This window comes from Nelumbo nucifera, chromosome 1 (genome assembly GCF_055504915.1).
Source record: "Nelumbo nucifera cultivar China Antique chromosome 1, China Antique-T2T, whole genome shotgun sequence".
Lineage (NCBI taxonomy): Eukaryota > Viridiplantae > Streptophyta > Magnoliopsida > Proteales > Nelumbonaceae > Nelumbo > Nelumbo nucifera.
The window spans coordinates 97,046,743-97,118,831 of record NC_142649.1 but is presented as its reverse complement, the minus strand read 5'-3'; the positions used below and the strand labels follow the sequence as shown (position 1 = coordinate 97,118,831).

The following is a 72,089-nucleotide window of genomic DNA, read 5'->3' as shown; positions in this document are numbered from 1 at the left end:
GGGACATTACAGCTGTGCATTGGAAATATCTCCCCTTGTCATTCATGGGAAGATGTTACCAATACATGCAGTGGTATTTTCTGTTGGTAGATTTAGCAGATCTGGAGTGCCTATAACATGTGTGAAGAGAATGGGTGTAGACATTACTCTTTTTCCCGTGATTCCTCATACGACTCTTCCCTCATGACTCTTTTTCCCATGCACGGTTCTCGGCTTCTGGCTAGAGTCATGACTCTTCCTTCAAACTCCATCATCTCTATTGTAATCCTTATAAGATTAAGATTGTTCATCTCTGTACCTCTTGTTAACAACATTTATGAAGGATCCAAGTGCCCCCCTCCACAGGGGTAAAGTTTGGGGTTAAAAAAAACAGAAAAAAAAAATGTAATGAATATACAATTCATGAAAATATCTATACTGCTGGAAAGGTATGGTGCATGTATAGCTTTGACCAATCAAAACCTCCATGAAATTTAGCAAATACCATCTGATTGGTTACCACTTTTATGATACTGGTTGATTACTTACAAGCTTTTTCGGTACATAGTTGAACCCATAATTTATTCCTGCAAATTTAATTTTCTCTTTTGTGTTCAATTTACATTCTTGGGTATGGCTAAATCCAAACATTAAACTAACCTGTCTATTAGTTGCAAAGACCTAAGCTTTGAGCATGACCATCCATTTAATGTACAAATAATATTCATGCAATCTTGATGCTCAACAATTTCTCACTTCAATGGGTTTTCATCTGTGGGTCAGTGGCAATTAGTTCATTTTTATAACAGACATTTTTAAGGGTATTTTGGGTATGTTAAAACACACACGTCTGAACATTACACTATGTGTGATGGGTAGAGTAATAATTTTACTTTCTTTCGCTTGCAATTTAATGGAATATCTCTACCATAGGGTTCTTTGGAGAAATTTAAAAGTCGAGAGAAGTTTTGAACATTATTAAAATGAGGGGGTGTTTTAGATAATTTCCCAAAAAAAAGTATAACAAAAGAATCCTACTTCGGAGCTAATTTTCAATATTGGAAAAGTAAAGTTATACAAAGATTTGGCAGAGAGCTGACACAACATGGTAAGCAATATATTTCAATAGGGGTGCAAGTCGGGCGGGTTGGGCCGGGTTTTAGCTCAACCCAGGCCCAACCCTAAGAATTGGACCTAAAGCCTGAGCCCGAGGTCAAGCCCAAATTATTAACCCAATCCTAGCCCGTACTAAAATTTTAGGCACTTGGATTGGATTCAGGCTCGGACCAAACTTGAATTGGTTAATCAGCCCAAAGGCCAAAGCCCCATATTAAAATTTAATCAGCCTAATGAATTTTCACTCGTTTTGGGTTTCCTTAATTAATGTTGTGAACTTGTCATAATGAGTTTTCACTCGCTTTGGACTTTTGGGCTTTTGGCAGTTTGGCCTTTAGGTTTCCTTAATTAATATCGTAAACTTGTTATAATGGCATTCGAATTAAAAGAATTTGAAAGATAAAAGAATTTGAAAAGTCAAAGTCTCATAGACACATAGAGTGAAAAAGGGAAATCGTGTTTAGAAAAAAGAAACTTAAAGAAACTAATTAACGATTTTGAGTAATGGCATTGACAATTGACACATGGCACCTAATATTAAATTAGTAATTTACTAATTAAACAATTATCATTAAGCCAACATAATAACATATTAACATACGATTCATTGATTCAAATATATACTACATGTACAATACATCGGGCCAGGCTCAGGTTACCCAACGCCTCAACCTGAAAAAAATAAAAACCCGCCTTTTCAAGCCCAGCCCCAACCCGAGGCCCAGAAAATTTAACCCAACCGTGAAAAAAATCGGGTTGGGCCGGGCCGGGCTCAGGTTAAGCCTGCCCAAGTTGCACCCCTACATTTCAATGGACCCTTCGGGCTTGGGTACGTTCTCAACTTTGCTAGTTACCTTCTACTATGATCAGGCAGATTTTGGCTCGGAGGTCACAACCTATAATGCACAAAATTAGCCCCACAGCCCCCACCTAGGTAGGGGTGTCAATGGACCGGTTTTGGATTGAACCCTATCCAAACCAAAATCAATTTGGACCAATTGGACTGACCAACAAGACACATTGAATTGGATCAATCCAGAATTAATGGTCCAAAGTATTTATTGGATTGGATTGGACCTGGTCCATCCACAATAAATTTATATTGGATTGGGTTGGATTGAGCCAATATCTGGTCCATCGATAGAAGATAGAATATAGGTGTCAATGGACCAGATTTGGATTAGAATTAATCTAAATTAAAACAAATTTGAACAAATTGGGTGGTCCAAGCATTGAAATGGACCAGTCCAAAATGATCCAAAATATTCATTGAATTGAATTGGATTGGACCTGGTCCATTTTGTAATGGACTCACATTGGACTGGATCTGATTGGACCAAATCCAGTCCAATTGACACCACTACACCTAGGCATCTAGCCTGCCTCTGTAACTTGGATTTTGTGGGATTTGGACTGACACCCCAAAAACGTCGTATCAAGAGGTCCCCCACCTGGACCCGGAACCCAGATCCATTGCTATGTACATGATCAGGATGGGCTCATTCTATTCCATCCTCGTTTGTTCTGCGGGATTGACGTACAGGGCCCATTCATTGATCAACTCCCTCGCTACCTATTTTGCACAAACAATAGATGATTGCACACCAACCTGCTCTACTCGAAGTTGCGGTTTGGCTTGAGAAATCTATTGCCTTAGTTGGACCGAACGCCAGCTTGTTCAATTACAAAGTGGATTGATCAGGTCTGGGATGTCAGTTTGTCAACGAGCTTGCCATGTGTACCGGCTCGAATGTTTCTTGCTCACGCTTTGTTCTTCCTGTTTGTGATGGAGACCCTCTTCCTACTCTGCTCAATGGCAAGAAATAGTTGCATCAAGTACCATATACTAACCAAGATTGGACCATTGGGGGTACACTTTTGACATGAAAACATCATTGTACGTATAAAGCAGGGCCTATGTAAAATTTTGATATGGTCTTTTGCTTATTTAAGCCATTGATTGTATGAGATTAGGGTTGAGTGAATAGATATTCTATTCTGAGTCTGTAGAGAGTTTAAGCATGTAATTCTTGTTCTCATAGTGGATATTTTTTTTCCCTCTTTTTCCGTAGATGTAAGATATCGAGCTAAACCACATTAAATCTTGGTGTTTTCTCTATTTCTACTTGATTTACTATACACTTTTTGCTTAGTTGACATTGTATCAGAGCAGGTTTAGTGCGAAAAGCAGTTTGGTGAACCAAGGAACACTAGCAATTGAGTTGCTGTTCACCTTACTGTTCACGCGAGGTCCATGGTGCTTGAATCTGTGAAACAATTTGTCAGGGACTTTTACCATTCAGTGAGGACTAGTTGTGAATATTTTCATCATTTTTTGAAATTTTACTAGACCCCGAAAGGGGTGATATTGCTTCTTATTGCTTCTTTCGGAAACCAGGAAAAAGTAACATCATATTTGGATTCTTTCACAACTGGTGGAACCTAGACTTGAGCTTTTAGAGTTGAGGTCGTTTTTATAACAGAAAGAATATCAAGGGATCATTTGGGCAAGGAAATCCAATATGGTTGGTAAACTAGGGCATCTTCCGGTCATTATTATTAATGCTAATTTTTTATCAATAACAGAAACTCATATTACTTAGTACTAATGCTATTAGAGCCTCTTTTTTGGGATTTCCTCTTTTGTTGGCTCTCTGGAAGGACTCCTTCTATGGAAGGATTTATATTTCCCCTCGTCTTGTGGATCATATTCCCTAGCATCTAAACCATTTCATATCTTCAAGCGGATTCTGGTTTCTATGTTACATATTAGTTGTTATTGTCTTAAAGGTTGGTTGCTGGTCATATAGTCAAGTTTGGTGTTTACTTTGGGAGTTCTAACTTTTCAAAGAAGTGTTAAAGAAGCTCTGCAACTTCTCTAGTCTATTTATGATTATCAATATTAGCATGTGATACTGGATCTCAAGGTAACTACTTTTTTTTTTTGATAAGTAATAAGATTTTATTAGAGAATGATATCTGAAACAGTTGGGTTATTACTGTAAAAAGATGCCTATATTTGTTTGGAAGATTTGATGAATAATAAAAAATATTTTATTAGAGAATGGAGAGAAAAAGTTACAAGTGTTTAAGGAGAGACACGAGTTGCAACCTCTCCCAACTGACAAAAAAGAAACAAATTACAATTATTCCCTATTTGCCCCTTTCTTGGCTAGCTATCAGCCATAGCATTAGCTGACCTCCCCACCCATTGTATCTTTACAATCATATTCCTTGTCAGCCACTTGAATTTTGTTAGCTCATTTTTGTAGCACTAGACCACATTATCTGGGTTCTGCAGCCACCCTGCCACCACCTTGGAGTCACCCTTTATTAGTAGATGTTGCATTCCTAGCTGTACTGCACATTGTACCCCTTGGAGGGCAGCTAGTATTTCTGCCCTAGAGGAGTTCTCCACACTTATAGGACCGAAGTATACGAAAGCCACATTACCAGTTTCATTCCTTATAACCCATCCCATCCCAGAGGACCTAAGTTACCTTCACTACTGCCATCAAAATTTAACTTCAGAAATCCTTCAGGAGGGGCTTCCCAACACATATACACCTTATTCTTCCTAGATGAGCTACTTGCCATTGTTGTCCAATGCCTCCAAAGATCATTAAAAGAGAATTGATGAAATAAAGTCCAAGGATTTCAGCCACAAGATAGCCCTATGTAAGATGCACTCTTTTAATTCTTGTGTAGGGGTGTCAATCGATCGGTTTTGGATTGGATCCAATCCGATCCAAACCTTATCAAATCGGATTTGGACAGTCCATTATAATTATTGGATTGGGCCAATCCAAAATAAATCGGTCCATATTCTTATTGGTCTGAATTGGACCTAAACCAAATTTCCAATAATCCGATCATGAGGCCAAACCCTTGTCCAATTTGAAACTGATCAAAACTAAAGCCGACATAAAATCACTTTTATGAAAACACTTTTATGAAAACACTTTTACAAAAGCACTTTTATAAAAAGTAATTTTATAAAATGTACTTTTACGAAAGCACTTTTACAAACATACTTTTATTAAAGCACTTTTACAGAAGCAGTTTTATAAAAGCACTTTTACGAAAGCACTTTAATAAAAGCACTTTTACAAAAGTACTTTTATGAAAATACTTTTATAAAAGTACTTTTATACAAAAGCACTTTTACAAAAGAACTTTTATGGAAGTACTTTTATAAAAGTACTTTTATGAAAGCACTTTTATGGATGCATTTTTATAAAAGCACTTTTATGGAACTACTTTTATAAAAGTACTTTTAAAAAATAACTTTTATGAAAGCACTTTTACGGAAGTACTTTTGTAAAAGCACTTATATGAAAGTACATTTATAAAAGTACTTTTGTGAAAGAACTTTTATAAAAGAACTTCGTAGAAGTTCTTTTATAAAAGTCATTTTACGAAAACACTTTTATGAAAGTGTTTTTATCAAAATACTTTTATGAAAGCACTTTTACAAAAGTGCTTTTTTAATGCCAAAAGGGTATATTTTTGTAATTTTCAGATTTTCTTCATTTTAATATATTTTTGTAATTTCTTATATGTTCTACTTTTTTATATAATTTTTTATATTTCATTTGGTTTGGATTGGATCCAATCCAGTCCATTTACATTTTATTGGATTGGATTGGATTTGGTTTGTATTGAATTTGGACTGGATTGGGACCATTGGGTACAGTCCATTTGTAAGTGGATTCACATTGGACTGGATCGGGTTGGACCAAATCCAGTCCAATTGGCACCTCTATTCTTGTGTGCTTCTTTCCTTCTCTTGAAAAATTCTAGCATTCCTTTTTTCCCACACTGTCCAGAGCAAAGCTGCTCTTGCACACCTCTAGATTGGGCAAAATGTCTCAAGGTCACTGTTTGGTATTCAAGAAAATGTCTTAATGGTTCAAAATTTTTGCAATGGTTCTCCATTGTTATTGTCGGTTCTGATCTGATCTTTTTTGTGGCTTCATTTGATATTTAGTATTTAGAATATTTTGGTGATTGATGGATCTATTATCATCAATCAATATCTGATTTGTTTACCCCATACATGTTTTGCATGGAAGATGCTTGATGAAAATTTTCAACAATGATCCTTTATTATGCTTATCAGTTCCGAGTTATTGTTGAGGAAATCCTTGGGGTTTTGATCTCCTTAGGTGACCTAGTATTTTGATTCAATTTATCTAGTTGGCTTTTTATTGGCCAACTCTAATTCTTTGCCTTGGTTTATCTAGCTATTTGACATGGTTGGTTCTTCAGTTTGGTGATTGTGATTGACATTTTAATGGCTAACTTCGATTCTTTGGCATGACATGTGTTGGCTTTCTGCTGGCCAACTCTACTCTAGCTTTCTGACACGAGTTCATTCAACTTTTTAACATCCAACTTTGATTTCTAAGAGGCCCCTTCAACATCTTAAATTTCATTGATGCTATTGCAGTAGTACACCGATTTTCATGGAGGTTGTTTCAACATCTTTAGTTGCAAACTCAAGCTGGTTTCCCCACCTCGAGTTTGAAGAAAGGTGTAGAGAAATATGTCATATTTGAGTTTTCTTTTAGGGAGGGTGTTGGAGGTCACAAGGGTATATTTGTACTGTTGATAAATTTTGAGGACTTATATGTATTTATGGGAGGAAAAGGGGCTAACATGAAATTCTGATATAATTGGGTATTTTGCTTATTTAATCCATTGATTGTATGGGATTAGGGTTCAGCGAACTAGATATTTTGTTGTGAGTCTAGACGGTTGAGTTATGTATCTCTTGTTCTCATAGTGAATATTTTTCCCTCTTCCCGTAGATGTAGGCTATCAAGCCGAACCATGTTAAATCTTGATGGTTTCTCTATTTCTTATTTTCTTCTTGATTTATTATTCTCTTTTTTGTTAGTTGACAAATGGTTCAACAAAAGGACAATTCAAAATCTCAAGAGGTTTAATACAGGAAGACCCTCCATTACACTTTCTTATTGTTATGGAAGGCCTGAACAGGATGATGGGAAAAGCCCCGACTTCAGGATATCTAGAGGGTTTTAAGGTCAATAATAATGGGTTGAAGGTGCCTTTCTTGCAGTTCATAGATGATACACTTTTTCTGCAAAGCCAAGGTAATTTAAAATATTTACTATTTTGGTTTGAGATGGTGTTAGGACTGAAGATATCTTTCTAAAAGTGAAATGGTGGCAGTAGGGGATGTGCCAAATGTGCAGGACTTGGTTGATTTGTTAGGCCATAAGGTGGGAAGACCCCCATTCCAAATATCTGGGTCTTCCACTTGGTGCAAAGTGCTTTTCTAAATCTTTGTGGGATCCTGTCCTTGAAAGAATAGATTCGAAGTTGGCATCCTAGAAGGTTCATTATCTATCCAAAGGAGGTAAGGTAACTATAATCAGATGTGCTTTGGCAAGCCTTCCAGCCTGTTTCTTCTTATCCATCTTCTCAATTCCTTCTGGTGTGGCTAATAAAATAGAGGAGAAAATAAGGAACTTCCTCGGGCTGGTTGGAAGGACTCAACCAAATATCATCTGGTTAACTGGGAGCAGGTGTGTAAACCTTTAAGACGGGGAGGACTTGGAATCAGGAAGGTTAAGTTGTTCAATATTGCTCCATTGGGAAGGAGGTTCTAGAGGTTTTCTAATGAGGCAGACATCTTGTGGAGAAAGGTTAAGAAGTAATGGGTGGGATGTGATGGATTCCAATCTTTCTTTTGGGTGCGCAATGTGGAAAGGCATATGTAGAGCTTTTGATAAGTTTATTGAAGGCTTAAAGCTCAAAGTGGGGGATGGGAGGAGGCTTCATTTTTGGCTGGACCTGTGGTGTGGGGAGAGTGCTTTAAAAGATGTGTTCCTGACTCTTTAATGTGGCTGTAAACATGTCAACCTCAGTTTCAGATTCTTCTTTGGTGAACAATAGGATTGTATGGTCACTTTCCTTCAGGGGAAGACTTGATGAGTGGGAACCGGATTTGGTGCCTCAACTTTTTGAAGTCCTTCAAAATCAACAGATGAACCTGCAAGTTCAAGATACAAGATTTTGGAAGTCGACAAAATTTTTTTTTGGTTAATCAGCAATTACCTTTTCCCCTTTCCCCTTTACCCCCCCCCCTTTTTTTCCCAAAGTGCTGGTTGTGGGATTTGATTCCGCGTCAATGCTGGAACAACCCAGCTAACACACCAATGAGCCAGCCCTCGATTGGTTGGAAGTCAACAAAATCCGGAGAGTTCTCTGTTAAATCCTTCTATATGGGTCATGTTGGTGAGTCAAGGGCTTTATTCCCTAGTAAGATCATTTGGGGGAATGCAGCTCACTCCAAAGTAAAACTCTCCCTATGGGTGGCTGTTTTGGAAAAATGTTTGATAAAGACTTTGTTGTTGAAGAAAAGTTTTAATATTCTAGATTTGCTTTTTGCTTTCTGTTCCGCGAAGAGACTTTGAGTCACTTATTTCTGCACTGTAGCTTTGGTGCTTCAATCTGGAACTATTTTCTTGGAACTATAAACTTGCATTGGTGTGACCCTGTGTCAGTGAAGGGTTTATTAGAAGGCTTACAAATCCCAGATATGTCTAGAAAAGGGAAGTCATGCCAGTCCTCTATTCTAGCTGCAATTTTGTGGGCCATTTGGCTTGAAAGAAACTGCAGAATTTTTTAGCAGAAGTTGGCATCAGAATCAGTGGTGATTAATGCAGCAGTATAGTTCTTAAAGGGATGGCCGTCTGTCCATAGTGTATTTAGAAATGATACAGTTTCTCGCAGATGAGAAAGTGATTTTGATTAGACTAGAAAATGGGTAAATGCAAAATTAGAACTATCAAACCAAAGAAAGAACATATGCAGTAAAATATTTACTGGAATGAGAAATTCATTAAAAATAAAAAGGAAAGTGGGGGAGAAAAATGAGAAGGGGAGCAAACAAAAGGAACCACTCAAAATAAGTGGCCAAAAATAGCCTGCACAACATGCACAGGAAACAATATCCAGTCTGGCAAAGTGAAGGCCCACCATAATCATCACCATCAACCAAGCCTTGTACCAACTATATGGAGTCAGCTTAACATATTTTTAATATAACCAAAGTTTCATCGATCAAAAAAAAAACTATATGGGATCGGCTACATGAATCCTGTTTCACCTGTCCATTTCATTTAATGTCATATCCATTGTTTAAATTATTGGCACTTAAATTATTTCTTACTACTTCTACCCATGCCCTTTTCCGTCTACCCCTTGCCCTTCTAGCCCCTTCAAATTGTAACAAACCACTTCTTATGGGTGCTGTTGATGGTCTTCTATGCACGTGACCAGACCTCCTTAATCTACTTTCTCTCATTTTATTACCTACTAGAGCTACTCCTAAGTACCGATGAATGACTTCATTTCTGATCCTATCCTTTAAAGTTTTTCCACTCATCCATCTTAGTATATGCATTTCTTCCACACTCATTTTCCAGACATATTGTTACTCGACTACCCAATACTTTGCCCCATACAACATAGCTGGCCTTATAACTGTTTTATAGAATTTTCCTTTCAATCGAAGTGGTGTTCGCCTATCACATAAGACTCCATATGCACCCCTCCATTTTGGCCCATCCTGCTCTAATTCCTCAAACCTTGTACATATAATATATGCAGTCCATTTGAGTTTAAAAAGAAATGAAAAAATAAGGGGTTGAAGTAAGAGAACAAATGAGGTTGATGACCAACAGAAACCCCTAAGCAACTAAACCAATTTTTACCACTTCGCTTCAATTATCCATAATAAGGTTGAGATTGGAGATAAGGTACCCTATAGAAATTGAGCAAGGTGGATAAGGTTGAGATCAGTAGACATCCTACGGAATTGTCATTTGACTGAGATATACAATTAGGCTGTAGAAAACATTTCATTTTACAATGAAAATGCAACCAATTCTTTATATGATAGAGTACTGGAGAAATCAATATATATCCAATAGGACATGCATATGAGGATGTTTAAATGAATGATAAGGAAGACCATGAAGGATAAAATTAGAAATAAGCTCAAGATGGAAATTAGGAATAACAAAGACACAAGAGACAACTAAGATGTTCTGATCATGCTTATAGAAGACTAATAACTAAACTAGAAAGTAGGTACTTGGTGCATGTTTAAGGCTAAGAGACAAGCAAAAGGGATAACTATAGTCATCATCACCATTTAAGCCTTATCCCAGCTATATTGGAGTCAGCGACATAAATCCTGTTTCGCCATTCCATTCTGTTTAATGTCATATCCATTGTTAAATTATGAGCTTAAATCATTTCTTACTTACTTTAACTCATATCCTTTATGGTCTGCCCCTAGCCCTTCTAACCCCTTCAACTCGTAACTGATCGATTTTCCTTATGGGTGTTGTAGGTGGTCTTCTATGTGCTTAACCAAACCATGTAAGTCTACTTTTTCTCCTTTTATCACCTAATTGGAATCATTCCTAAGTTCCTTTGAATGACTTCATTTCTAACCCTATCCATTCTATTTTTTCGACTCATCTATCTCAGTATACACATTTATGTCACTCTTTTTTTTTTTTGACATGTTTCTTGACTGTCCAACACTCTGGTCTGTAGATCATTGCTGGCCGTGGCCAGCTGGCCTTACAACTGCTTCATAGAATTTTCCTTTTAATCCAAGTGGTATTCGCCTGTCACATAAGACTGGGAAGACTAAGGATAATATAGTATGATTTAAAACGGTGAGAAAAGACAAAGAGCACTTACGATATGCTAGAAGAAATGGCTCCTAGATGGAGAAGAATCGTGGAACGAAATGCAGGTAAATGAGTGCAAGTAGTTGAGGTAATGATTATTTTTTAGTTCACTGGTTTCTGTAAAACTATTGCAGATAACAACTAGCAAACTATTTAGGAGCTGATGAATTCAGAAAAAAAAATAGTCAAATAATTCAATTTTTCATGTGCAAATCAGAGTAATCGAATAGATATTTTGTAGCATGTGTTTCCAGATATACATAATAGAACCTGAAGAGAATACCCAATTGATCGATCTCCTGCTAAATCGAAGTATGAGGATTGTGGAGACAACACAATATAAGGGTAATTTTTATAAGCAATAAAAGGACAAATTTTTAATCAATTAAAAGAACAAAAGGGAAATTTTGTAGAGACACACCGGTAAAAGTCAGCTAGAGGGCTTCTGGAGTTGCTGAGAAGCAAAAGAGATGAGGGATTGGAGCTTAGCCCTGGCAGCTGTCTTATCAGGTGGACATTTGGAGAGAGAGATGTGCAGAGAGTGGAGAGCCTCGTTGAGCTTGCCTGCGGCCAAGGCTGCACAGCCGGCTTTGTAGGCTTCGTCTGCCAGCCGAGCATCGTATTGTGGAAGTGTGTCAGGCCCTGAGCTTTTCTTGGAGGAGGATGAAGAGGAGGACAAGGAGGCATGAAGGAGAACGGTGGCATGGGCGTACTCAGAAGCAGTGATGGCTGCATCAATCTCCGCCATTAGAGCTTCAGGTGTGGAGGGTATGCTTTTCACGCCGTCGAAGACGCTCCAATGAGGCCCTCTCTCCCCGGATGACGACCCCATCCCTCCACCCACACGTCCAACTCTAACCGGGCCCTCAGAAATCAGAATTCAGAAATCAAACACGAGACGAGAGAGGAAGAGAGAGCGAGAGAGGAGAGAGAGAACCATCTTATTTCATACCAATAAGGCTGTGTTTGGTTTGCAAGAAAAGGTAGGGAAAGTGTGAAACCCTGCAAGATTTGTATTGATTTGTATAGGTTTGATTTGATGTTTTCCTTCGTTTTCCTACCTTTTCTTTTAAACCAAATACAGAAAGGATCAAATCAACAAAGACAAATTATCTGATCAGCGATCAACACTCAACAGTTCAACACCCTGTTAGCCTCTGTTTCCCAAATTCTCTTAAACAGAAAAATACATCTTTTCCTGTTTGTTACTTGCTGGATGCTTGTTTGACCTCTCTCTATAGGGGGAAAAAGAGGTTTGTCCCGGTTTTAGAACGCTGTCCAGTGTCAAGCGTAAATTGGCGTTGGGAACGGAGTTAAAGCAGCAAGGATTGGATCGAATTTGGTAAATTTGTATATCTGATCCGATCCGATAAGGAATTCAAATAATATTATATTATTTATATAAATATAATAATATATTATAATATATAATATATACAGAATATATAATATTTCATAACTAATGGAATTGGATCGGGGATATTCAAATTCAATCCGTTAACTAAACGGATCGACTTTTCCGATCCGATCCAATTTGTTAAATCAAAAGGGGTATATGAATCTGGTTTTTACTGGATCAAATTTCGATTTCAAATTGGATCTGATTTGACTTATTTACAGCCCTAAATAAGTAAATAAAATACAACTTCAAATTGCAGAAAATTAGGCTTTCCAACAGATTGCCGTCCTTTACTTCGAGGGTAATGATACTTAATCCCTCAAACTTTCATTTTAGATTGAGATTAGCCCTGAATTTTCAGATTCCAGCACTTTGGCCCCACCATCAGCATTCCCCACGTTAACTTCTGTAAAGATTCTCACACAATTGTCCTATGGTTAAACATTTCCAAACCCTCATACTGCCTTTATATCATTTTATGAGAAGAATTGATAAAATACAACAACAGATAAAAAGTAAAGAAAAGTAGGAAACTGTAGAAAATACAAGAAATACTACAAAAAAATAAAGAAAAGGAAAAAATAAAACAAAACGCAAGAAAACAGAAAGTTGCAGAACATATAACGAAGAAAAAGAAAAACACAAAAGACCCTAAAAGTTGCAAAAATAAAATACAACCAAAAGGAAATTGACAAAACAAAAATACAAAAAGTTGCAAAAAAAGAGAAAAATGAGGAAAATATAGAAAAAAAGAAATTTATAAATATATATATATATAGGACTTTGAATGGACATTTTGTAATTTTGTCTTTACCATCAAGCCCAATAACAAAGTAGGGTCAAGATGCTTGAATCTTAAAGTTAACTGTGGGTCTTTGCCACTATCACACAAATTTCGTGTATAAATGCAAATACAAGAAAAATGAAGACAAATTTAAATAAATTGATTTTTTTATATATATTTGAAATAAATGTGATACAAACTCTTTGGATTTGAATTCTCTTACAAAAGAAATAGAATCTCTGACTCTCTTTTGATGATGTTCTTCTTGCAACTAGAAGATTTGGATTTGAGTTGAAGCCAAAGGTTAGATGACATGCTCATGTACTTTAGATAGTGATGAAGATTCCTTCCTTCAATTGGGCTTTGAAAGCTTGATCAAGAGAATGATTATGCAAGACTTCAAGAGTATTGTTGCTTTGCTCTCAAGAAGATGGTGTATGTTTTTCTTTCTTCCCAAAAGCCTTCTTACTTCACTTAACTTTTCTCCTTGACCAAAAGTCCCCTCCCTTTCGATGGAAACCCTTATTTATAGATTTTTTGGTTTAATCTCTTAATCCCCTTAATTAAGGATTTGATTAGTTCTCCCTACTCTTTTTTACAGAGTGAAATGTTGTAATTACTATCATTCTTGGAAAGAATAATTTATCATCCATTATTCACTCTTCAATCATTGGCTAATTTCTATGGGAAGATATACTTTGATTGAGTATAGATTTGATTGGCTCTAATTACCTTTCATAAAGAAGAGAGTTGGCAATTTTCCATTTGTGAAGAGAACAATTTTTAATCAATTATTCCCTCTTTAATTATTGACTAAATTTCTATCTTTAGGACTTGAGATGAGTTCTAGTTGGATTATTTCCATAAACCAATAAGATTTGTAATTCACATTTGAATTTGAACTTGACTTCATAATGGGGCCCACATGGTCCATCTCTTATGCTAATGGATTTACAACAGCAAAGCCCAAATTGATAAGGTCCATGCCCATATTTGAGAGTATGGAATAAGGTCCAAATAGAAGGACCCATACTATGGTCCATAAGCAAATTTGAGTTTATGGGGATATGGCCCATTTGGGAGCCTATTAAATTTTCAATGTCTACAAATGCTCCCCAAATCTGTGTTAATGTTAGTATCATCAGCATGAGCACAAACTTGCCTATTTTACTTGGGGATTGTTTAGCAAATCTTTCTAGGTAGATCTTTCAATAATCAATAGGCAAGAAGAAGGGCTGAGCTTTCAGAGTTGTCTTTAAAGATCAAGACTGTTTGGATTGTGTCATGGTCTATCTAGCTATTAAAAATAGCTGGGCCAGCTATTTTCAGCATAGAAAGACCAAAAGATTTATTTGAAACTTCCAATTTTTCATCCTTTTTGGTCTTTTCTGCATGCCCCATCTTCACATCTTCCAGTTTTCTCGTTGTTTTGGGTCTTTCGAGCTTTTCGCACCCAAAAGATGCGCTAGAATTAAAAGTATGCAAAACACCACCTTAGATAGTTGTTGGACAATGTCTTGGAGTTTCGTATGCGATGAGCTCAATGATTGCGACCTAACATTTGTAGGGAATAATCCCATGGGAATCTCTCATCAAGGTCCGTGGTGGATGTAAAGGGCTTAGCCTGAAACCTATCATGCTCCATTATTTGAGCCTGTGCTAGTAAATTTTTATTGTCATGAAGATATTGCTATTTATCAAAATTCATGGGTGGGTTTTGATTGGTTAAAATTCTTTCTATACCATATCTTTCTCGCATCATAGATTTTCCCCGACTATAGATGTCCTATCTAATCATCATCTATAGCATGATCTTTCCTGATGCTTTGTACAAACACTTTGTGTAGCAATTCTACCATATACAACACATGTCTCAAGTATGTGTATTTATTTGATGAGATTTTAAATTTTATATAAAGGAAAGAAAGGTATTGTTTGAATGCTATCTTTCTCTTCTTATTTTGCTTCATTCCAAAAGGAAAGATGTATTTAATTGTTGAAACAAATTTAGAAACTTCCAACTATGAGATGTCCATAATAGTGGAACCTTTTAGAATTTGAAAGAGAATAGCAACCATTCTCGTTATGGTTACTGCAATCAAGACATGCCTACCATTGTTAGCATTCCCATTATCATTATTAATGTCATTGTTTCATATCCCTTAAGATCAGTGTAAGGCCCCTTAGAATAGTTGAGATGAGGAGACCCCTAGGGCTGTTCATGAAATTGATTAAATCGACCAACTCGACCAATTTTACCCAGCTCAATCTGAAAATCCGAGATGTCCGGTCGATTTCGGTTTGGTTGTGTATAAATCAATCAAAATCGAACCGACCCGATTGTTATATACAAGTAGTTGTTAAAGCTCCTTTCTCTTCAAATTCAATATTTTCACATTCCCAAGAAATCTGAAAAAAAAAATAAAAAAAAAACTGACCGTAACAAGGCCTACACCAACCTACTATTTATTTATCTTCTTAATAAAACAATGGAGTTACAAGTAAAAAGCTGACAAGCAGATATTGATGGCTAACAATGCCAGAAAAGCTGTCAATAATAATATTTCATCATAAAAAGCTACTATTATTAATTTGGATCATTTTCTATGTACGCAAATTGAAAAAAAAAATCTTTTTAAATTAGGATTTAAAAAAAGGAGAATGCCGGTTCGGTTTCAAACCAATTAAACCGACCTTAGGTACATTTAATTTTTATCATTTTTTTATTCACTTTGGTTCGTTTTGGTTGGTTTATAAGTCAACCTGAGGTTTAGTTCAATTGATAAAACATGTCAAACCAAGAGAGTTTTCTATAATGTAGATGAGAAATTGGGTGATCACACCACACCCCAACAGGATAGTTATTTTGCACCATGGACAAAAATGTGTGTATTGATCCATACAACACCTTAATAGGCGTTTTTGTAGAGAATATGGGCCGAATGGCCCATAGGTTGTTTATTCTTTCTTGTTATTTATGTTTCTTTTCTGTAATGGGCCTTATTCTGGGTCCATCCTGTCAATATTAAGTTCTGTGTAAATTCTTGCCCAACTAAGGGTCTCCTTGTAATTATTCAAATATTTCTAATAAAACAGTATTAGGGGGCTGAGAGAGGGAATGTTTGAAATCCTCTTCTCAGACCTTCATTGCCAAACCCTCAACACTCTTCTCTTCAGTTTTCTACATGGTATCAGAGCATACCCGAACTTCAGTATCCTAGGGCTGGAAGCTTGACTCATGTTGCCTAATTCTTGGAGGTCATTGGAAGTGCCCAAGACTTGAATCTCCTGGAGAAGTGGTTCGGTGACTACGAAGAATCAGAGAAAAGAAAAAGAAAAAGGGGAAGAGGAAGAGGAATAGTTCGGTTCTGTTGAAGCTTAAAACTGTAAGTTGTACTCAGATTTTTTGGTTCAGTTTTCTTCTGGTTCAAAACTGTAAGTTGTACTTGAAGGGATGGGATATCCATCACATGGACGCCCAAGTCTTGCGGAATGGACTGGGCGAATTTCAAAAAAAACTCTCCCATCTTTGCAAGGAATCGAATTCTCTATTTTAGAAAAACATATTTTTCAATGATCAATCTTGAACCATGAACCAAACCAGATCTGAACCAAAAGGAGTAGGAGGGAGGATGTACCTGATACGGAGAATTAGTATCTCCCAATGGAGGTGTTCACGCCCAAGGAAGGATCCAAAAACTGCTCCCACTGAAGAGGGTGCAGTGTAGGATGGAGCAGAATCAGCAATGTTCTTCAAAAGAACTTGACCCTTCGCAAGAATCAACTGGACGGCTTGTGAGTACAACTCCAATCAGTCTTTTTCCAAAAGATTGATATCAAAATCAAATCTTTATTTCACCCAAGAACTAGAGATCGAACTGAAGGTAATGGCGGCGGCAAGAAGGAGGCGACAAGAGAGATTTCGCAGGGTGCAGAATTCTCTCTTCTTGTGATTTCAGCTCTGAAGACAAGAGTTTTTGATTGCATGTCTAAAGGCTGCCGCCCCCTCCTCCTTTTATAGATTTAAAGGGATGCTGATCCAAATTATATTTGGATTAGAAGTCCCTTTAAGTGATAAGGGAGAACCCTTATCTTATCTACAGATCAGATCAGCCATCTCCTAATCTAATTAGGAGGCTTCTAGATCTAAATCTTATTTAGATCTTGGACTCTTTAAGTGGATGGAGTCTAGGCCCAATCCTATCAGTTGATCCATCTCAGAATTCACCCCCTTTAATTGACTGATCAAATTAGCCCAGTTTGAAATGGGCTTAAGGCCCATTTAAGGTTATGTACTCACTTAGCCTTCCAAACTACTGCACAGTTGGGCTTCCTTGTATGGCGTGAGACCCAAACATTGATCTACACAGCAGCCACATGGGTTCAGCCCAGCCTTTGTTACAAGGCCTGGGCGAATACACTGTTAAGGACAATGCACCCCCTGAAACCCATCTTATGGGCTCTATGGGCCCAACACTTACCCTAAGTGGTCCCTGGGCCAAGCCACCTTGTAACACCCAGGGACTGTGGGCAGATGCAAGATTAGCCCATCAAGCATTATCCTCAATGGTCTTACACTTAACCTCTTAGCCCATAATGATCAAACACTGCCCGACAAGGGAGGACCTCTCCCTCGACTGCAAGGAACAATGTTGCACTCTCTACTTACATGGATCCCGGGAATTAAAACCTTTTGCAAATCATTTCGAAACCATAGCATATATATATATATATATATATATTTTGCAAAACAAAATCTCAACAATTGAAATCGGCTGCCGGCAGTCTTGGTTTCCATCAGAGAGAGTGCATCCCTGATCATTACCTTTGTCCGACAAATGGGCTGATCTTGTCACTATGATCACCCACTCAGGTGAATTCTCAGACTGTCCCAACATACCCAGGTTTTGACCCCCGCTAAGGATCTCACTGATTGGTATATCAAATATAGCCCAATCCGACACCTAGTGTAGTATCATAATCGAGTCTAGGGGTCAGGTGTAACTTTCCAGTTTTACCCATCTATCTCCAAGGTCCAGGGCAATACTGGAAATCTGGTCCGGTTCAAAGGTTCTATTAATCCTACACTACATGTGCTTCGGGTCTCACCCGGGTAGCTGAGACAAGCCACCCCCAACAGTTGGCAACACACCAGTATCAGCCTTGGCAGGATAAATCTCCCCAGACTTACCCAATGGTTGTGAACATTCTAAACTAACACAAGTCTCATTAAGTGTCCAGTTTAAGGGTATTACACAGAAACACAGCACAGGAACATGAATCAAAAGTGTACTTTATTCATTTACAATAAATTCATAATGTACATATTTCTGATTGAAGCTAAGGGTATACAACTTTTTAACAGCTCCTACTTGCACTTAGGTCCAATCTGGTATAAGCCGGAGTCCCATACTTTCCACGTGTTTCTCGAACACTTTCTGTGTCAGTGGCTTAGTCAATGGGTCTGCTACATTCTCCGCTGATGCTACTTTCTGAATCAAGATGTCCCCTCTACCAACAATCTTTCGAAGTACATGGTACTTCCTCTCGATGTGCTTCGACTTCGAGTGGGCTCGTGGCTCCTTAGCCTGAGCAATCGCTCCATTGTTGTCACACAACAATGAGATGGGTGATGTGCTGGACGGAGCTACTCCTAATTCGTGAATGAACTTTTTCATCCACACAGCTTCCTTGACAGTTTCACTTGCAGCAATGTATTCAGCCTCGGTTGTGGAGTCTGCTGTGGACCCTTGTTTGTTTCTTTTCCAGCAAACAGCACACGATCCTATCGTGAAAACATATCCAGATGTAGACTTTCTATCATCTGGATCCGATTGGAAATCCACATCTGTATACCCTTGAATCTGTAGTGAACTACCATCGAATACCAGACAAAACTCTTTTGTCCTTCGAAGGTACTTAAGTATGCATTTCACAGCAGTCCAATGCTCCTGCCCTGGGTTGGCCTGGAATCTACTTACTACACTCATTGCCTGGGCGATGTCAGGATGAGTGCACAGCATGGCATACATGATGCTCCCTACGACTAAGGCATAGGGAACGTCTTTCATGCTCTCGATCTCCTCAGAGGTCTTTGGAGACATCTTCTTGGAGAGATTGACTCCAATGCCTAAAAGGAACATTTCCTTTTTTGGAGTTTTCAATGCTGTATCTTTTGACTATTTTGTCAATGTAAGCAGATTGGGATAATCCTATTATCCGCTTCGATCTATCTCTATAGAGTCGAAGACCCAGTATATAGGAGGCTTCTCCAAGATCTTTCATGGAGAATTGCTATGAAAGCCATACTTTCACTGTAGTTAACATTCCTACATCATTCCCAATGAGTAGAATGTCATCTACATACAGAACCAAGAAGGTAACCTTATCTCCACTGTACTTCCTGTAGACACAAGGTTCATCGAGATTCTGCTCGAAGTCAAACAATTTGACAGCAGAGTCAAAACGGATGTTCCAACTTCTAGAAGCTTACTTAAGTCCATAAATGGATTTATTAAGTTTACATACAATGTTTTCCTGACCTGCAACAATGAAGCCTTACAGCTGCTGCATATAGATATCTTCAGTAAGATCTCCATTCAGGAATGCAGTTTTGACATCCATCTATCAAATCTCATAATCATGGTATGTTGCTACAGCTAGCAGGATTCTAATGGATTTAAGCATGACCACAAACGAAAAGGTTTCCACATAATCGATGCCCTCTTTCTGAGTGTACCCTTTTGCCACCAGACGAGCTTTAAAGGTCTCAACCCTACCATCGGGGCCCTTCTTCCTCTTGTAAATTCATTTGCAACCGATTGCTTTTACCCTAGAGGGTGGATCTACTAGAGTCCAGACTCCATTGGTCTCCATTGAGTTCATCTCTGCTCTCATGACCTCCACCCACTTCTGGGAATCTATGTCCAACATAGCTTCCGCGTAAGTCACGAGATCCTCCTCACTAGTCAAGGTTTCCACTATGTAACTATCCTAGTCATAACCATAACGGACCAGTGGTCAGGATACCCGAGTGAATCTTCTAGGTTGGTCACTACCTGGAACTTGTGGGACATCTCCCACTTCTCCTGAGTTCTCCTCATCAAGAACTACTTCCTAACGACGGGTGTCCAGGATGTAATTTGTTTCCAAGAATTGTGCATTTCGATTGTAGAACACTTTCTGCTCACTTGGGTCATAGAATAGGTAACCTACAGAGCCTTTTGGGTAGCCTATAAATAGGCAACGGCTGGTCTTGGATTCCAACTTGTATGCACTCGTTCTTTTAACGCGTGCTGGACAACCCCAAATCTTCAAGTGTCTGACACTTGGTTTCTTTCCGGTCCAAAGTTCATATGGAGTATTCGGAACCGATTTGGTTGGAACCCGATTCAGCACGTAATGCGTAACCCCAAAAGGATGTGGGTAACTCTGAGTGTATGAGAAGCGACTGGACCATATCCAATAAGGTCTTATTCCCCTCTCTGAAACACCGTTAAGTTGTGGTGTAGCAGGAGGAGCTAATTGTGATACTATCCCATTTTCTTTTAAGTAATCCCTGAATTCATCAGAGAGATACTCGCCACCTCGATCTGATCGAAGGGCTTTAATTTCTCTCCCTAACTATTTCTCGACCTCTTATCTAAACTCTTTGAACTTTTCAAAAGATTCAGACTTGTGTCTCATTAGGTACACGTAACCATATCGTGAAAAATCATCTGTGAAGGTGATGAAATACACGTGTTGATTCCGTGTCCTAACACTCAGGGGACCACATACATCAGTATGTATCAAGTTAAGTGTGCCTGTACATCTTTCAGGCTTATCGTTAAATGGTTGTTTCGTCATCTTGCCTTGTAGGCAAGGCTCACAGGTGGGAAGATCTTCTACAGTTAGAAAATCCAAAAGACCATCCTTTACCAAAATTGTGATTCAGTCAACACCAATGTGGCCAAGTCGGTAATGCCACAAACACGTGGGATTAACTGTATCACGGGCTCTCTTCTTGGGGATTTCAGCCGACGTAGTTTCGGTTATGTTAGTTTCTAGAGAAGGATGTAGAACATAGAGACCGTTCTCCAGTTCCCCATATGCGATGAATCTGTTATTTCTTTTAATAGTAATCGTATTACTAAAGAAGACAGAATAACCATCTGCACACGGTTTTGAGACAGAAATCAAATTTCTCCTTAAATTTTGTACATAAAGACAATCTCTCAGTGCAATAGTCCCTATTCTAAAAAGTAACTCCATAGTTCCTATGGCCGCAGTTGCAACAGTTGCAGTAGTCCCCAAGTAGAGTGTGACTTCTCCTTCACTCAGCCTTCTGCTTACCTTGAACCCTTGTAGTGAGTTACACGCATGAGTTGAAGTCGCGGAGTCAATACACCAGGACGCAGAAGCTACCAACAGATTGGTTTCTATAACACAAGTTTCGAAATTACCTTTCTTGGATTCCAGGTAGGCAGGACAATTCATTTTCCAGTGGCCGGTCTTCTTGCAGAAGTGACAGGCATCCGATGCTTTGTCTTTCTTCTGCTTCTTGCCCTTAGTGGCTTTCTTCTGAGGCTTCTTTGCCTTCCTCTTTCTCTTGCCTGTCTTGCTAGCTTCAACAAGCATAGCTACAGGCTCATCCTTTCTAATCAGTTCTTCAGCTCTTTGCAACATATTGCTGAGCTCTTGCAAGCTGACATTCAGCTTGTTCATGTTATAGTTCATAATGAACGGATTAAAAGAAGGAGGCAAAGAATTAAGGATAGCATCTATCTGGGTCACAAGGTCCAGCCCGGATCCAAGAGCCTCCAGTTCGTTGATATATCCCATCATCCGAAGACAATGGTTGTGAACTTGTTGGCCCTTGGACATTTGTGCGGTCATGAATTGTTTCAAGACCTTTTGTCGAGTAGAACGATTCACTTTTCATACATCGTCCTAAGACTGTCCAATATGTCATTGGCAAGTTCGATCTGATCGAACTGCCTCTGTATTGGGTGGTCCAAGGAGGCAATGATGTAACACCGGGCAAGGGAGTTTTTCTCCTCCCATTCCTGATAGTCTCTCCTTCGAGCCTCAGAAGCCCTATCGCCCGGATGCTCCGGGGTAGGATTCTTTGCCACTTTGTCTAACTTTTCAGAAGCTAGGACCAGCATAAGGTTCCTGTACCAGTCGGCATAGTTTGGGCCCTTCAACTTGTTGTCATCAAGTAGTTTTGCAAATGATCTGTTTGCTATTTTCTGATAAAAGAGCAAACATCAGTCCACAACCATATTTGATTCATGTTCATTACATAGATATGGATTTTAATCTACGTTCCATTTCCATTTATTCATCACTGAGATTTCCCTCCTTTCTCAGTGATGGAGACTATGGGTTGTCTCTGGAAATGTGGAAAATCACATAGGGTGCATGGAGCCAACTGTTTCAGCTGCATAACCCCACCACCTTTCTGTGAAGGATCATATCCACTCATCATATGAGTTTTCCCTTTGGCCTCTGTCAGACAAGGTTTAAAGCCGTTTTCAGGTAAACATTTCTGTCTAGTGAGTGCTTACCCATCATATTCGTGAACGCGAAGGTACCGTGAGAGAGTTCCCATTTTCTGGTGAAGCCCCTCCCACATCGGTCTATGATGCCCCTATCATCTTATGAAACACTCAGACAAGTCCAACAGTAAATGGATAGCCCATTTTCTGGTGCGTTTCCTCATTACTGAAGGACCCATCCTCATGCTAATGATGGAAAGCCTTTAAAGTGTTCATCATATGAATCTCCCTATCACATGCACTCATATTAGCTGGAGGGAACATTTAATTATGCCCTAGTTTGATCTAGGTCAAACCAAAGTGGCTCCCATTGCCATTCATAAAGTCAGATTTCGGTGGGCCTAAATCGACTAGGGTTCCACACATAACCTATTGATGTGGTGTGGGGCCCACCACTAAGGGAGGTCATCCAATGACCAAAAGGGACACCATGGCAATGATGTGCATTCAGCCATAGTGTGCGCAAGAGCCACTGTCGATTAAGCATGGGCCAAGCACTTATGGGCCAAGCACTTATGGCCCATGTACGTAGCACATCACACATCCATACATCTCATGCAGGGATAAATTGATCTAATCAATTAATCATCTGTAAGGCCCATTTGAAGCCCGTTTTAAATCCATAATATTAACCATTAATATTATCTAGGTATATGGGTCGAATGGTTCAGCCCATATAGCTTTATGTGTTAAGTGGGCTTTTAGCAGTTTTAACTATTTAAAACTGGGCCTTTACAGGTTGGGCCGAATTAACCATTTAATTAAATATCAATCCTCAGGCCCATTAGTGGGAAAATTAGGGCTGACTTTCAGCCTTGATTAAACCCTAGATTCGGTCCAAACAGTTTGAACCAATCTTGGTTCGAATGGGTCTAGGGTTTGATCTTTAATTAAATCTTTAATTCAAGAAAATAATCTGAAATTAAATACTGATAAAATAAAATCAAGAATCAGTCAAAAAGGGTTGTTCGCACAATCCATCCTGCAAAACAGTGGTTAGATCACAGTTTGCAGTTTCATAAACTGCAAATCGCAGATTGCAATTCTCCCATCTGCGAAATCTCCTTCTCTACAAAATCTCCTTCTTTGCAAAATCTCCTTTTTTGCGCCACCATCTTCGATCCATAAATAAAATAAATAGAAATCCTATTTCTATTAATAATTACATCAGATCGAATACCTATACATTCAGTCTAAAAATAAAAAAATTATTTTATAGACCAAATGTAATAAAGCAATCCAAAAACTGCAAAATCGCAGGTTCCCTGCGCAAATCAAGATTTTGATCTCCTCTTGTACGAACAGCCCATAAATCAAGAAAATCATAAAGAATAGTTCTAAATAATAATCAGATTTATATAAAATTAATTTCAGATTATTCGCCCATTAATTTTTGGGAACAAATTTCCAAGAACCCATATCTGCGCAAATCGGGTAGAACGCCTTCTGCCCATTTGCGTAGGTTCATATCTGAAACAAATTGGTTCAAGATTTGAACCATGGCTCTGATACCACTGAAGGGATGGGATATCCATCACATGGACGCCCAAGTCTTGTGGAATGGATTGGGTGAATTTCAAAAAAATTTCTCCCATCTTTGCAGGGAATCGAATTCCCTATTTTAGAAAAATATATTTTTCAAGGATCAATCTTGAACCATGAACAAAACCAGATCTGAACCAAAAGGAGTAGGAGGGAGGATGTACCTGATACGGAGAATTAGTATCTCCCAATGGAAGTGTTCACGCCCAAGGAAGGACCCAAAGACTACGACCACTGAAGATGGCGTAGAGCAAGATGGAGCAGAATCAGCAATGTTGTTTGAAAGAACTTGACCCTTTGCAAGAATCAACTGAATGGCTTGTGAGTACAACTCCAATCAATCTTTTCCCAAAAGATTGGTATCAAAATCAGATCTTGATTTCACCCAAGAACTGGAGATCGAACTGAAGGTAATGGCGGCGGCAAGAAGGAGGCGACAAGAGAGATTTCGCAGGGTGCAGAATTCTCTCTTCTTGTGATTTCAGCTTTGAAGACAAGAGTTTTTGATTGCATGTCTAAAGGCTGCCGCCCCCTCCTCCTTCTATAGATTTAAAGGGATCAGCTCCTAATCCTATTAGGAGGTGTTGATCCAAATTATATTTGGATTAGAAGTCCCTTTAAGTGATAAGGGAGAACCCTTATCTTATCTACAGATCAGATCAGCCATCTCCTAATCTAATTAGGAGGCTTCCAGATCTAAATCTTATTTAGATCTTGGACTCTCTAAGTGGATGGGGTCTAGGCCCAATCCTATCAGCTGATCCATCTCAGAATTTGCCCCCATTAATTGACTGATCAAATCAGCCTAGCTCGAAATGGGCTTAAGGCCCATTTAAGGTTATGTACTCACTTAGCCTTCCAAACTACTGCATAGTTGGGCTTCCTTGTACGGCATGGGACCCAAACATTGGTCTACACTCAAGCCACATGGGTTCAGCCCAGCCTTTGTTACAAGGCCTGGGCGAATACACTGTTAAGGACAATGCACCCCCTAAAACCCATCTTATGGGCTCTATGGGCCCAACACTTACCCTAAGTGGTCCCTGGGCCAAGCCACCTTGTAACACCCAGGGACTGTGGGTAGATGCAAGATTAGCCCATCAAGCATTATCCTTAATGGTCTTACACTTAACCTCTCAGCCCATAATGATCAAACACTGCCCAACAAGGGAGGACCTCTCCCTCGACTACAAGGAACAGTGTTGCATTCTCTACTTACATGGATCCCGGGAATTAAAACCTTTTGCAAATCATTTCGAAACCATAGCATATATATATATATATATATATATATTTTGCAAAACAAAATCTCAACAATTGAAATCGGCTGCCGGTAGTCTTGGTTTCCATCAGAGAGAGTGCATCCCCGATCATTACCTTTGTCCGATAAATGGGTTGATCCTGTCACTATGATCACCCACTCAGGTGAATTCTCGACTGTCCCAACATACCCAGGTTTTGACCCCCGCTAAGGATCTCACTGATTGGTATATCAAAGACAGCCCAATCCGACACCTAGTGTAGTATTAATCGAGTCTAGGGGTCAGGTGTAACTTTCCAGTTTTGCCCATCTATCTCCAAGGTCCAGGGCAATACTGGAAATCTGGTCCGATTCAAAGGTTCTATTAATCCTACACTGCATGTGCTTCGGGTCTCACCCGGGTAGCTGAGACAAGCCACCCCCAACAGTTGGCAACACACCAGTATCAGCCTTGGTAGGATAAATCTTCCCAGACTTACCCAGTGTCTACGAACATTCTAAACTAACACAAGTCTCATTAAATGTCCAGTTTAAGGGTATTACACAGAAACACAGCACAGGAACATGAATCAAAAGTGTACTTTATTCATTTACAATAAATTCATAATGTACATATTTCTGATTGAAGCTATGGGCATGCAACTGTCTAACAGTACTCAGATTTCTGGTTCGTAACTGTAAGTTGTACTCAGATTTCTGGTTCAAAACTGTAAGTTGTACTCAGATTTCTGGTTCAAAACTGTAAGTTGTACTCAGATTTCTAGGTTCAGTTTTCTTTCGGTTGTTCTGTATTGCTTTCGGCTGTGTTTGAACTGTTGAACTGTCCAAAAGCTTTGGTTGTTCTGTACTACCTTCGGCTGCCATTGAATTTGGTTTAACCCAGAAATTTCTGGGCTGTTTTTCACTCCTTTTTGAACTGTCAAACAACCGAAACATCCCTGTAACAAGGTTGTGGATTGTTGCTTATATCTGGCTGTTTTTGGGGGGCTGTACGAACTGTTCTTGAGGCCTTTTTTCTCTTGACAGTGGGGTTTTCTCTATTGTCCACACTGTGTTTGTAAAAAGGGTACTTCGGCTGAGTGTCAAGTGGTATTTACTTTGAAGTCCAAATTTGAAAAGGGTACTTCGGCTGAGTGCCAAGTGGTATTTACTTTGAAGTCCAGATTTGAAAAGGGTACTTCGGCTGAGTATCTAGAAGTTTCTATTTTACTTGTTGAAGGCTGAACTCAGTGTATTGCCTTCTTGTGGTTGGCTGAACTCTGTTCTTGCTTGTCTTTATTCAGTATATTTGTAGAAGTCATCTGAAATCTAATTCGGAATGTTTACATGATGTACTCGTCAGAGTTTGAAAACAAAAGTGGTGCTGAATATTGACTGGTTCAAGGGACTCCAAGTGACTCCTTATTGACTGTGACCACAGTTAAAATAGATGGAACTAATTATCTGGCATGGCCACAAGCAGTAAAGATTCATGTATGTAGTAGAGGAAAGTGGGGGTTCATTTCCGGGAGTAAGAAGGCTCCTCCAGAAGATGATCCATCCTATGAGAAGTGAATGCAAGAAAATTACACTATCATTGGGTGGCTTGTGAACTCAATGCAGCCACAAATCAATCAACACTACCTATGGATGAATTCAACAAAGGAAATTTGGGACAGTGTTGCAAAAACCTATTCCCAAAAACTCAATGTGGCCCGGGCATATAAATTGAGAAGTGATGTAAAGAATTTAAGGCAAGGAGAGAAACCTCTTGCTGTATATTTCTCAACCCTTAAGTCCCTATGGCAAGAGATTGACCTAATAGAAGATGTAACCTGGGACACCACCAATGATGCAGAGACTTACAGAAAATTGGTTGAAAGGAACAGGGTTTTTGAGTTCTTAACTGGACTAAACCCAGAATATGATATCACAAAACAGAATATTCTTTCCAAGGAGTGTGTCTCTTTGTCACAAGCTTATGCATTGGTGAGTAGTGAAGAGAGCAGAAGGGCTGTTCAGGTTCAAGGGGTTTATATTAATGATCACTTTGCCAATATGGGGATTAAACCTAAAGGTAATGCTGGAACTTCTAGTGGCACAAGAAAGAAAGAAGTTATATGTGAGTATTGCAAGAAGCCAAAGCACACCAAAGACAAGTGCTGGAAGTTACATCCTAATCTTGTTCCCATTCGGTTTCAGAAAAAACATGATAGTAAAAGATTAGGAAGTGCAAATGTAGTTGTCGGGCCAGATAGTGAAGAGATGTCTGCTTCTGCACAGTTGGCAGCCATGAAAGCAGAATATGAAAAGTTTGGGAAGATGATCAGTCAGCTGAGTGATGTGACCTCTCCTTCCAACCCTTCAGGAAATTCTACTACTTCAGCATTTGCTCATTCAGGTATAAGGGCTTCTGCCAATCATGCTACCTCTTCAGGTAATCTCAAGATTCCTTGGATTATTGACTCAGGTGCTTCTGACCATGTGACCAATCTGTCTACCTTTTTTGTTTCATATGACTTACTTCCTGGACGTGATAAAATCACTTTAACTGATGGTTCACTTGCCCCTATCTCTGGTAAGGGAACCATCAAGGCTACGAATTCCTTGTACCTATCTTCTGCCCTTCATGTACCTAAACTAAATACAAATATGTTGTCTGTGAGTAGTTTAACCAAGTCACTAAATTGTTGTGTAACTTTTTTCCTTCCTACTGTATTTTTTAGGATCTGGAGTCTTAGAAGGTGATTAGGAGTGGCCATGAGGCGAACGGAATATACCTGCTTGATAATTGGGACAATGCATTGATCATCTTGGGAATGTTGCTCTTGGATCTGTCTCTTTAGAATCTGTTAGTCAGATTATGTTGTGTCATTATCGTTTTGGTCATCTGTCTTTTTCTGCCTTGAGTCATCTATTCCCTGAACTGTTTAAGGGAATTAGTCTGTCTAGTCTACATTGTGAGTCTTGTGAATTGTCAAAGCATTGTAGAAGCAATTATCCTTTGAGCAATAAAAGATCTTATGTTCCTTTTAATATTGTGCATTCTGACGTGTGGGGACCTTACCACTTACCCTCCATGGGTGGCTACAAATATTTTATCCTGTTTATTGATGACTTTTCATGGTTTACTTGGATATTCCTGATGAAATCCCATGATGAAGTTCCAAGACTTGTAAAACAATTCCATGAATTTGTTCTAACCCAATTTGATACCAGGATTAAGATATTCAGAACGGACAATGCAAAAGAATACTTTGAAAAAAACCTATCATGCTATCTTTCTGACATGGGGGTTATTCATCAAAGCTCATGTGCTAGGACCCTAGAACAAAATGGGGTTGCTGAGAGGAAAATCAGGCATATTGTTGAGGTTACAAGAAGTATCTTATTTGCCTCACATGTTCCTACCAGGTTTTGGGGTGATGCTATACTTACTGCTACCTACCTTATAAACCGCATGCCATCCAGGGTTTTGGGGTTTAAGTCTCCCTTCACTCTTCTTCATTCGGACAAGGATCTTTTTCCTGTTCCTGTTCGTGTCTTTGGCTGTACCTGTTATGTACATGTTCCAAGTGTCCAAAGGCATAAATTTGAACCCAAAGCTCAAAAGTGTATCTTCCTTGGTTATTGTTGTTTTGATCCAAAGTCTGGCAATCAGTATGTCTCAATGGATGTCACCTTTGATGAGCTTTCCCCCTTTTATGGTTCCTCTCCAGAAGGACATTGTCCACAGGGGGAGAATTTGACACAGGTGTTTGCTCTTCCTCTTCCTGTCCCTGTTGAGTCTCCTGATGTGTTTGCCTCTCCTTCAAATGAATCAAGGGTGGATCAGTCGCTCCATTCTCCTTGTCCCAGTTCTCTACCTCCTCGTCCTATCCTTAATCCCAAGGTGTATCACAAGCAAAGATCCAGAAATGTGCAGGTTGTTTCTCCTACAACACTTGAGCCTCATACACTTCTAGTCATAGAAGAGACAATAGATACTGTTTCAACACCTTTGGATTCATCCTTTCCTGACCTTGATATTCCCATTGCTGTTAGAAAAGGAAAATGGAAGTGCACTGCACACTGCATTTCCAAGCACCTTTCTTACAGTTTGCTTTCACTTTCATACTTTGCCTATCTCTCTTCTGTTGCTTCTCATTCTATTCCCAGGTCTGTGTCAGAAGCTCTTAAGATTCCAGAATGGAGGGATGCTATGAGATCTGAAATCGATGCCCTACACAAGAATGACACATGGGAAGTGGTGGATTTGCCTGAAGGGAAGGATCCTATTGGTTGCAAGTGGGTATTTACTATCAAATATAGAGCTGATGGCACCATTGAAAGGTACAAGGCCAGGCTGGTTGCAAAAGGCTATACACAAACATATGGGATTGATTATTTAGAGACTTTTGCACTTGTTGCCAAGATGACATCTGTGAGGGTTCTTCTATCTTTAACTGCTCACTTTGACTAGCCCCTTTATCAATTAGATGTGAAGAATGCATTTCTGAATGGTGAGTTACATGAGGATATTTACATGTCTCTTCCTCTAGGGATGTATGGAACTGATATGAAAGGGAAGGTATGCAGGCTGAAAAAATCTCTTTATGGACTAAAACAATCCCCTAGAGCATGGTTTGAGAGATTTAGAACAACACTTATTAACTTTGGTTATGTGCAGACACAGTCCGATCATACTCTTTTTGTGAAGAGGAGTGGACCTCTGGCAGTATACCTCATTGTGTATGTAGATGATATTGTAGTGACTGGTAATGGTGCCTCAGGAATTCATGATCTAAAATCTTTTCTACATACAGAATTTGAGATTAAAGATTTGGGGGAATTGAGATACTTTCTTGGCATAGAAGTGGCTCGATCCAACGACGGGATTCTTATCTCCCAAAGGAAGTATGTTCTTGACTTACTCTCTGAAACTGGAAAGATGGGTGCTAGACCAGTTGCTACTCCTATTGATATGAGTTATAAACTCTCAGCCTCAGAAGGGACATTGTTAGAAGACAAAGGAATCTTTCAGAGATTTCTTGGGAAACTTTTGTACATATGCATGACTCGGCCAGATATTGCATATGCAGTCAGTTGCATTAGCCAATTCATGCATGCTCCCCGAAACACTCATATGGCAGCTGCAGAGAGAATCCTATGTTATTTGAAGGGCTCCCCAGGAAAGGGTATTCTGTTTTCCAAGCATGGTCATATGAAACTTGAAGCCTACACCGATGTTGAATGGGTCGGGAACATTGATGACAGAGGATCTACCTCTGGGTATTGCAGCTTGGTAGCTGGTAATGTTGTTTCTTGGAGAAGCAAGAAACAATCGGTTGTTGCTCGGTCTTTTGCTGAAGCAGAATACAGGGCCATGGCACATGGGGTTTCTGAATTATTATGGCTAAAATCTTTGATGGAAGAACTTGGAGTTGAATATGACAAGCCAAAGATGTTGTACTGTGATAATCAAGCTGCCATCAACATTGCTCACAACCCAGTGCAACATGATAGAACCAAGCATATTGAAGTTGATCGACACTTCATTAGGGAAAGGGTCTCTTCGGGTGAAGTGTGCCTTCCTTTCATCACATCTGAAGGACAGTTGGCAGATTTTCTCACCAAAGGCATTCCCAAGGCAAAACTCCAGCATGATACCAGCAAGCTTGGCATGATTGACATCTATGCTCAGCTTGAGGGGGAGTGTAGAGAATATGGGCCGAATGGCCCATAGGTTGCTTATTCTTTCTTGTTATTTATGTTTCTTTTCTGTAATGGGCCTTATTCTGGGTCCATCCTATCAATATTAAGTTCTGTGTAAATTCTTGCCCAACTAAGGGCCTCCTTGTAATTATTCAAATATTTCTAATAAAACAGTGTTAGGGGGCTGAGAGAGGGAGTGTTCGAAATCCTCTTCTCAGACCCTCATTGCCGAACCCTCAACTCTCTTCTCTTCAGTTTTCTTCAGTTCTAAAAGGTGTGATATATTTCTGTTCACATCTTGTGTTTGATTCCATGCATCTCAAGTACAAAATGTAAGATTATGTATGACATTAATCATTAAAATACAATATTTTATTTTTTAGTAATATATATAATAGAAAAAACATTAATAAATTACAAAAAATAATATTAATAATAATTAATAATACTAACAATAATATTAATAATATTTAATAACAAATAAAGATATTAATATTAACTAAAATTAGTAATAATAATAGTAATTAAAAAATAATTATTAGTATTAGTAAAAATAATATTAATAATTAATGATTAATAAAATAATGTTAACAATAATTAACAATATTAATAATAATATTTATAATATTTGATAATAATTAATAATATTGTTACTAATTACTAATAATTAACAATGATTAATAATATTAATGAAAATAATATTCAAAACTTATTAATTAATAAAAAATATTATTAATAATATTACTAATATTGTTTTACGAAGTTATTAACAATTTGACATTACTACTGTTAGACAGTTTATGTATGCCCTTTGCTTCAATCTGATTTGATGTACTTGTTATTTAGTGGAAATAAATAAAGTGCATGTTTTGATTCATGTTGTTTGGTTTAATTCTGTGTAAAACCCTAAAACTGGACATTTATAGAGATTCATGTTAGTTTTAAATGTTCACAGCCGTTGGATAAGTCTGGGGAGATTTATCCTGCCAAGGCTGATGCTGGTGTGCCACCAAGTGTTGGGATGGCCTGTCTCAGCCATCAGGGTAAGACCCGAGGCACATGCAGTATGGGATTACTTGAATCCTTGAACCGGACCAGATTTCCAGTCTTGCCCTGGACCTTGGAGATAGATGGGCAAAACTGGAAAGTTACACCTGACCCCAAGACTCGATTATGACACTTCACTAGGTGCTGGATCAGGCCGCCTTTGATATGCCAATCAGTGAGATCCTTAGCGGGGATCAAAACTTGGGTATGTTGGGGCAGTTTGAGAATTCATCTGAGTGGGTGGTCATAATGACAGAATCAGCCACTTTGTCGGACAAAGGGTAATGATCGGAAATGCACTCTCTCTGATGGAAACCAAACTGCCGGCAGTTGATTTCAATCGTTGGAATTTTGTTTTGCAAAATTAATATACTTATATTATATGTACGGTTTCAAAAATGTTTGCAAATGGTTTTAATTCCTGGGATCCATGTGAGAGGGAGGTGCGGCGCTGTTCCTTGCAGCCGAGGGAGAGGTCCTCTCTTGTCGGGCAGTGCTTGATCATTAAGGGCTGAGAGGTTAAGTGTAAGACCATTTAGGATAATACCTGATGGGCTAATCTTGCACCTGCCCACAGTCCCTGGGTTTTTATAAGATGGCTTGGCCCAGGGACCACTTAATGTAAGTGTTGGGCCCATAGGGTCCATACGATGGACTCAAGGGGTTCATTGAGCTTTTCAGTGAATTCGGCTGGGCCTTGTTTTAAAGGCTGGGCCGAACCCATGTGGCTGGTGTGTAGATCAATGCTTGGGTCCCACGCCATACAAAGATGCCCAACTGGGCAGCAGATTGGAAACTAATTAAACACTGAATACTTAATGGGCCAAAAGCCCATTTTGAACTGGGCTGATATGATCACCCAAAAGATGGAGCGAATATGAGATTAATGTTAGTGAAAAGGATGGGGCTTTTAACCTTATCCACTCTGGGAGACCAAATTCAAATCAGATTTGAATCTGGTAACCTCCTGATAAGATCAGGAGTAAACTAACTTTATCTGCAGATAGGATTAAGATGATCCTCTATCCAGATACTGATTTGGATTGGGATAACTCCTGATTAGGAGGTTTCTTAATCAAGAAGAAAAGAGGAGAAACCCTAAGAAAATACATCAGATTTTGAACCATCCTTTGGATACACAAGGGATACCTTCTGCGATTTTTGAGATTAGATCTCATACTCTCCAGAAAAGAAAAAAAAGCAGTTCAACTTTTTGGTTTTGGTTCTCTCCTCCTGCCGCAGCCATCTGCCATTGCAAGATTGGATCTTTGTAAGAAAAGAAAGTCAAGAAATCTGTTCTTGACATCAGTCTTACAAGAAAGACTGAAAATGTTACAGTGTTTAGTTCTTCCAGAGGATTCTTGTGAAAGATCCTGTGTGTAGGACGCACCCTGTTGGTTCTGTTCCATCCACAGCTGTATCATCTTCAGCAGGAACGGATCTTGGAGCGTTCTTTGGGCGTGAACACCAACTTTGGGAGATAGTGCTTCTCCGGATCAGGTATATTCCTCCCATTTACCTTTTGGTACAGATCTGGTTTGATTATGGTTCAAGTAGGATCCTTGAATTATATATTCTAAATTTAGGGAATATGATTCCCAGTTGGGAGAAGGTAGGAAATTTTTGAAATTCGCCCACCCATTTCGCAACCTTTATGGCGTCCATTGGATGGATCCTACCATTCTTTCAACTACTATTTATTTATGTAAAATAACAGGGTTTTCAAAACCAAACCAAACTGGATGGTCAGACCGGAAAAACCAGGAACCGGTCAGGTAACCGGTTCTGTTTTTCGTCAAAAAATGTTGATTTGGTCAGCAAACCGCTGACCTAGGCGGTTGAACCATTTGAATAGTTCAAACCGTTCAACGGTTTTGATCATTTTTTATATTTTCTATCAGAACGGGTCGACCGTCCGACCTGGGAACCAGACCCCTGACCGGTTCGTTCTCCAGGTTGGTTTTAAAAACCTTGTAAAAGAATAAATCATAAAATATACATTTATCCAATTAAATGTTATTACTTTTTCCATGGTTTTCAAAACCCGACCGAAAAAACCGGGAATCGGTTAGGTAACCAGTTCCGTTTTTCGCCAAAATTGGATTTTGGCCAAAAAACGTTGATTTGGTCAGCAAACCACTGACTCGGGCGGTTGAACTGTTCGAACCGTTCAACAGTTTTGGTCATTTTTTATTATTTATTTATTCATTTATTTTTGTTAGAACAGGATGATCGTTCGACTCGAGAGTTGGACCCTTGACCGGTTCGTTCTCTGGGTCGGTTTTAAAAACCTTGTAAAACAATAAATAATAAAATATACATTTATCCAATTAAATGTTATTACCTTTTTCATCATTTTCAAAACTAGACCGGACCAGACGGTTGGACTAAAAAAAATCGGGAGCCGATCAGGTGACCGGTTCCAATTTTTGCCAAAACCAGATTTTGGCCAAAAAACATTGATTTGGCCAGCAAACCATTGACCTGGGCAGTTGAACCGTTCAACGGTTTTGATTGTTTTTTATTTTTTTATTTTTCTTTCTGAATAGGCCAACCGTTCGACCCGGGAACCCAATCCCTGACTAGTTGGTTCTTCGAGTCAGTTTTAGAAACTTTGTAAAATAATAAATAATAAAATATACATTTATCCAATTAAATGTTATTACTTTTTCCATGGTTTTCAAAACCGAACTGAACCAGACGGTCGGACTGGAAAAATTGGGAACCGGTCAAGTAATCAGTTATGTTTTTCGCCAAAACCAAAATTTGGCCAAAAAACATTGATTTGGTTAGCAAACCGCTGACCTGGGTGGTTGAACCGTTTGAATCATTCAACGGTTTTGATCATTTTCTTTTTTATTATTTTTTCTGTCAGAACAGGTCAACCATTCGACCCAAGAACTAGAGCCCCGACCTGTTCGTTCTCGAAGTCGGTTTTAAAAACCTTGTAAATAATAAATAATAAAATATACATTTATCCAATTAAATGTTATTACTTTTTCCATGGTTTTCAAAATTGGACCAGATCGGAAGGTCAGACCGGAAAAACCGTGAACCTGTCAGGTGACTGTTTCGTTTTTCACCAAAATTGGATTTTGGCCAAAAAACATTGATTTGGTCAGCAAATCGCTGACCTGAGTAGTTGAACCATTCGAACCGTTTAACGGTTTTGACCGTTTTTTTATTTTTTTTATTTTTTCTGTTAGAATGGGCTGATCATTCAGTTCAAATGATCGGACCATTTGACCCGGGAACCGGACCCTTGACTTTTTCATTCTTCGGGCGATTTTAAAAACCTTGACTTTTTCATGGAAACTCAAATAGCATGATATATGCAACGGTAAATATTAGATGCAAAGTATGGGATAATTCCTCATCCCATACAACAGGATAGCATGGTTTAATCCACGAGATAAACCCGTGGACGATAAATTGGTCCGTGGTGTGGACTAATCCATAAGATAGTGTGGATTGATCCACACCATGAACCAACTAAGCGCCCTAAGCAATCATGATACAAACCAAAACTCAATATATCGTGGATGTTCCATGAAACCGAACACCACCCAAACCGATCCGGCCTGTGAACAGCCCTAGAGACTCCTGAGGCGCTTCTGCTAGGAAACTTGTTGAGAGCCATAACAAATTTCTCTATAAGTTACTTATTAAGGCTGTTGGATTTATTCTTCACTACTACAGTGCTAAATGCATCATGTCAACTTGTCCTAGAACCAAGGTGGTTGTTCATTCCATGGAATCGGCTCTTGTTTAGAGGTAAGCTAACACATCATCCTTTAACTTTGTTCTTTATGCATGTAACGTTTTTTTTTACTCTTCTTTCGATGATACAAATAGTTAAAGGCATCAACATCCAACATACTTGATCTCTGTACTTATTTTTGGGTATCCACATTAAGTCTCCAAATCCTTTTTTTTCATTTCTTAGAATGACACTTGGGATGATTCATAAAGTAGGACTTTGTAGTCACATTCTTCTTTTCCCACTCATCACACTTGGGGCGATTCATAAAAACTTAATTCGGAAACACATAGGCCTCGTTCGCTTTTTGGTAAGTTGTTTATTTGGGTAAGTGCAGTTTATTGGGTAAGTTTTTCTTGGGAAATACTTACTCGAGAAAGTGTATTTACCCATGTTCTTTTATTTCTCATGTAAATAAGGCAATGACCATTTTAGCCATAAAAATCCATTATTAAAAAGGGCATTTTTGTCCCATTCAAGCGTTGGCAACTTTCTCCTAGGTGAGAAAGTTATTTACCCACCTAGGAGATGGGTACCACTTACCCGGGTAAGAGATACTTAGGAAAATAAACTTTCCCTGTCCCCACATAAATCTGAAAAAAGAACATGGGATTCTTGGTCAATGGAAACCAAAATCCCATTTACCAACTTTCCCCCCTCTCAGAATCCGAAAAAAGAACGTCCCCATAGTGGTAATAAACAACTCATAGAGTTCCTCTTCTTCTTGCCTTCCTATTCCTACCCTCATTTCCCATTCACTAGCATGACTTTCCCAGGTTTGATATTTGTAATGTGCTACAAGCCAATTCAAGACCCCTATAACCAATTTGCTTTACACATGCAAGCTCCTCAAATAGCAGCGTCCTGAGCAATATTGGCACCAATTCGCCTCGGTTGCCTTAGAAAATTGAATTATAATTTATGTTAGTTTTCATTTAGGAGGCATTCATTTTTTGGATTTTAAGAGGGGGGAAAGTTGGTTAATGGGATTTTGATTCCCATTGAACAAGAAACCCATGTTCCTTTTTGAGATATATGTGGGGATTAAGGAAAGTTTCCCACCTGGATAAGTGATACCCATCTCTTAGGGGAAAGTCACCAACACTTGAATGGGACAAAAGTGCCCATTTCAATAATGAATTTTTATGACTAAAATGGTCATTGCCTTGTTTACATGAAAATAAAAGAACATGGGTAAAGGCAATTACCCGGATAAGTCTTTCCTGGAAAACACCAGATAAGTACATTTACCTAGGAAAGTAACTTACGAGAAAGCAAATGGGGCCTTAAATAATTGGAAAACCCATAAATGATGTTGGAAACTTAACATATTGCACCAAAGAGCTAGTCATGTCGGCTAAGACTTCAAATCCCCCCCCCCCTTTTTTTTTTCTTTTTCTTTTTCTTGACCCAACAATGACATGATTGCTTGGGCACTTCATAAAATAGGACTTTGTAGAAAAAAACATTGGACTCAAACCTTGCACTTGCATGCATTGTTGCTACTTGATGGGCCCCACAATGCCTAGTCATGAAACACATCTTTTCTTGTCCAAAATGAACGATATTCTTCCCTCTAACTTTATATCTCATCACTCAATGTATACATTTGGAGACCCAATGTGATTTTCTTCCCCTTTGTTATTCTTTCTATATTCAACACCTTCCTAACCTCTCTTTTTATAGGTTAGGCTTAGTCCCTTGTTGTTTACTATAGCAGCAATTTTGAGACTTCCAAAAGGATTCATCTTGAAGAAGATATCTTTTGGATTTTCACGACTAAGACCTTGTGGCATCGATTCTCATACAAAAGCAAATTGTTACACTTGAAATCTTTATCGTTCCATTACTTGCCTCTAGAGCATATTTTTCTTTTTGAACAAAGTGCAGAACCATGTGTATTGAATACATCCATAGCCGTTAGACAAGAGTCATGTGTCTCATGAACTTTGATGAGGATTTAAATATATAGCATCTTTCTTTCTCATTTCGTTTATTACCCAAGAGTGCTAAAGCCAAGTTCAATAGCTTTAGCCCCAATCATGACAAAAATCGAGAATGGCTAACCTATGTTCATCAAGGTCTTATACACCTATCTATGAACAATAATTATCACTTGGTTTATGACACCTTGAGTGTCTTGGAGTGGTTCAGTTAAAAATTCTTATCCACCACCTTGGTATCTTGATATTCACCTTAGCTTTTATTTGAGATTTTTTTTTTTTTTAAATTTTCATCAGCATGTTGGAGCGCCCATGTAGTGGTAATTTTTCATTTTTCAACGAAGGACATATGGAATTCTTGCCTTAAATATGGAATCTTGGTTTTAACATCAAGTTGAATTTTTCCTGATAATTTTGTCTTGGTAAGAACAACCTCGTATAATTTCTGCAGCAATGTTCCCCCTTCATATTTCCTTTTCTATCCACGAATTACAAAGGGGCTTGTGGTGTAGGATTTAAGTGTACAATAATCAACACGTATTGTAAAAATGGCTGAATTGCTTTGTATCCTTGACATTGTACGTAACATGAGTAGCGATTGCAGGTAGGTTGGGCAAAATTGCTTTGTACACTGCAGGTAGGTTGGGCACTTGGGTTATTGTACACTGCAGGTAGGAAAGATTTTTGAAATTTAAGTGTACTAGCTATCGTTACTTCTCCAACAAAATGGAGATTCTTGAACATGTGTCATCTATCTTGGCACTTGGGTTGAAACAAGTGGCCTTTAAGGGGGAAAGATTTACCTTGCAAACATACCATCTCTCATTATTTATTTAACAAGATGGCAATTCTGGAACCCATGTCACTTATCTTAGCACTTGGGCTGAAATAGGTGACCTTTAAGGGGGAAAGATTTGCTTTGTAGGCGTATTAGCTCTTATTAATTATTCGACAAGATGGCGATTCTTGAACCCGTATCACCTATCTTGGCACTTAGGATGAAATAGGTGGTCTTTGAGGGGAAAGATTTGCCTTATATGCATACCAGCTCTTACTATTTATTTAACATAATGGCAATTCTTGAACCCTTGGCACCTGGGCAAAAATTGAAAGGATGAGAGATCCATCATATGGATGGCCGAACCCTGCAGGTAGGTTGGGCAAAATTTCAAAAATTTCTCTCTCCCATGTGGGAATCACTTTCCCTGTTTTAGAAAATCTGTAGTTTTAAAGATCAATCTTGAACCTAAACCGAACCAGAACTGAAACCAAAAGGTAGGAGAGGGATATACCTAATACGGAGTAGCAGTAACTCCCAACGAAGGTGTTCACACCCAAGGAAAGCTCCAAAGACTGTTCCCACTGAAGATAACACAGCGTAGGGTGGAGCAAAATCAGTAGGTGGTTCTTCACAAGAACCGAATCCTTCAACAAGAATTCGATGGAGGGTATGTGAGCACGACTTCATATAAGTTTTTCTCCAAAAAATGATATCAAGAACTCTTCTTTATTGCTCCTACAGTGAAGAACGAATTGTCAATGGCGGCAACAAGAGGAGGGCACAAGAGCAAAAGATGGCACAGTCTTACTGTTGTTGTTTTCTCTCTTTCTGTGATCTAAGATCTAATTGAGTTGTTGTGTCTGGAGGTTCACCCCCCTCCTTTTATAGCCTTAAAGAGATCAACTCCTGATCCCATTAGAAGTTTCCTAATTCAAATCCTTATTTGAATGTGGACTCTCTTTAAGAGATAAGGATAAGCCCTTATCTTATCTGCAGATTAGATCAGCCCTCCTAATCTCATTAGGAACTTCCTGATCAAAATCTCTATTTGGATCTGTACTCTCTGAGTGGATAGGGATAACCCCTTATCCTATTTGCTGATCCAAATCCCAGATTCGCCCCTCTTTAATTAATCTAATTAAACCAGTTCGAATTGGGCTTTAGACCCATTAAGTTCATGTGCTCACTGACCTTCCAAACTGCTACCCAGTTGGGCTTCCTTGTATAGTGTGATCTACACATCAGTCACATGGGTTCAGCCCAGCCTCTATTACAAGGCCTGGCCAAATTCACTGTAATGGACCACTAAGTGGTCCCTGGGCCAAGCCACCTTATAAAAACCCAGGGACTGTGGGCATATGCAAGATTAGCCCATCAAGTATTACCCTCAATGGTCTTACACTTAACCTCTCAACCTATAGTGATCAAACACCGCCCGACAAGAGAGGACCTCTCCCTCGGCTACAAGGAACAGTGCTGCACTCTCTACTCACATGGATCCCGGGAATTCAAACCTTTTGCAAATATTTTGAAACCATAATATATATATGTATATCTTTATATAAATATATTTTACAAAAACAAAATTCCAACGATTGAAATCAACTGCCGACAACTTTGGTTTCCATCAGAGAGTGCATCCCTGATCATTACCTTTGTCCGACAAAGGGGCTGATCCTGTCACTATGATCACCCACTCAAATGAATTCTCAAACTGTCCCAACATACCCAAGATTTGACCCCCTTTAAGGATTTTACTAATTGGCATATCAAAGATAGCCTAATCCGACACGTAGTGCAGTACCATAATTAAGTCTAGGGGTCAGGTGTAACATTCCAGTTTTGCCCATCAATCTCCAAGGTCTAGGGCAATACTGGAATTCTGGTCTGGTTCAGGGTTTCAAGTTAACCTACACTGCATGTACCTCAAATCTCACCCTAGCAGTTGAGACAAGCAACCCCAACCAACTTGGTGGCACATCAGTGTCAGCCTTGGCAGGATAAATCTCCCCGGACTTACCCAACGACTGTGAATATTCTAAATTAACATGAGTCTCATATGTGTCTAGTTTAAGGGTATTACACAAAAACACACCATAATAACATGAATAAAATATGTACTTTATTCATTTACAATAAATGTCATAATGTACATCATTTTGATTGGAGCTAAGGGCATACACTGTCTAACAAAACTAGGTGGCCTTTGAGGGGGAAAGATTTGTTTTACAAGTGTACCAATTCTTATTATTTATTTGACAAGACGGCAAATCTTAAACCCATGTCACCTATCTTGACACTTGGGCTGAAACATGTGGCCTTTGAGGGGGGGGGGGGAGAAGATTTTTCCATAAACTTCTAGCATTTATGCATTTAGTAGAGAGGCAATTCTCAAACCCGTTCCACTTATCTTGACTTCATGTTGGCATAAGTGACCTTTGGGGGAAGAGACTTGCCCTTAGCTCCATTGTTGGTAAGGGTATGCCCTTTTCACTCTCTTTCTTTTGTTTTTTTTTAAAGAGATGAAGAAATGCCCGTATTTATGTTGTAGATAATTTGCTTTCCTTAGACCCATCTCACTTAAACACTTATTCACCAATAATATGTTCTTTTGATGACTTTAATGTTATATGCACTATAGGTCTTTCTCTTTGACAACCTCATTACATTTTTTGTTTGTCATCAAGCTTCTGTTTTTCAATTTAATAATTCATAGTTTATACTCTTGCGAGCCAGGAGTACATTGATATTTTTCTTTTGTCGTTTACAAGTTTACACTCATACAGGCTAGGAGTTTATTGATAATTTTTTCAAACTATTCACAGTTTATACTCATTCGGGCCAAGAGTAATACATTGATATTTTTTCAAATAAATTGATTTTTTATGACTATGGCCTTCAAGGCTGCCTATGTACCGAAAAGGGATCAAGTCTTAACATAGTTCAGAGCAAATAATGCTCCAAAAAGTGTTGAGAAACTTAGGGCCGGTTTGGTAATGCTCTCATATATTCCTGTTCTTTTAGAAAATCTTGTGCTATAACAAGAATTTTATTTCTTGTTCCTCGGGAGCAACAGAGGCATTTGGCAAATTGTTTTTTGAGAACGGATTTTTGTTCTACAAAAACAAAAATAGCATTTGGATAATGAAACTATTCCTTAACATCGGTTTTGCAAATCCATCCACATTAAGCATAAAATTAACCATATAAAACATGTGTCATGTCATATCCTCTGAATCAACACTCCAATCACTTCCTGAGACAAGATTTGTGCAGTAGTAGGAGATGTTTCACCAAATCAGCATATAGTTACTTAAGTTTGTGAAGATAAAAACAAAGAGGAGATGCATTTAAGAAGGAAAAACAAAGTATGGAAAAAGTTTTATGACAAACAAATAGAGCATACAAAGTTAAAAACGCCAACAATGAAGAAAACCATACCTGTGTATGAGATTCTAATTGGAAAATGGTCATTAGAGATGATAAATTAGTTGTTCGCCATTGGTCCTTGATGCACAGTGGGTTTGTAGTGGGAGCAATGGGAACAAATGACGATGTTGCCCCTTCTCTCATGTGGGAAGGGTGAATACATGTTCATAAATAGACTAGGACGATGTGAGAACTGTGCATTCCTTGAGAATGTGTTCTCTGGGAGTGTTGATTTGTCACTCCCAAAGAACACATTTTTATGTGTTGTTTTCACTCGGGAATGACTTGTTTCTCACATTTTTTTCCCAAACATGTTTCTGCTCTGTGGGATCACCGAAAACGAGAGAAACACTCCCGTGGAATGTTACCAAATAGGCCCTTATGCTTTTATCAAGGAGTACGGTAGACAGTTTAGGATCATATTTAGGAACAATTGTAGATAGTTGATGCTCATATCTAGGAGCAAACTTTGAGTAATTTACGATGTATCCGAACATATCAGTAAATAGTTTAGAATCATATCTAGGAGTAGTTTGTAAGAATTTTTATGGGTAATATGTTTTTAAATACTTCTCATTAATAAGTTCATCATGTAATTGTCATTTTACAACATCAAGGGATGTTTCCTTGAGCTCATCTTCTTGAATACTTGGCCTTGATTTGAAAGTTCTCATGCCATTACATGATTTACAAAGACAATATTCTCATCATTTTTAACTTGTCCTTTTTCAACTTTAGATTGAGGAACTTGGTTGATGAACACCAACGTTTGTCGCTTGACTATTAAAGCATTGCCCAAATTTATTTCAAGAGTCTCTTAGCATTTCATATGTGAAAGAATAGAATTGCGGGGGTCATCACTCCCTTTTCCCACTTCCTAGTAATCGTCCACTTTTGTGTTTTTTATTTGTTTTCTCTTCATGTCCAATTTTCCTTTCTTCTACATAATAGTTGGGGTCAATGTCGATTGCCCTAATCTATCAAACACTAAGGTGTGAGATGTTGGCATTCCCAGCCTATCAAATGCTAATACACATTGCTTAATTAGCTTTTCGGGCTCGTCTTCAAGAACTTCAATTATAATATGATTCACACTTTCATTTCTACTTGAAACATGCATGGATTTCCTTGGTCAATGAGATTGTATCAAAATCTCCTAATGGATGACTTGTGTAGAAGATGTAGCTTGGTTGTCTATTCTAAACTTTTCTCTTTTAAGGGGTTTCCTTGGTTTCACTTGTTGGTTCATTTGTCTTGATATTAAATCTGAGGTCATGAGTAAATGCTTAACATGATCTTTACGTTGAGTAACTTTAGTCCACCCCACATCTTTTGACAATATCATCTCTGGTTCAAACAAAACAACTTCTTTAGGATGAAAGACTTGCTCTTGTACTTCATTTAATGATATTTCAAACTTGAAATCATAAACAATATGATCAAAATACCCAAAAGAAATTTCATTTGCCAAATGCATTGCCCCCATAGCTTTCTTATGTGGGGGTAGAGTTTTACAAAGGCTAGAAAGAGGTGTCAAACCGAAGGGTCTAAATGAAACAGTAGTGACATTTGTAGTAGCAACGTTATTACGTAAGTCTAACTCAATCAGCCCCTTTTTTTCCAATTGCATGATTTTATCTTTGAGAATGAAACATTTCTCAACCGAATGATTGATTATTTGATGGCATTGGCAATATTTTGGATGATCTATTTAATCTTCCTCTTTAGGGTGCTTGCAATCAAGGAGCTCTATGAGCTTTTGAGTTAAGAAAGCATCTAACATCCCTGGAATATTAGAATCTGGGAATGGATACTCTTCTATTTCTTTCAAGGTGAATTTGTGTTTCCCTTTATCTTGAGGGACATTTTTTCTTGTTCCTTCCTTACTTTCTTATTTCTTGGGATCTTGACGAGTGCAATAAAAGTAGTCATGACTTCCATTGACGTAGAGAAATTTTCCTCTTTGTTCATGTCCTTTTCTTTTCAAAAGGCATGAGTCTGTTGCTCTCTGAAGGCATTTAGACTTAACTCCATGTCATGGGCATGAGTTGCCAACTCTTTAAAACTTCAAGGCTTTATTCCCTTGAGGATATATTGCAACCTCCATGCATTCCTTGAATACAAGTATCGATCGTTGAAGTTTCACTAAGCTTATCCTGACAATTTAGATAGAGGCTTCTTTATCTATCAATGTATTCAATAACAGGCTCATCTTTTTTCTGCTTTGTCGTAGTTAGCTCATACAAGCTAACTATACAACGAGTGTTGTAAAAATGGTCCAAAAATTCTCTTTCCAATTGATCCCAACTACCAATAAAATTTGGTTCGAGGACAGCATATTAGTCAAAGGCATTTCCCCTTAATGAACGTACAAATTTCTTTACCACCAAGTCACTGTAAGTTCCTATATTATTGTATGTTTCTACAAAATAAGCAATGTGTTGTGGAGGGTTACCTTTCCCATCAAATTGTTGGAACTTTGGTGGTTGGTATCCTAGAGGCATGGGCATGTTGTCAATACGCTCAATATAGGGCTTGGTGTAGACTACAGATGATTGTTGAATCCCTCCTTGTTCAACTAAAACATGTTGAACATCATGTGGAAGAACATTTTCTCGTGAGTCTTGCACATGATTTGTTTGTAGAGTGACTCTAGGTGCATGGGAAGGTGTTTGGATGGATGTTACACCCTGGGCTTGTTCCAACTTATTCATAAGAGAAGTGATTTGGAAATCCTTCTCTTCCACCGTCTTAGTCAATTTTTCAATAATCGTAGCCATTTCAGAAATTTGTACTTCAATTGTAGTAGCCCCTGCCATCATGACAGGCATAATAGTGGAATATCCCAAAGATTCAAAAAGAGCTTGATTTTGAAACCCTTCCTATGATGGTGATGTCATTGATGGTAATCCTGGTCTTGATCCAGGTCTAGAGTGTTCATCAGAAGACACACACGTCTTCTTTTACGGTGGAGAACCTATGGAAGCAATATGTCTTGGGGATGCACTCCCATATGTTGGCCTTGAGTGTAGCCAATTAAATGAATGGTTTTCATTGGGGATATTTTCCTTGATTTGCAAGAGTACTCTCAAATGGTTAAGCAACTCCAACCTTAACCTTGCCTAGAGTTGTTGGGCTTGAATAGCTAGTGCTAATAGAAGTGGAGTTAAAGCCATCCATAACAATTTTCTTGCCACTAGTAATTGTAGAAGACCTTTTCGAATCCATTAATCAATTTATAGTTTCAAAATAAATGTTAACTTGAAAGAGATGAGAGGAAAGAGTATCCCATCGAGCGTGTCAAAAATTTGTTGGCACAAATTTCGTATATAAATCCAAATACAAGAAAAATGAAAACAAATTCAAATAAATTGATTTTTTATATATTTGAAATAAATGGGATATAAACTCTTTGGATTTGAATTCTCTTACCAAAGAGATAGAACGTCTAATTCTCTCTTGATGATGTACTTCTTGTAACTTGAAGATTTGGATTTGATTTGAAGCCAAGGGTCAAATGATGTGCTCTCGTACTTCAGACAGTGATGGAGATTGTTTCCTTCGGTTGGGCTTTGAAAGCTTGATCAAGAGAATGATTCTACAAGACTTCAAGAGTATTATTGCTTTTCTCTCAAGAAGATGGTGTATGTGCTTCTTTCTTCTCAAGAGCCTTCTTACTTCACTTAGCTTTTCTCCTCGACCAAAAGTCCCCTCCCTCTTGATAGAAACCCCTATTTATAGATGTCTTGGTCTAATCTCTTAATCCCCTTAATTAAGGATTTGATTATCTCTCCCTACTCTTTTTTACATAGTGAAAGGTTGTAATTACTACCATTATTGGAGAGAATAATTTATCATCCATTATTCACTCTTTAATTTAATCATTGACTAATTTCTATCTATGGGAAGATATACCTTGATTGACTAGAGATTTGATTGGCTCTAGTTACCTTCCATAAAGAAGAGAGTTGGCAATTTTCCATCTGTAGAGAGAATGATTTTTAATTATTTATTCTCTTTAGTTATTGATTAGATTTCCATCTTTAGGACTTGAGATGGGTTCTAATTGGATTATTTCAATAAAACAATAAGATTTGTAATTCACATTTGAATTTGAACTTGACTTCATAGTGGGTCCCACATGAACCATCATTTATATTAATGGATTTACAACAACAAAGCCTAATTGTTAAGGCCCATGCCCATATTTGAGAGTATGGGCCAAGGTCCAAATAGAAGGACACATACTAAGGCCCATAAGCAAATTTGAGTTTTTGGGGGCCGATGAAAATTTTAATGTTTAAAGTCACAAATGAAAGTTCAAGGGGTTAATTGTCACTACTCCCTTGTACATCAATAACATCATTTCATGTATCCCAACTTTTCTTATGCAAGTTTCCCTTTCTAAAAAAAGTGTCACTACTCCAATGGTAGCAGCTTCTAATTTGTCCTAAAAAGAAATTACAGAAAATTATAAAAGTGATGTTTGGTTTGAAAGAAAATGTAGGGAAAGGTAGGGAAGCCTTAACAAACCTTGTATAGGATTAGCCTAAGGGAATCGGTAAAGCAAGTCCCTTAATTAATCAAGAAAATGGACAGAAAATGTCCTTGTGGGTTGAGGTTATCTATTGAACTTTCCTAAATATTCAAATTACCCTTTTGGACAAATTTGCCCTTGTCTTCTTCATTTCACCTTTCTATAAAAGAAAATGGTTTTTTTTTTTTCTTGAATAGAAAAGATAGTTCGATAGACTGGTATCAGCAACCAAGTTGAAGTTGGAGCACCAAGCCCTGTTCAAAGGCAATAGAAAGGGGTATCCCTACAAAGCCTGGTGATGTGCTACAATTTTGCCTTGCCTATTACTTTTTCATTTATTCTTATAAGATGAGAATTGAATATGCAATGCGTCAAAAGAACAACCATTCTACTAATTCATCCCTTATTACTAGTGCAATATAAGATACCACATTTGGCTTAAAGTCTTCTAAAGCTTGCATCTCTGAGCATATACCCTGCAATAATTGGATTCCATGTCATTTGGTCAGGCTCTACCCCTACAAGCTTTTATGCCTGGCAAAACCAATCTCTCCACATTTTATAAACAAATCAAGAACAAAAGGATTCCCTTCAAACCCAAAGCATATAATCATGAACATGCTTCCCCACCTCATAATTCTTCAACTCAGAGTCAAGGAGTGCTTGAAAAATCTTGGAAAGATGTAGTGATCCGACTGAACCATAGTCTCTTTGTAATCACCTAATCTACAATACAAGTATACAACTGTCACGTCCTAAGTTAATGGCACGTCCTCGTCCCCTTCCTCGCCCCCTACCTCATCCTCAAGCTATGTTGCTAAGACAAAATAAGAGCAGAATTGAAAGAATTTGGAAAGCAGAAAACAAAGACAAGTTTTTTGAAGTTTTTCTTCTGATGATTCTATTGCTCTAGAATAAGAAAAAATTTATATATATTATGGTTTCAAAATGTTTGCAAAAGGTTTTAATTTCCGGGATCCATGTGAGTAGAGAGTGCGGCATTGCACCTTATAGCCAAGGGAGAGGTCATCTCTTGTCGAGTAGTGTTTGATCATTATGGGCTAAGAGGTTAAGTATTAGACCATTGAGGGTAATACCTGATGGACTAATCTTGTATCTGCCCACAGTCCTTGGGTTTTCATAAGGTGGTTGGACCCAAGGACAATTTAGTGTAAATGTTGGGCACATTAAGAGCCCATGGTGATGGACTCAGGCGTTCACTGTCTCCTACAGTGAATTCGGCCAAGCATTGTAACAAAGGCTTGGCTGAACCCATGTGGTTGATGTATAGATCAATGTTTGAGTTTCACGCCATACAATGATAGCCAACTGGATAGTAGGTTAAGAGGTTAAGTGAGCACATAGAATTAATGAGCCTAAAGCCCATTCGAACTGGCTTAATAAGATTAATTAAATAGGGGGCAGTTTTGGGATTTAGATCAGCAGATAGGATAAGGGATCATCCCTATCCACTTAAAGAGTCTAGATTCAAATAAAAATTTGGATCAAGAAACTCCTAATTTGATTAGAAATGCTGATATTTATTTGTAAATAAGATAATGGATTATCCTTATCTCTTAAAGAGAGTCCAAATCCAAATAAAAGATTTGGATTAGGAAACTCCTAATAGGATTAGGAGATCCTCTCTTTAAGGCTATAAATAGGAGAACAGGGTAGACCTCCAAACACACTCACAGTCCGCTGAATTAAGAGAGAAGACAACTCACAGTTTGACTGCTCCTATCTTCTGCTCTTTTCTTCATGTTCTTGTCGCCCCTACCCAGTTCAATCTCCACCTATGGGAGTGATCAAGAATCATTTTTGATATTGCTTCTTGGTAGAAGAGGCAATTTGAAGTCGTGCTCACCAGCCCTCTACTACATTCTTGCTGAAGAATTCAGTTCTTGTTGAAGATCCATCCATATGATGGATCTCTCATCCCTTTCAGAATGATGGGTTGTCGACCACCCTTCCATGTTGGCCCTGGAAATAGTACAAACCTTCCCCAGAAGGGTGTCTCCTCAAAACGAACATGCACCGAAAAATCTTCTCGATCACGTAGACACCTCAATCGAGTCATCACCAGTACAACAATGATCATCCTCACGGCATTGGGGCAAGCTGGCTGAGAGAGATGTTGTAGCACCTCAACAGGTCGGGGATGAAGGGATGCAAGGGGAACCTAAGGCCGAAGTGGAGGTAGTGCTCGTGTACACACACCTCCCCCACCTCCAGCCGCCAAGCCTTCACTTGCTTTATGCTAAGTTCGCTATCTAGGTCAAAGCACAGGTAACACATTATTTCTACACCTCGGGCTGCGGCCTCGGCTATGAACTCAAGATTTAGCTCTTTGCCTTCACCGCCCTCCACCACCTCGGGCGAAGCCAGGGCATCAACAGCGATGCCACCCCTTGGCCTCGTAGACCCGGCACTTTCACTGGGAGACTCATTGCCTTGCCAACTGCACTCGGTGCCTCCAGGAGCAATCCCCAGAATTGGAGTAAGACATGGCCAAGGATGCAATTTTTTACCTAATAGACAAGGTCTCTGAAAGTTAAGGGATTGGCTAAGATGGTGGTCTCTGAAGAAGGCAAATGGTGACAACCACCTCAATCAGCACCCTATTTAAAGAAGAATGAATGGTTCAAATTGTCTTTGATCTAACGGGTGTGGAGCAGCCAACCTGACAACCTAATCGGACGCGTGACACGTGTCATTGACCTCGAGGATATGAAACGACACCGAATGTGTTGGCCAGTTCAACCACCGACCCTGGGCCAAAAGCGATTCAACCCAGGTGACCCAATGACCGTCTCACACATAGTCACAACCAACTAACACCGAGACCCATCCCACGTACGACCATTACTAATCGACGTCAACACCCTTCTCGCACACAGCTACAGCAAATCGATCGATCACCCATCCCATGCATAGCAACAATCAACCAACACTGATGCCTATCATGTGCATGGGTCCACTGCGACGTACATGAAGCACGTAGCTGAGGGGCACTATCCCTCATACTTATACAAGACACGGTACCTTGCCCTCGGCCCTCCATGACTCTCTCAAGAGGTGGAGTCAACTGCAAAGCAGTTGCCACCAAGACACTAAGGGAAGCCCTCAGTAGCCAAGGTCGATGCCTCCACGCTTCTGAGATAACGTTCTCTCCAATGAAGCCGAGGTCCTTGCCTAACACGCCATCCAACGCCTCCTAGTGATGATGTCACACTCTCTTCGGCCAAAGTCGAGGTCTCCACACAACCCTCCTCCACAACCTTGAGAGTGGGGACAAATGATATAGGCACATATGGCAGGGCCAGGATGGCGCCACGTGGCATCGACCGGATCAAATCCTAATCGTCCGTTGCTAACAACCTCCAACCTCCTCCCAAGTGAGCTCAAGTATAAATAGGATTGTCACTCCCTATTTAAACTATCTTGGCTCTTTCTACTCTCAAGCTCTCTACCACTCGAGTGACCTCATCTAAGCTCTTCCTCTCAGGCCTCGTCCGACCCCTTACTATGCACTTGACTAACTTGACCGTCAGAGCCTCTACCCCTGGGATAACACTCAAGGCTTCTGACGTGCTCTCTGATCCTTAGGTCGAACACATCAGCCTTCGGCTTAGGAAGCGAAGTTACCTTGTTGCCCTCGACCCATCCTTGGTGCCTATTTTTGAACCAATCTTTCAAGGCTTCAACAAATAGAAAGTTAAATCAGTCTCTTGTGCATTATAATACTTGCTTAACCAATAACCAAATAAGAAACAAAGTAACCACTCAGTGAAAGTATAACACTCCTACAAACTTCGCACATGACTATGAACCAAACCAACTCAGTAGATTCCTATCAATCTAAAGCGCCCAATAGGCTGATTAAAGATTCGTTGAAATTTCTCAAATTTTTTTCTATTGGTTATGGATTTCCAAACGACCCAAATGAACTCATTAAATATTCATATTTCATACTTTTTTATTTGAAAAAACTTCAGCCTGGGAATATGCTCTCACCATCTGTTTTATTATTCAAAAAAAAGTCAAAAACAAATCAAAAGTATCAAATAGCTGTTAAGGAACATAAGCAACTAGAGACTACAGCCACAACAGAAACAGAGACCCTATAAAACTAACCAACAAGGAAAGAAAACGCCGACTAAAACTAGGAAAAGGGAAATAAACTAGACTCGACTACAGCAATCAGCAATTAAGAACCCAGCAGCACTGGAGAAACAACACAATAGAAACTTTCAACAGTATACTTGACCCTGCTTTGAGTAAGAGCTTTTGAAACCCGGCTCTTTAATACTTTATAGCCATAGCTTTCAAAGTGCCAAGGCGAGACTAGGCAATAGAGCGCCTTGTCGCCTAGGCGATAAATTTTTTTAAGTAAAAATCACATATCTTAGGGTAGTTTCCTAGGTTCCATAACCAACTTTCTTTAATAACTATCCATAATTTTCATAAAAAAATTATAAACTTCATGTTTAAGTATAGAAAATCAACATATTTATGAGAAGAAAAAGAAGAAAGGAAAGAAAATTCAAAAAATATAGGGGCTGAACCCCTATTTTTGTTATAGAAAAAGAAGAAAAGAAAAGGTAGAAGAAGAAAAATGTGAAAAAATAAATGTGTTGATTAGACAAAAGGAGTATGTTTGCAGCGACTCCAAAAGGAGTATGTTTGCAGATGCACAGATGCATAGCATATGTTGGCTCATTATCTTTCCTTCCATGGCCTGGAAACAGGGCCTGCCAGAAACTATCACACATGGTCCAAATTGTTTTCTTTTTCTTTTTCTTTTTCTTTTTCGTGTTAGAACATTTGTAACCCGCCCCAGAAACTATGGTGCTCTTGTCAAAATTAGAAACAGGAAAAACCAACAACAAACAAATTCCAAGAACTAAGAACTTGGCATCCACATTAAAGTTAATCAATAATGACAGATTACATTCATCTAAGAATTTTTTGTAGGTCTCAGCACTATGATCGATATCCACAGTACCAAAAACTCCTTCAGCTAGTGCAAGGCTGCTCAACTTAGAAGCCTTGCACAGATCCATGCTCAGTATCACCTTTCTCTTTTTCTTTTCCCTTTTCTTTCTGAAGTGTGGCTTGAACCGCACCTAGTATTGCAAAGAAACATTAAAAACAAGTAGACATGAATGAATGCCAGGGAATACAAACAGTGGTGGGGAGAATGGATCGTCGAAATCAGACTGAATAAGCTTTCCAGTGGATGGTCAAATTTCGTGACCTTTGATCCTCTGAAATTATCTTCAGATTTGCAGCCCTCTCATCACCAATGCCTCATGTACTAACAACACCAGACACCCAAGGAACAATTAAGGGTGCTGTCGGGTGGGCACTTCTATATGAATCAGAATATTTGTCCTTGAAGTTCAATTTAGGTTTCTCTGCCTGTATATAAAAAAAAAAAAATCATAAAGAAAATTCTGTTATACAAAAGAAATCCAAGGCAGGTCTGGTCAAGCAATAATTAGACCTTTTCCAAGATAATCAGATCATAATCCAATCGAAAGGTAACTTCTGATGAGATATTGCCATTTCGAGCAGAAACAAGATGAATACACAACATATGACAAAAATTACTAATGTGTGTCTACGATACCCGGATGCCTGTACCTAGGGCCGTTCCATGTCAGATACTTCAAAAGTGTAAATTCCATATCCAATCATGTCCTTGCCATATTTGGGTAACAATGGAGTAGGGGTATGTGTATATGTGGGGTATATAATAGTGGATTTTGACGTCTTCAACCAAAAATAACCAATTTTTGATAGCCTAGTAAATTGCATTCATCTGGCTAATGTAGGCACAATTTAGGAGAGATACCCAAGTGTAGTACCAACCTTTAGTATGTGAACCAATAGTGTCTTTGATCCTACAAGCAATAAACCCTCCTAGTGAAACCAATACAAATAATAGGAGGTAAAAACTCATTCAAAACTCGCAGGTCAAGCATTGACATCTAAACATCTCATCTCCAAATTCCTCACATGGTAAAACTTAGCACCTGCCACCCCGATACTACCTTGTAGACTCTTCATTCTGAGAAAATATCTCTCAGTTGAGGAAGAGGGATGTACTTGCGAAGTGAAAATTCTTGTCAAATTAATGACACAAAATGGGTGTCCAAACCATCTTAAAACCTGGACCTTAGACTTCCCTCTTCACATCCCTTAAAAGCATTTTCAACAAATAGAAGATGAGATCCCCCTTCAATGAAAGCCCATAGAACAACTACCGCAAAAATAATGTTACAAGCTGCCCAGTAAAGAGTAAAATGAGAAAGAGACAGTGGCATACACCATAAGTACAAGATTTGATCCACTAACCAACTACTTTGAAAAGTAATGATTCGTATTATGTCTTTTCTAATTTGCAACTATACTTAGAATATAAGCTGACACCACAGAGATACCCATGAAACCAATCCCAGTATCCCCTGTATGTACAAATAGGACAGGTCAATCATACACGAAGCTATAAGTTGGTGCAGGTGCAACTATGGGAATATTTCAATACTGGTCCCAGGGATCATGTTCAGAGTCCAGTTTCTTCTCTTGTATGTTTCCTTATACCTCAAAAATGCACCAACAGGAAGGAGCAATTTGTTGCAAGTGAAGACCCCAAAGGAGAAAAAAAATTGGTTCATAAAATGGAAAAAAAGGGTAGGACAGCTCATTTTTTAAGAGATGTGAGACCTTGGAGCTGAATGATTAAACCAGAGCCATTGCTGGCTGCACTCAGGTGGAACAAGGCAGATGATGATAATAAAGTAGTATAATAGCCCATAAACTTGCCAATGAAATAACACAACATAATAGAATAATGCTAAGCCTTACATATTTCAGCCAGCACTCCTGATGCTTGTGTTCATAAATATCTGGTGAATAGCACCCTGTTTCAGATGGGCAATAAACCCATATGTTGCACTTCATTGCACCTCGCTTTGCACGTTTAGCCTGTTCAAGACAAGCCTGACAACAGTCAGCAGCACTTTCCTTGGGGTGAGTGAGGCCCCATCTGACAGCAGCCCCATCATAATCTGTATGAAGCTCAGCATGGCATTCAGGTGGAACTGGCGGACCAGCTAGAACTTCATCATCTGGAGAGAAAGATGCCCCAGAGGTTAAAGAGCATGTACTTGGATATATCCATGCTTTTCACAAAACAATCAGGATGGCTCATGATTTGGGCCAACAGAATGTTAGTATTAAAATGCAGAGATCTGGAAGAGAATGACAGGAAACAGGGTTTGGTCAACATGAGGAAAAAAAAGGATGATTTTTTACCAAGCTCCTCTTCACCCTCTGGTTTATCATCATGTTCATTGTTAACTATCTCAGCTGGTATCCAAAGCCCAATATCTTCCAATAGCATGGTCCACCCAGACTCCAAGGCTCTTATTAGATTCCCTGCAAAAAAGTACCTTCAGTATACAAATAACTGTTAAATCTTTATTTTTCAACTTAATAAATGGAAAATATCACAGATAAGCATAAGCAAGAATATATACTAGCTTCTTTGGCTTGAATGGTTGAATTAAGTGTTTTTTTGCTGCGTATCAGCTGTTTGGCCTCTTTTAATTTTTCCTTGCGCCAGATCTCCACCAACTCTGATCATAAAAACCCAAATCATCAAGTAAATTGGTCAGCATATGGAATCAGGAAGCGGGAAAAAAATAGCAAAATTAAGCATAGCCCTTCAAAGGTTAAATATTTCAGCACATCTGATGATTTAAAACTTCACCAACAGTTTGCCAAGTTGTTGAAAACATCACATGTTAATAGTGAATTGTTCAACAAAGCACGTGAGGATCAAATATTGGCATGTTGAAACAAAGCAAGAACATAACATTTATGGGCTATTTGCCAATATTTATGATTTTGTTTTATTAAAAAAATTGCCACATCAGTAAAAACAAATTTACTGACATGGCAATTGTTTTGTTTTTGAAAAACAGAACCATACATATTTGCAAACACCCCCATAAAGAACAAAAAATAGCGGGATAAGAACCACTGAAAAAATTGTTAGCCAATGCCTATGGGGAGGAAATCATGCACCATACATGGGTTTACTGGTACCTCCTGGACAATGCTTCGATGCAATAAACCAAGCCAAAAGGAAAAGCATTTCCAGTGTCTTGACTATTCATATTTTTTCTGGATGGTAACTTGTTTGTACAGATTATACTTAAGTTTCAATTCTTCTTTCCCTATATTATAACAACTCGTACATGAATTATTCCCCTTCCTGTCTTTATTTTCACCCTATTTTTCTTAAAAGTGTCAAAAAATTGATATGCAAGCACAGCCCTAGTAATACAAGTAGCTATAAAATGAGAATCTTCTCAGCTCTTATAAGCAAGGATTAAAACATCGATACGATACACCCAATACAAAGCATATTGTATTGGTATCAGTGTACCCAAATACACTTAGATACACCAATACAAAGATTTTTTTTTCAAAACTAAAATTTAAAATGATGAAAGGCTCTCCAATACCTATAAAATTAAAAAAAAAAAAAGTAAAAAAAAAATATATAGCATATCGGCCATATCAATACACACTGATACCCTTAAGTGTATAATATTTTATTCCTTGCTTATAAGTAAGGGACAAGAAATTAACTACCTATTATGCACAAACTACCATACTAAGTTCCAAAAACAAGAACCGTGCATGACTACCAAATATTGACTTGAAAATTAACAACCATATACATTTACCAAAAATAAATTAACAACCATATGAAGCTCAATTGCCCTCCTTTCTGGAGGTTTGATTTGCTAGGGACTAGATCTTGAGTCTAAGCGCAGGCCTCGTATAAAGCCCAAAGCCTGGGCTCGAAGCCTAAAGCCCAACCAAGAAATTGGGCAAGAAGATTTTTTATTTTTACTCAACAACAAAACTGATTTATGTATATTAAATGACCTCAAAACCCAAATATACTAAAAGATCTCACTATGGCTTGAGAAAAGAGAAGAGGAACAAAGAAAAAATATATTATATATTTGTTTATTATACAAAATATTATCAGGGCGGATTTTTCTAAGAAAGCCTGAGCCCTACCCAAAAAGTGTTGGACCTAGTGCTTTGGGCCTAAGCCCAAGCCTGTGGGCCTAAAATCTAATGTTCAAAGATTCAGACTGGGCATAGAACTTATATTACAAGTCATACAAATACCATATATAATATGTTTTACAACGTTTAATATACTTAAATATGGTGTGTGGATGACAAGTTCCTTAATTTTTAAAACAAATAACTAGGGTTTAAGTCTTTTAATTTACATTTTCTTTAAAATACATGCATAATAAAAGTAATATGTACAGTAAATAGTAATTAATTAAAACAAGTCAAGAGGTGGACTAATGGTAATTAAGAAATATATGAAAATAAGAGGTCATGGGTTCAAATCTTATTAAACACATTTTAAAATGTGAATTGATTAAAGACCCGGGCAGTTTCCTTAAACCGAGACCAGTTCACCGGTTTTCTGGTTAAACCAAATGGTCATCCAGTTTTCACTGGTTTTAGCAAAAGTGGTTATTGGGGTAAGACTGAACCGAACAAGGTCCTGGGCCACAGTTTAACCTGTCCAACTGGCTGGTCTGGTCCGGTTTTCTAAACACTGTAAAATCCAGTCCAAGCCTGACCAAAAACAGGCTGGGTCAGCCTGTGAGGCTACCCTGCCCATGAACAGGTCTACTGGGGACCATAACCAATTTTTAATTGATAGTCGTACCTTCACTTGGGTGATCCAAACCCGAGAGAATCATCTATAGCTACAGTATTGGTATATTTTCAGATCTAAATTGCAAGTTTACTGCCCATGAATTGTTAAGGATTGCTTGATCATTATTTAGTGTAAGCTGTTTTTTTCTTCTTTTTTTTTTTTTGTTGCTTTGAAGCATAATATAGAATAGAATTTCACTCATTGCTACTGAGATGGATAATGCAACAAATGAATGGTTAGGACTTACCTGATCATTATTTTCATTTTTTTTTCCCAATCCTAAGTAGTTAATACATGGACATTTTGCTAGATTCGTAATCTAGCAAACAGATCCAGATAGAGATTAAACATAGGCAAGCAGGGTTGGGTTTATGACCAACCCCAAGATTTGGTTCCCCAGCCTGATGCCCAGTTGATGCAGGAGCTAAAGAGTCAAAATTGGAATTTTATGGTTCTACATCACCAGCACAATCTGAGGTAAAGCCCAAGGTCAGCTCAGCCTGAGCTAAACCCTAGCTCAAGCCATGTGAACTGCACAGATTGATCAGATTTAGGGATTTTCTGTTATTTCTTTATGAGTATTTTCTACCCTTCTTCCAATCAGTGACAAAGCCACCATTAGACATTAGAGGATAGTTGTTTTCTCTTTCTTTTTCTGTAGTTAGGCTACATGTCTTAGTTTTTTTTTTTCTTCATCTTACTTGGGGCTTTTGCTCTTTCTCGTATATGCTTTTCTTCTAGTTTCTCCTCCATCAATAAATTCTTTGTTCTCCATTATTGGTGAACAAATAACAGAGATATTTTCAGCCAATGGAAAGTACCAAAATTTTGTGAAACAACAGGGAAAAAAATGTCTCAGCAAAAGCCACTCAAATGCATCCACAAAGTTCAAAACTGAAGTAGCTCATCACAAAGTGGAAGGAATATTAAACCAAGGTTGTAAATGAAGCCAAGACTGAGCCTTGAGTTGAGCTCATTTTGCTAAATGAGCCTGAGCCAAGTTTGGGTGGGCTAGACTAGATTTAATCTTGGCTCACTTAAATATTATAAGATATAAAAAAGCCCATTAACCAATGTCGGTCCCAGCTATATGGGGTCTTTTGGGAGGCAGGGACTGGAATATGGACCTAACTTTCAGCATTTACTTCCATGAAGTGGATACTCTCAGCAAATATGCACTTTCAAGTTCTCAAATATACTATAACATATATCATGAATATTCATAAAAAAAAACATATATCATGAATAATTAAATTAATATATTGCAAAAGATAAATATAAATGTTATAACCTTTTTGTTTTTTTCTTTATTTTAATGTGTCTGTCTATAAATTTACCATATAATGGTGATACTTGCCTTGGCTTGACGTCCAGGACATAAAAGTTACACCAGAATATTTTAAAGTATCATATGGCGCTACAAGAATGAAATGAAGAAATTTAGTTGGTTGACAAGGAATATGTTGGTCTCTGTACAGTGGGTGGGGAGATCAGCAAATACTTTGTCCGATGTGTTAGCCAAGCAAGGGGTAAATAGGGAAGAATTGTTTTGGGCTCAGCTGTGATTCCTGTATTTCTTTCCTAGTTTACTTGTAAGATTCAAGGAGGGGCTGCAGCTCGCGCCTCTCCCTGGGATGTTGTATGAATTTACAACTCTAAATCAGCTTCTGAATTAATAAATTTACTATTATTCATCAAAAAAATATTTTAAAGTATCATATAATATCAATGCTTGCAATCATTAGTTGTCTAAATATTTTAATCCTTAAATCTAATCACTGAGTTAAGACATTTAACGAAGTACAGAAGAAGAGGTTTTAAAATCTAAATGTCTTTTCATCTTTTTATCCTTCCATCTTTACTTGCACGCATGCATTTCTTTTATCAATAACTGCACCATTTTATTAAAGATTAAAAGAACAACAGAACAAAGACGGGGAAAGATAAGCTCTCTTCACTCTCCCCAAAAGGAAATCCAATTACAATAAAGCCCAAAAAAATTTATCTCTTCCCACCCCTTGTTTCTCTAGCATCAGCAAAGAATTAGCACTTGTTTTGACCCACTGCAACCTTACTTCCATATGACTATATCTTGGGTTACCCACTTAAATCTCCTTATTTCATTAGCATAGCACCAAAAACCATCTTCCTTCTTCACTTGCACACATACATGGCACTTGCCCTTACGTAGATAGAAAATTATAGATAGGTATGGACTATGGCCTCAAAACATGGTCTCTAAAATTTGAGCTGCAATGCTCCTAAAATTTAAATATTGTGTAAAATAAGAACTGAGCCTGAGCTTGGCTAAATAGACCTGAGCTCAAGTATTAATTTGCAAACCCAAGCTGAGTGGCTGAGACCAGTTCAATTCAACTTCTTTAGAACCCCATGTTAAATCATAGGTTTACAATATTCAAGTAGTCCAATTATGCAAATCCTTCTAGATAATTTACAGGAATCTAGTGATCATAAGAGGTAATGGTGTATGAGTATGACCACGAGTCTGCTAAATTGCTTTGTTCCTCTTTGAGTAAATGTAGTGCAGCATGATGCATTCAGCTAAAATTCTGAATATGCTTTGCAAATATTCTTGCATTTAACTTGACCCAGCAATGCTAGAAAAATTCAAGGCTATTTTCTTGATCCAGGAATTTCCTATAAAATCAATAACTTGACTGTTCTTTACTTGTCCTTTTTGGACACACATCATTAACTTGATCATTCACTGATGTGCAGATAGTAGAAATCATGGCCAAATCATGCAAGTTCTCAATTTATGTGAGCATATGGAGCACATTACTATGCAAAAGAGAAATGGTTAGACTTTTCAGTATAAGGCCTCTGGCATCCCACTAATCACAGGGAATTGGGGAGAATTAAATATTGACCTGCTCAAAGATTAGGCCTCTAGTTTTCTTATTAATTTAAAATAAAATGACAACAGGTGCAGAACATCTTTCCTGAAATATTTGATCACTGACTCTTAGACTCCATAGAAAATAATAAACAAGCCATTGCAAGTCACAGTTAATTTTAGAGTGATGATTATTAGATGATAGGATAAATGAGGAGAGGCCAACATGAGCAAAAACCTACAGAGACACGCAGTAGTGGTAGCAATTTGACCTCTTGTGACTATAGAAGCATTCTAGTTAATGAAGATATAGCATTTCTTGTCTGGTTTCCAATTGAAGCATTCTAGTTAATGAAGGTACAGCATTTTTCGTCTGGTTTGCAATTGCAAGTCAAAAATAAACTCCAATAAAACTAAAGCACAATCTCCCGTCCAGAAAAATCAAAGGCATAATAGTGGAGAAAAATCACACCCACCTCGCTGTTCGCTCACATTTGCATTGGCATTCAGCCCTTTCAACCGCTGCAGAATCTCAATGGTTATCTTCTGTTTCATGGGAATGGATAATTCTACTACACTTTTTTCTCTGGAAAATTCCCCTTTCATTTCCTTCACCTTTTACCCACACATAAAAAGCAACTCAGGAGATCAATTTTAATCAATAATGAAACTAGAAAACTCAAAGTACTCAACTCCAAAATTTACAAAATCACCTTAGGAAATATCAAACAGTAACAGCACCAAAACAAATCCCGGAACCAAAATACGGATCTTACCAATCTAACAAGTTCTATGGGTTCTGACGCCTTTCGAATCCGAATCGAATCCTGCATTTTCCTAATCTGATCTGGAGTATATTTAAGAACTGAAAACACAGAAAGTCCCTTTCAACAAACAGGCACCAAAAAGTACAGAACAGCGTAAATCGCAAAATGGGTTTTTTGCATTACAAGCGAATCGGAAAAATCTGAAAATGGGTTCTTCACAAAAGCCAAATCATAACCGAGAAAACACAGATATTAGCTATCATGACATGGATATTGTCGGTTGAAAACAAACCTACCGTTGGGTGGGGCATTATTGAAGACATAGACGGAGGAGCAGAGGGTGTAGAGAACGTAAAGAGCTGCAACAATGTTGATACAACAGATGATGACAGTGGTTCTCTTATAAGAACACCATTTCCCTCTCCCTTGGTATCCCAATTCTACCCTCGCCATGTCTCTCTGTCGTCCGCTTCGCTTTCCTCTTCATACCATCATCCCTCCCTCTGCTTCGCCCAACACGGAAAGAATCATTCTAAGGACCCTTCCAGATTTCCTGGTGCCGGACGAAGTGGTGGAGCAATCCCGGTGAAAGAAACACGCTTCTTGTGCAAAGAAAAGAGAATGGGTGTGACGTTCACCTGAGAAGCTAAAAAAGAAAAACAAAAGAAAAAAAAAAAAAAAAAAAAAAAACACAGTGAAGGCCTAATACAGTATTTTTGTTCTATTTCTATCCTGGAGTTTCGGGAACTTGGGGGGTCAGTGACTTTGTGCTAACTGTTAACTGCTAACTTCTACCGAAATAAACTATTAACTGCTAACGCATACCTTATTTCTTAATTGTTAAAATGAGATAGTGTTGTCTTTCGGACAACCCACAGTATGTCTTAGTCGCATATTGAGATTTTGAGAACACGAGATGTTCCCAATACATATGGGATTGATGGGATATATAGCTGTGAGGTGATGATATTAGGAGTACTCTTTGATAAGCAGATATCAATTTGATCCTTATGGAACTGAAAAGGTAAAGTGCCTAAAAAGTTTTAACCAATCCCGATACCATGAAACGTTCCCGGCATGCATTGGGAACATCTCCCGAATTTATCATGGGGAGATGTTAACAATACACGGATGGAAGATGTTGTGGGAAGCTTTGTGAGGTGTCAATCTGATCACTCAATATTAATTTGGGTGTTTGCATCTCATAGTCACAAAGACCCTACAAATTCACTTCTCCGCCCAGCACGTTCCAATAGTGTCCTGGGAATCTCTCAATGACATACGGGAGATGTTCCCAATGCATGTTGAGATATGCTGTGGGGTATTTTGTAAGGCACCCTCTCTGGGGTATAGATGTGAATTCAGACCCTACCCATACATCACCGCTGGTGCATATTTAGAACCATGGTTTTAAAAAACAATCTAGAGATGAAACTGTTTTGGCCACCGGTTTCTAGGTTGATAGTTCGGCCATCCGGTTTGAATGGACAGCCCGTTTTGATAACAAAAATTTTAAAATAATTAAAAATAAAAAATAGTTAAAAACCATTGAATGGATCGACGGTTTGATCGTCTGGATCAATGGGTCATTGACCGATTCAACGGTTTTTGATCAATGACCGGATTTAGGATAAAACAGAACTGGTTGCCTTGATGGTTCTCGGGCTAAACGGTCCAACTGTCCAGATCAACAACAATTTGAAAACCACGTTCAGAACATCTCACGTATTTACATGTTACCATTCAGGGGAGATATTCTCTATGCACATCAGTATTGTTTTGTGGATGGATGTGGGTAAGAGATCTGGATTGTGAATTTGGTGCTCATTTGGGAGCACCCCAGATCTACTACCCACAAATTGTTTTCACATATTCGAGTGAACACCACGGCCATGTATTGTAATGTTCCATCGTAGAGATCTGAGAACAACTTGTGGGGTAGCTGATATCAGCCCATTTGGAAGGTCTTTCGGGACAAGTTTTATGATGTTCCAAAGTGGATTCAACGTGCAAACTTCTGAAGTTAGATGAAAATACGGAAAGCTAACATGAATGACAGAATTGTGACTTAAGGTAAAACTACTGTAAGGCTATGTTTGGTTTGAAGGAAAAAGTAGGGATACATTTCCCTTCCTTTCCCTACTTTTTCCTTCAAACCAAACACAGTCTAAATAGCTTATTTGGAATATGGATGCTCAACCTAAGCAGCTTTTAATTAATACAGCAGAAACCGTTCCAAACAAGCCTTGGATGAATACCAGTTAATTCATAATTCGTTATCACTTTTTTGGACCATCTTGGCAACAAATGGGACTCTTGGAAATTATAAAGGCATTTAGGCATCCCTTTTGAATTTGAAACGTTTTAAGTTGAGGGTGTTTTCGGTAATTAGAAAATTGGATCATAATGGCCAGAGAGAATGATGAGCGGGATGGAGCAAATGTCAAAGTCTCAAAGAGTCACAGATCAACGAGGTTAGAGATGGACTTTCGGTGGACCAACATTACAAAAAGTGAGGAGAAACAAACATAAAAAATAAGTAAATTAGATTATTTTAATAGTAAAAATAAATTAATTAAATGAAAGGACTTGATCAATGCGTGAAGTGTTGGGCTTTATGGAAAATTATATTATATTTATAATCTTATAATAAATACTGGTGTGATGCGTGAGATTTTTTAATCGAATTGAAAATTAGAGTTAATGGGAGCCCTAGCTACTTATAAATACTTTACCACAAAATTTCATTATAGATATCTCCTATTTAATTCTTATCACATTAAGATTTTAATTTGGGCTATCTTATTGGCCAAAATATTCATTTCTTAAATGCCCTTGATCATATCATTTATGAACTAATCAAACCCCATCAAGTGATCCAAGAGACCAATACCTTGAAAAACCTCATTGTCATCATCTGATTTTTGCTCAATTCGTCGTCGAAACCCCAATTTACCTCAAACACCCAATCAGATCGTTTTGATCCTTCTGAAGTACCTAAAAATCCCCGAACACCGTCATTAGACTTAGGACCTCCTAAAATATCTACCCCTGAAATGTCAACTCAAGATTCCCCTCCATTTTTTTTATCAAACCAAGATTTTCTTTCAAACCCTCTCATTAGCTTGAAGCACCCACAACCCAAATCTCCTTGATCCTAATACCTCTGGATCAATTAGACCATATAATTGAACCCTAGACACAAAAAACATCTACCCATAAATTTTCAACCTAAAATTCCCCCATTTGCCCCATCATCGAACAAATATTCCATTTCGAATGCTCTGGTTGACCCAAATTTTCATGATTTTGGCCCTCCAAAATCAATCAAATGTTTCCATAAGATCCTAGACACTTTAAAAATCCTATCCTAGACACTACTCCTCTATATTTGCCTAATTCGAGCCTATTCATGCCAATCTAACCCCACCAATTGGTTCAAAATGCCTATAAACTGCACCCTGTAGAGGACTTAGCCTTTCAGAGGATGAGAACTTAGCTTTTTGTAGAGTTTCCCACAAACGGCGCCAAATGATGTAGCACGATCTAGTTGCTCCCTGTTGGAGGTGATCTGGCTTCCAGTTGGATGGCGGACTAGGTTGATCTGTAAGAAGAGGATCAAAGAACCCGGGGTGGCTAACCCGACGATATCGCTCCGATGCTTAAGTTAGCAAACTTGTTGCGAGCTAAAAATTGCTGAGAATATTGAGAGCTAGAGAGCAGGGAAATCATGCGTACCTTGTGCCCTCAGGGTTGGAAACTTTATTTATTTGAGTCCTCGTGGGTTTTGCAGAGCGGTTCTGGGATCCTCGTCACGATGAGATCCGTTTCCGCGTTAATTGAGGGATAACATTGCCAATTGATAAGGCTTATCAATTCCACCCGAACCAGGCGGGGGGAAGATAAGGCCTACCGTTACGAGGTGTGATCCCGTGAGGCTTGAAATCTGATGGAAAGATTTTCGGGGTCGCCATGTAGTAGTCTAAGTCAGTATCCCCGAACTGATGCTCTTTAGTTCCAAACTGGGGTGAACGCCGAAGTGCCTTGGGAGTGAGGTGGTCCTGTTGCGATCTTGTACCGAAGTGACCTCGTCCTGAGGTGACCCGTGCCGAGGTGGCTTGATTATCCGAACTAGAAAGTGAGAGCTTTTAATTTCTAAAAGGTGAGAACTTAGCTTTCTAGAAGATGACTTAGCCTTTCAAAGGATGAGAACTTAGCTTTTTATAGCATTTCCCACCAATGGCGCCAAATGATGTAGCACAATCTAGCTGCTCCCTGATGGAGGTGATCTGGCTTCCAGTTGGATGGCGAACTAGGTTGATCTACAAGAGGAGGATCAGAGAACTCGGGGTGGCTAATCCAGTGAGGTTGCTCTGATGCTTAAGTCAGTATCCCCATGGTATACTGCGTGCTAAAAATCATAAAGTATGAGAGCTACAATATGCTTACTTGCCCCCCCCCCCATGCCATTGGGGTTGGTGCCTTTATATAGGCATAATTTGGCGTGGGCTTCACACACCACATCCGAGATTTCCAAGAGGTCGTCTAAGTGGTCCAAGATTCTCGGAGGCAACCGCCATGCATGTTGACCACCCTCCGGATCGTTCGGTATGTGGGCCAACTTCCAAAGATCATGGGAGTGTTTGGATATGCATGCCGAATTTTTCGACGAGCACGTCTCGTAGGTCGCCAAGTTGGCACCTGTGCCAGGCCACCAGTTCGACGCCTGTGTCAGGCCGCCAGGTTGGCGCCTGTGCCACGCCGCTAGTTGGGACACCATCACCTTAGCTAAGGCAACTTGTTGCCTAAATAGTTTCGGGTGTCATCTAATTGTTCTGAGATGCTATATATCACAATATCATCGGAGGGTCAAATCTGCCCTCATCAGGGCCCGTATTTGTCTATGCTTCAAGCTCAATGGATTTTCTTATAAAGAGGCATATTAGAGAATAATTGATTCCTCAACAATTTGCACAATCGTTGAGATTTGCGTTAGTGAGAACAAGCAATGATGCTAATTCTGATGCTATTATATAAAATTGGGATTCAAGGTGCAGATCCATAACAAACCACTCTACTAATCAAAACCAAAATATACAGACCCAAATTAGGGTAAATGGGGTTGACCCTGACCCGAACCATGCTAACGGCAGCATTTCAATTCTAGTGGGGTACTGGCCAAAATCAGCTTTTTTTAGAGTTGGCAAGTTGAAGCCTAAGGTCCATCTCACCTGGACTAGGAGTTCTTGTATTGTGGTACATATGACGCATGCCCACATGAAATTAGTCGACCTAAGACTGATTAAAGTGACGTTTGTCCCCCTTGATTGAATTGAATGGCTGAATGGTGGTGGTATGACAGGTAGGCATGACTGATTCCAACCCATCAACTCGATTGAATTATGCACTGTCGATCTTCATTCTTTACCTACTCACTTGGGCTGGGCCCCCAACACAATCGAAGATTATATTCATTAAGGTGGCATTAGTTGGTTGTTTGTAACGGGAAATAGATCTGTTTACGGGCCAGGCTTTGGGCCTGATTTATACTATCTCGGATTTGGGCTTAGGGTTAGGCCTTATTCAAATTTTTGCAAAAGTTAAGTTTGAATTTGGCTCATGAGTAGGTCTAATGGAAAATGGAATAGGGAGTATTCATAGTCATTACTATTACTTGGTTAGGGTTGGGTTGGGGTTTGTGATTCTCGATTCTATAAAGTTTAGCATTGAATTAAGGGAAAATTTTCGATTAATACCTTATACTTTGGGCTTAGTGTCACTTTGGTCCCTGAATTTTAAAGTATGATAATTTAGTTCCTGAACTTTTAAAATGTGTCAATCCAGTACCTACTATTAACCAGCCTTAAGTGGCATTTGAAAAGAAATAAATATCTTTTAAGTGTCATCTAATATTTTTATCAACCATTGTTAACCAAAAAACGAACAATCTCAAATCATTGCCTTTTCTATTGAAAGCTTTAGAATTAATCATTTTTTATCAATATTTGAATAATTAATAAAAAATAGACAACACTCAGAAGAATACTTATGTTTTTCATCAAATGTCAAAATATACTAAATTGATACTCTTTATATCGTATTTTAAAATTAAAAAAAGATGTGAACCAGCCTGCCAAGTGTAAAGCCGACCGTCCAGGCTCAAGACTAATGAACGTATGATTAATCATTCAACGCAAGGGGGCGGGTCCCATATCATAGGACAGGGGTGAGGAACCCACTACAAAATTCTCTTCCCATCTAAGTTAATAAAGTACAAGAAGAGAAGAGAGGCAGAAACACGTACAAATTGTTTGTCTTGCTGGTGCAGGCACACCTCGTAACTGGTGCGTACGTATTTAGTGTGTATTGGGCTATTAACCAACTCGTTGGGTGCTGTCTCAACTCTCCACTTGTGTTGTGGCTTGTGGGTTTATATTAAATAAATTAATTGATTATTTAAATCCCTGAAATCTTCACAGCAGAGGTCAGGATGTCCAGCTGCAACGGTGAGACCGGCCGAAAGGACAATCCGAACCAGAGAGAATGTGGAAACAGCCAGCGGAATCATTCAATGGATGTACAAAGAAATATGTTGTGAGGATTTCCAATTTGCATGCAGTATCAATGAAAATCTGATTAAGGATTCCAAATGTCTATTCAGAAGAAAGAAGAATTGTTGAATTGGCTTTAATTTGGTGATTCGGTGGGTTGAGAAAATGAGTCGCAAATTTTAATAAAAAATACCTACGTTTGCCCTCCATATAAAAAAGCATTTCATTTTGGCCAATCTCATTGACCCATACATGCAAAACCACTGTATATATTCAAGTCCATCTCCACCCTTCATTTTTTATCCCAAAATACCCACCATTAGATTAGAATTTTGTTTTGGCCTCCTTAAACCCGAATTAACTAAAATATCCCCCGAGCTTACCAAAATTACCAAAATACCTAAAATAAATAAATAAATACCAAAATTAATTATTGTGTTTTCTAACAATATTTTTGTCATTAATTACGGTATTTGTTTAATTATAAAATTAATAAATAGTATTTATGAAAATACTATTAATTAATTAATTAATGATATATTGATATAATTAATTAGTAATTCATTATTTAACAATATTTTTATTAATTATGGTATTTATTTAATTATTTAACAATATCAAATGCATTTTTTGTAACAATATTTTTTATTAATTATGGTATTTAATTAAATAAGTATCATAATTAATTAATTAATACTATTAAATAATGTAATGCTAATACTATTAATTAATTAAGTAAATTAAATAATTAAAAAAATATCATAAAATAATATTAATTAATACTGATTATTAATTAAATAAATTAAATAATTCATTATGAGAGAGGGAGAAGGGAGTGATGAGGTGGCTTCATAAGGGAGCAAGAAAGGCTAAAATGAAGAGTGTTTAAGATTCTCGGTTGGGGTAAGGGAGAAAGCTTAGGCCATCAAAACAAAAATAGACATACATAAATATTGAAAATATATTTATCAAAAAAATATAATAAATAATTACTAAAAAATTTTTCATTATTAGTACATCAATAATTGCAATTATTATTCTATTTTTAATATCTATTAAAATCATTTTTTTGAAAGTTATTACCAATTTTTGTTATTTGAAAGCTTCAATACCTCTAAATTATTTAATCTATCTTTCATTATTTCAATAATATGTAGAAAAGTTTAAATTATTTATATTTTATATTCTTATTATCAAATATTATTCAATCTATTATAATTATTTTTCTATTTTTGATAAAATTTTTAAGGTTAATACATAATTTCTTTATTTAATCTATTTTATTTGTTTTTAAATAATATTTATTTAGTTATTACTTTTTTAATATCTAAAATATTTAAAATTAGTTATTTACAATATTATTCATCTATTTAAATAATATCACCATTTAGTTATTTCAATATTACTTATGTATTGAATTTCATAATCCATAAAATTATAAGTTATACTATTATTACATAATTTTGTTATTAATTTTGTAAAATATAAAGTTACTATAATTCAACTATTATGAAATGTATTATAACGACTTTCTACTTTTAAAAAAAAAAACAAAGTTTATTACATAATTTCGTTATTTAAAATTTATGACATAACTTCGGTATTTAAAATTTTTATTACTTAAATTTTATTTATTTTAAAGTTATTACATAATATTAAATATTTTGGTATATAATATTTTTGTTATTTATAATATTTAGTTATTGAAATTTTTAAATAATATATTTTTTAATTTTAAATTTTTATTGTTTGAATAATATTAAAATTGAATTGCACACCAACCCCCTCCCTCACATGCATGTAGTGGTATATTGTAATTTCCTCCTATGGGTCACCTATAGAGGAATCAAGCCTACTAATATACTAACTTTATCTCTTTCCCAAGCAATGTGGGACAAGAGCTCTTCACCTACATGCAAGAGGAGAGAAGAAAGAAAAGACAAAAACAAAAAACTAAAATGGAAGGAGGTAAGATTCTTGAAATTTTGGATCTCTCTCCAACAATCCCCCACAAGATTCAAAATTATAAGAATGACTGGATAACCTGAGCATTGTGGTGAGAGAAATATTCATAGTGATGTCTTTTGGACTTCAATAAACACTTAGGTATGACAAATTATTTTATAGAGTATAGGTAGAGTCAGAATCCTCCAACCTTTCTCCTTCGTTGTAACTAGCTAATCTGCCAACCAACTCAACTCATGATTCCTTAATGGTTCCTTTGTTTCGGAACATTTCGGCCTTGTTCCCCTCTTGGAATCATGAGTGTTTTAGAGGGTCAGACCTTAGAGCTCTCATAGAAGCGGCCACACTTTACACTCACTTAGGTCAGTTATTTAGCATGTATTGTACACATTGTTCTTAACCAATTAAGAGTCTTACACTCACCCTCCTCATTTTGCAGTGAGTACTATCTTAGTTCAGCATCTGTAATGGAGCACAAATTGATAGTTCTTACCCATTCAACCTAAATCCAGGGATCTCCTTTCATATAGGTTGGGTGTCCATCACTAATGACTTATGTAACATGCTTCAATTCCTTTCCTACCGATGCCTCATACTTTAGGAGTCTATAATTTGGTTAACAAATCTACAAGGTTCTTTTCATGCCTTACAAAATCTAGAACAATTGTACCTTCACTAAAGTATTGTCCACCAAGTTGTGCCTTAGGCAGATGTGCATTTTTTTACCATTGCAAGTTTTATTCTTGACTCTGGCTATCGCTACTTGACTATCACAATGGAGAGATATAGATGGGACCAGCTGTGAGCAAAGTGGTATATCTACTAGTAAGTTCCTTAGCCACTCTACCTCGGACCCTGTTAATTCTAGTGCAATTAATTCAGCCTCCATTATCGAACTTGTAATATAAGATTGTTTTACAAATTTTCAAGATATTGTTCCACCTCTTAAGGTAAAGACATATCCACTAGTGAAAGTACTATCATTTGAATCTAAAATCCAATTCGCATCAATAAAGCCTTCTAAAATAGGAGGAAAACTTGAGTAATGCAAACATAGTTTATGGTTCCCTTCAAATATTTTAATAGTCTTACAAGAGCTTTCGAGTGTTCCGAGATTATGAGTATGCTGACTTAGTTTTCCTACAGCTATTGCTATATCTGGTCCTGTACAATTCATTAAGTATGACACAGAACCGATTATGCTTGCATACTCCTTTTGTGAAATAAGTTCCCCTACATGTTTTCTTAAGTGAATACTATAATCAAGTGGTGTCTTAACAAGTTTACAATCATAGTGTCCAAACTTTCTATGTATATTCTCTACATAGTGTGACTAGGAGAGAATAAAATTTCCTTATTGTTTATGGATTTTAATCCCTAGGATTACATCAGCCTGACACATGACTTGGGTATCAAATTTAGACATTAACTGTTTTGTTTCTTTCACTATATTCAGACTTGTTCCCATTATCAACATATCATCAACATACAAGCAGATCATGACTCATTTATCATCTATAAACTTACTATAGACACATCTATCGAAATTATTTATGTTATACTTATTTGTGATTAACACACTATCAAATTTTTCATGCCACTATTTGGGAGCTTGTTTTAAACTATACAAAGACTTAATTAGTTTGCACACTTTGTATTCTTGTCCTGTTACTATGAAGTTTTCAGGTTTCTTAATATATATTTCTTTCTCTAATTCCCCATTTAAGAAAGCTATTTTTTACATGCATTTGATGAACTACTAGTTTGTAAATGAATGTTATAACAAACAAGACTCTAATTGTAATTAACCTTGCAACTAGGGGATACATATCTAAAAAATCTACATCTTTCTTTTATCTGAAGCCTTTAACAACTAATCTGGCTTTGAATTTATCTATTATGCCATTTGACTTTAGTTTTTTCTTAAATATTCATTTATAGTCCAGTGCCTTAGTTACAAGTAGGAGATTTATAAGTTCCTAAGTGTGATTAATGACTAAACAATCTATTTCACTTTTTATGGCTTCTTTCCAGAATACTAAATTATGGGAAGTTATGGCTTCCTGATAGGTTATGGGGTCTTTGTTCCCCAAAAATGTGAACATTCCATCATCCAAGTTTGTTTCTTTCCTTTGTCTTTTACTTCTCCTTAAGTTTGGTTATTGATTATTAGAATCAATGTTTTTCTGACTAAGTGAAGTACTGATTTCTTAAGTAATTCGTTCTTGTTCTTGGTTTTTATTGCAGACTTGGGGTGGTTCCCTATCTATTGCTTCATTTTTCAGTGGGAAGATATATTCAAAGAATTCTACATCTCGGAACACAATAATTATGTTGTATTCTACAACATTTTCTATTATTTATCACAAGGAATCTATATGTTGCACTATTTTGTGCATATCAAATAAATACACAATCACAAGTTTTGGGTCCCTATTTCCTTCTTTTAGGTTCAAGTATTTTGACATTTGCTAAACAACCCCAAACTTTTAAGTAGTTCAAATTGGTTTTCCTATTATGCTAAAGTTCAAATGGTATTTGACCTTTCTTCTTGGGAGGTATTCTATTGTACAAGTGACAAGCTGTGAGGATTGCTTCCCCCTATAGGTTCGGACACCTAAACTAATTAACGTAGCATTCATAATTTTTTTTAGTGTTTAGTTAAGTCTTTCTACAACTCCATTAAATTCAAGTTGGTAAGGGGTTGTAGTTTTATATATAATTTTATTCTCTTTAAAGAATTTCCTAATTGTTTCTTTATCATACTTAATTTCTCTATCATTTCTGACATATTGATTTTCTTCCCTAACTAATTTTCTACTTCAGTCTTGTAGATTATAAAAGTTTGTTTAGCCTCATCATTTGGTCTAAGTAAAATAACTTATGCAAACCTAGAGTAGTCATCTATGAAAGTTATATAGTATCTCTTTCCTCCTCTAGCTTCATGGAATTTAAGATCCCCTAAATCACTATGTGGTTTTTTAGTAAATTTTGCTTCTACACATATGTGGCATTTTTCAATTTTAAAGTCTATAGGAACATTCATAACTCCTAATTTACAAAGCCTTTTTAGATAAAGAGCACTATGTCATAATTTACCATGTCAAATATCAAAAGATTCAACAATATAAGCAAAAGAAGAAGCATTCTTATTTGTAATAGTATTAGAAATATTTAGTACAAACAATCCACCAACATTCTATCATTTTCCAACAAATACATTGTTTTTAGTTAACATAGCATTGTATGTTTCAAATGTGAGCTTCGGTCCTATTTTGTTGAGGAGTGCACCCGACACCAAATTTCATTTGATCTCTGGTACATGCATCACATCATTCAACATTAGGATCTTTCTGGAAGTCAGTTTTAGGAGCACCTTTCCCTTGCCAATGACTTTCAAAATTTGTGAATTTCCCACAAAGACTTGCTCTCCCTTAGTTTGAGTTATATACTCGTATAAGGAGCCGCAATCCCCATATATGTGCTTAGTAACACCAGTGTCCAATACCCACTCCTTCAATTTATCAACCAAGTTTTCCTTGGTTACCATAGCTACAATAACATCCTTAGTCAAGTTGACTTTTGGTTTTCTAGAATCTTTCTTCTTTCGATGACGAATCTCTTTCTTGTAGTGCCCAAGT

At 37.8% G+C, this 72,089-nt stretch overlaps 1 protein-coding gene across 1 annotated transcript; it reads right to left on the bottom strand.

The window, feature by feature from the left end:
- Positions 1 to 51,430: 51,430 nt before the first annotated feature.
- On the bottom strand, positions 51,431 to 60,899 carry LOC104610592 (dimethylallyl, adenosine tRNA methylthiotransferase). The gene is made up of 8 exons (XM_010277295.3): positions 60,758 to 60,899; positions 60,229 to 60,578; positions 59,942 to 60,030; positions 59,642 to 59,780; positions 54,081 to 54,179; positions 53,857 to 53,979; positions 53,407 to 53,669; positions 51,431 to 51,957 (listed from the first exon to the last, which is right to left on the bottom strand). Exons 2-8 carry the CDS (start codon positions 60,383 to 60,385, stop codon positions 51,847 to 51,849), a joined length of 981 nt encoding a protein of 326 aa, XP_010275597.1. The 5' UTR covers positions 60,386 to 60,578; positions 60,758 to 60,899; the 3' UTR covers positions 51,431 to 51,846.
- Between the last annotated feature and the right edge of the window lie 11,190 nt (positions 60,900 to 72,089).

What these genes read in the sequence shown, in the direction of transcription:
- LOC104610592 (XM_010277295.3), bottom strand. Translation starts at nt 60,385, where the DNA reads ATGGCGAGGGTAGAATTGGGATACCAAGGGAGAGGGAAATGGTGTTCT. An exon ending in CATTCAAGCCAAAGAAGCTA is followed by an intron (nt 53,980 to 54,080) that starts GTATATATTCTT and finishes ACTTTTTTGCAG; the next exon opens with GGAATCTAATAAGAGCCTTG. An exon ending in AGGAGTGCTGGCTGAAATAT is followed by an intron (nt 51,958 to 53,406) that starts GTAAGGCTTAGC and finishes TTTTATATACAG; the next exon opens with GCAGAGAAACCTAAATTGAA.